The sequence below is a fragment of the Hermetia illucens genome, chromosome 3 (assembly GCF_905115235.1).
Source record: "Hermetia illucens chromosome 3, iHerIll2.2.curated.20191125, whole genome shotgun sequence".
Classification (NCBI taxonomy): Eukaryota; Metazoa; Arthropoda; class Insecta; order Diptera; family Stratiomyidae; genus Hermetia; species Hermetia illucens.
Window position 1 is genome coordinate 171640998 of NC_051851.1, and position 72089 is coordinate 171713086.

Genomic DNA, 72089 nt, shown 5'->3' on the forward strand with positions numbered 1-72089 from the left:
AGCCTCTTTGGTATGGGCCAATAATGTTCTGAACGCATGGGGCTATCCGCCCTAGCAAGATAAGGGAGAATATCTTATAGATGATACTCAGCGACGTGACACCTCTATAATTGCTACACTGTATAATATCTCCCTTTTTATGTATGAGGCAGATAATGCCTCGTTGCCAGTCATCAGGCATTGATTCGCTGTCCCACACATTGAGCACAAATTGATGAACCACTTGTGCTCATTTTTCGCCTCCATATTTAACCAATTCGGCTGTAATTCGACTCCTGGCGATTTATGATTTTTAAGCCGATGAATTGCACGGACTGTTTCTTCTATACTTGGTGGTGGCAGTATTTGTCCGTCGTCTTCAGTTGGTGGGACCCTCCAACTCCCCGATGTTCTGGTTGTTCAGTAGTTCATCAAAGTACTCAACTCACTTTCCCTCTTTGTCTCGTCAGGATGAGCATCGGTGCGGTTGCTCCAGCATTCTTCCGTTTCGTTGCTAGCTTACATTTATCGTCGAACCAGTCGTTCCGACTTTTCTTGCGGCTAGGACCAAGTGGTGGTTGGTGGAGATCATTTATTGATGCTTCATCTCCAGGATCTCTGTTAGCTGCGGTTATTGCGGCATCCATTTTCCCCTTGTAGGTGTTACGGATGGCTGTGTTGTGAATGGCTTCTGTATTCGTTCTCATCTGATTATCAGAGGGGATTGTAGGTGGTGTTGTAATTCCAGCCCGAAGTACCATGCCAACGAGATAAAGAGTCTATATTGGCTCCCCTATATGATCCCGTCTGGAGAGGCGCACATATGTTTGTGGATCGCTTTTCGCACGAACCAAACTGTTGTAACTGAATGTAAGTTTTGGGAGCTGACGTATCGCCTGAATACGCACTTGGCTGTATGATTTTGATATCATACTTGGGACAGGCTTCGAGGGTCCACTCAACTGCCACGTAGAACGTATCCTTCTCCGACTCTGCAGTCTCCTCTGTAGGGTTGTGAACGTTTATAATGCTTATATTTCTAAATTTGCCTCGCAAGCGCAGGGTGCGTAGCCTTTCGCTTATGTTTCATTTTGTGGCCGACTAAGAAACCAACTTCGAGCACATGGTTTACTGGATGGCCGCTATAACATATGGTAGAAACTGGTCTCTGTCCAGCGCATCTCTTGCAACGCTGTTACATCAGTCCTATACTGGGACAGGGTATCGGCTAGCCGCCCAGCAGTATTCGGTCTTTACAGGGAACACACGCTCCATGAGAAAGTGCGCAAATCGTTATTCCGTTGTCGTTGCCGGGATCGTCATTGTGTCAGCAATCCTGTCCGAGGCTCTTTCTGTTGCTTCGTAACAAGATGTATGCAGCTTTTCCCAGCGATCACCACGTTGAGGTGGAAATAGGGTTTGGTAGTAGAGCTGTTGGTTCAGCCGACGTTTTCTGGGTTTTATGCTCCGTCGCCTAAATTCAATCACTTAGTTTAAATAGCCTCTCATTAATTATATACTCAAAGATTTGACATTCTTTTTGATGCCGTCATGCGCAGAACGACGACCAAATTTTGCACGAAGGCACGCAATCTGGTTTGCTTTGATTCATAGGTATATAGTTGGTAGTCCGACGGCGTACTGTTGCGGGAGTCCAACACTCGTAAACGCATTCACCTACTCTACTCCGAAATAAGTCGGGAAACCGGAAGTTGGGCGCTTCAGGTATGAAAGGTTTTGTGTATTTCTTTTATAAAGCCATACATTTGTCCCATTAGAACTTAGCAAATTTATTTGGAAAATGTGGCACCTCATATACGTTTTAGATGAAGATGCCGAGGGCTGCACGTCCCTTTCAATGTTTTTAGGAGCTGACACTTGTAACGTGACGGTCCCTAGCCCATAGTAAAGACGGCAACCCGATTTTCCCGAACCTTCTTAACATTGGGTTCGGGAACGCCGATAGTGAGAAAAGTTCCTGGCCTATCGGCTCTCTCTCTGTCTAGCAGCAACCAGGTGGAAGTGTTGAGGTTGTTCTGCACCCCAAGTTGTTCCAGAACCCCCTTCTTCTGGAAGCCAGAGGAAGCACTTTTTGAACGATGACAGGGTTCAGGGTTAGTCGCGCACCTTCCCACACATCGTTGAGGGAGGAGCAGTACTGCCTGAGCCACACGTTCGTGTCTTCGTCGGCAAAGTTTAGCCATAACATTTTACGTATACACCGTATACACCGACTCAAAGCAAAGCTTAATGCCTTGCGAGGATGCAGTCCTTACAGCTAGGAGGAGTTTCCTCCTAAGCTGCTCGCACTGCTCAGTATCGTAACCGGATGGATTCGAGTCCTCATGCAGGACCCATCCATCAAGTTCGATAGCCTTGGCTGCAAATGGAGGCCTAGTCGTTGCTGGCCGAGCCCTCTTTGCTGCCTTCTGTGTCGAAGAGTTAAGATCGTCCGAGGACCGCTGCCGCTTCGGTTTCCCTTTCGCCGCAGGTTCCCCGAACGCTACTTTCCCTTCAACCTTGGCACAGCTCCTGGGTTGTGCGTTGCCCGGAGGCGGATTGCCCGAAGGCGGTTTGCCCGAAGGCCTTTGCTCGAAGGCGATTTGCCTGGAGGCGGTTTACCCGGAGGTGGTTTGCCCGAAGGCGGTTTACTCAAAGGCTGTTTGCTGTCCGTGGACAGATGCTTACCCATGGGCAAGGCTTTAGCCTCAGCAGGTGGCGTCGATTGGACCCTGGGGTCAGGAGTGCTGACAGAAGGGGCCTGCTTCGGCTCGTCCTTTAAGGACCGGGTCCCAATTGGATTGGTTCCCACTTGAGTAAGTGGAGAATCTGAGTCTAGACTCAGGTTCCCCATCGATGAGCTTAGGGTTGCCCCTTCACTTAGGGTTGGATCGTCACAGGACATGTTAACAGGACAACCTTGTATATGAAAAACTAAAGCAAGACCACCACGCAAAGAAAGTGAAGACTTTGATCCCAACAAATGACAAGGTTCGCTGAGAGGTAAAAGATAAATTACGACTGAATCATGATATGAGCCCGAGGAATATCATTCACTCATTTCCCGAAAAATTGAAGCATGCACTATGATCTTGTTTCAAACTTAAACAATTCAAATTGTATTATTCATTTTTATTTTTAAATATTGTATACTTTTTGACATAATAGTTTCCAGAGATTTGTTTTCTTTCATGCCACTTATTAATTTCTTTATTCGTCTTTCGTTTTCATTTGTTTTTCCGCTTTTACACTTGTAAGTTTTTTGGTTTTTTTTTTTCACATTTTCATTAGTTCATTTTAATATTTTTTCATTATTAATACATAATTATTAACATATATTAATAACATTCTATGCAATGTATTTGGGATTTTTTTATTAATTCATTTATTAAATGCTCTGTTTTTTTTCTCCCTCGCTTTCTCTTTTTCACGTTGTTTTAATTTGTTATTTTTTCATATTTATTGTTGTTTTGTTGGTTGAATTAACATGGTTTAAACTTAGTTGTAAATATACAAACTCCTATTGAACTTTGTTCTCTCATTTTACAATATTTTATTAATTTTATTTAATTTATTTCTTCAGAAGATCAGGGTTCTATAGTGGCTGATCTTTTCACATCTATTGAGTTGTTTTGATGTAACATGTGTGTATTATTTCTCTGTTGGAAAATTGTTCTATTTAATGTTTTTTTTTTTCTTCTTTTTTTTTAAACTATTATTCAACATCATATTCTATATGATTTCCATCATTCATATAGTTTTATTGTAGGCTGCCATGTCAGCTGCAATTTTGAGTCATCCAAATTTATTTAATTGTTGTGTACATTGTCAAAGTTGTCTTGTGTATAATGTCTCCAGGGTTTCAGACTATATTGAGACTTAAGCATTGTGAGACAATGGAAGAACTTCCAATATTAGTTTGGGGAAAAAGTGATGTCGTATTTTGTCAATAGATGGCGAAACCTAAACATGGCTTGTGTTCTACTTATCGCATCGGGTCATACTATACGACGATTTGAAGATGACAATCTGGGCTACAAGTGTCTCTTTGACAGTTTTATGATCGTACGTTCCAGTCTCAAGTTATAGCGCGTCAAAGATGGAATCCACGAAGCAAGAAATTTGTCATATTTTACATTTTTACTACCTGAGAGGTAAAAATGCAACGAAGGCGGTCAAAAAAATTTGTGAAGTTTATGGGCCCGATACTGTAACGATTCGCACAGCACAACGTTGGTTCGGTCGATTTCGTTCTGGTGTAGTGGATGTCGAAGATACACCCCATACTGGTAGGCCAATCGTCGTAGAAACCGATAAAATCGTCGAAATCATCCAAGTAGACCGGCATGTGAGCATTCACTCGATTGGCCAGGAACTGGGTTAAGACCATAAAACCGTTTGGAACCATTTGCAGAAGATTGAATTCCAAAAAAAGCTGGATGTTTAGGTGTCACACGAGTTGACGGAAAAAAATCTCTTAGACCGAATCAACGCCTGCGATGCACTGCTGAAACGGAACGAATTCGACCCATTTTTGAAGCGGCTGGTGGCTGGTGATGAAAAGTGGAACACATACGAAAATCTTAAGCGAAAAAGATCATGGTCGATCGGCCAAAACCATCGCCAAGTCCGGATTCACGGCCAGGAAGGGTTTGCTGTGTGTTTGGTAGAATTGGAAGAGAGTCATCCACTATGAGCTGCTCAACTATGGCCAGACCCTCAATTCGGTCCTCTACTGTGAGCAACTCGACCGTTTGAAGCAGGCGATTGACCAGAAGCGGCCAGGATTGGTCAATAGGAATGGTGTTCTGTTCCACCAGGACAACGCTCGGTCTCACACATATTTGATGACCCGCCAGAAACAGCAGGAGCTCGAATGGGATGTCCTGTCGCACCCACTGTATAGTCCGGACCTGGCACCAAGTGATTACCTTCTCTTCCGGTTCATGCAAAACGCTCTTGGTACTTGCTACTAATTTGGCCTCAAAAGAGGCTTGCGAAAACTGGCTGTCTGAGTTTTTTGCAAATGCAAAGGAGGGGGGGAGGATAAGCGAGTTGCCTTCTAAATGGCAACAAGTTTGCGAACAAAACGGCGTATATTTGACTTAAATCGGATAATTCTAAGCATAATGTCTACAAATAAGTTCTGTCGGTTTTCACAATAGATGGCGTAGCTTGTTTTTTATTCCATTGATCCACATTTCCAAACATTCATCGGAAAGCTACTGTCAATAGGCACAAACGTCAGTATAAATTATTTAATTGAAGTGTAAACAACAATACTTTTTTCATCAACGAAAATGGCCAATTTGGTACCAAATTATATGTTTTTGCGGGGAGTTCTACTTCATTATTTCAATATGAAGAAAAAAGCAACCGAAAGTCATCGCATTTTGGTGGAAGTTTATGATGACCATGCTCTATCTGAGCGAACGTGTCAGAGGTGGTTTGGACGGTTTAAAAGTAGCAATTTTGACTTGGAAGACGAAGAGCGCGCCGGACGGCCAACAATTTTTGAAGAAAAAATAACAAACGGAAAAATAACTTGGAAAAACACTTGGAGTCACTCAGCAAGTCATTTCCCACCGTTTAAAAGCAATGGGAATGATCGGAAAGGTCGGAAATTGGGTTCCGTATGAACTGAAGCCAAGAGACATCGAACGCCGTTTTTTCACGTGCGAACAACTGCTCCAACGACAAGAAAGGAAGGGTTTTCTGCATCGAATAGTTACTGGCGATGAAAAGTGGATCCATTACGATAATCCCAAGCGTCGGGCAACGTGGGGATACCCCGGCTATGCCTCATCATCGACGGCCAAAGCGAATATTCATGGTGAGAAGATCATGCTGTGTATATGGCTGGACCAACTGGGTGTGGTATACTATGAGCTGCTAAAACCGAACGAAACGGTCACGGGCAAACTCTACCGACGTCAAATGATGCGTTTGAGCCGCGAACTCAAGAAAAAACGGACGCAATACCAACAAAGGCATGATAAAGTCATTTTGCAACATGACAATGCTCGTCCACATTTTGCACAGCCCGTTAAAACATATCTAGAAACGTTGAAATGGGAAGTTCTACCCCTACCCCCCGCTGTACTCTCCAGACATTGCTCCTTCTGATTACCATTTGTTCCGGTCGATGCAGCATGTCTTGGCTGACCAGCACTTCTCCAATTACGATGAACTCAAAAAAAAGGCTCGATGAGTGGATAGCTGCCAAGCAGGCCAATTTTTGGCGCGATGATATCTATGAATTGTCTGAAAGATGGAAGAAGAGTTGTGGCTAGCGATGGGCAATACTTTGAACAATGAATGTATAACCAATTTTTCACAATAAAGCTTTAAATTTAAAGAAAAAAACCGACAGAACTTATTTGTAGGCCTTATATGTTAAATAAAGCGTTAAAATTCATTACTTTTTCCCCAACTTAATACTAAAGAGGAGAGGATTTATCTTAGTTTATCCTGGTTTTCAGGAAATGTATTTGGAAATTTGACCTCCAACCAATGTGAGGTTTGTTATCTCCGTTGTTATTGGCTTACCACTTGCACCGCAGAAACTGTACGGTTGCAGGGATCACACAAGGATTAGGCTTCGTTCAGTAAAATATCTGCCACCCTGGAAGCATCACTGTCATTACACACAAGACAATCCCGTCATAGCCACGACGATCATCAAACATATAATTTTTATGTACACACTAAAAATTTATTGAGTTTCCTTTTTTTTTTGTTGTTTATTTAATACTTTTTTTGCTTCCCTTAAATATCATATATTCAATAATATTTTATTTTCTCATCCCTTAACAGAGATTCCATCTTCATAACGGAATTATATAAATAACACGAGATATTATTGTACAAATATAATAAATAACTTATTAATACTAATAATGAAGAGACAATGGATTAGAAACTGAAAACAAATATATGTATGTGTTTGTAATGATTAAAACAGTGAATTATCGGCGCAAAATTAAAATAAAATTACATACACATATGGCAATGTTTGCTTTTCTTTTAAATGTCAACGTTATCATCATGAATTATCATTGAATTATCAAAATATGACAGTCATTATCATACTTTTCATCCAATATTTATTTTTATAAAACGCTACGTGTAATTTGTTCATCATTAATATCTCCGAGTATTTTCTTTTCGTTTATATTTTTCCCCCATTCATCACTAAGAATGCATCCCTCATTACTCTTTTGTTTGCTACCGAGTTACAAATTGTTTCAGCAAATGTGTGTATGCCCATTTACTATTCTATTGGTTGTGGGTAGATGCATTATAAAAGAATTATAAATTAATTTAAATTAATAATTTTTACACTACTAGTTTGTAAGAGGAGGAGGAGGTTAAGGAGTAAAGATTTTCACAGTCCATAAAACAGACGAGATGAGCACAAAAATTTTAATACATTTCACCCTCGATTTGTGCGATGGAATGTTTTCGTGAAATGCCATGCAAACTAAAACCACTACAAGTGCATATTTAATAAAAAAAAAAACAAAATGTTCCACGGGCCTTCGGCACAAACAACAAAACAAAAACTTCTTCGTTTTTTTTTATTTTCCCAAGAAATATACTGAGGCAGCAAAATGAGATTCATTTATTCTATTCACGTTTGATTAGAGCTACTCTTCCCTTATCGGAAATATTGCACATATACATATAAAAAATACTGATAACATCTTGGAGCTATTATCTAAAACCCTGCGACAAGCCCATAAAGCCTAGCAACTGGTCGCAGTTGGTCAAGAGATTCCCGCCCCGCCCCCCCACTATGAATTTTGTCAGATCGACCATCACTATCACTGGAACAAGCACATTTAAAAATTCGAAATCGATCCTTTCCTATATTTACAACACCTAATTCGCTCGATTGGGCCCTGATAAAGCATTCATTGCTCGCAACTCTACACATAATGATTCCATAAGCAAAAAGGAGCATCATAAAAACCGAGGATGAAATATAGATTTAAATTACTATCAATAGTACACATAGATCCCTAACGTTTACCACATTTTCCCATATCTAAATTGTTTTCCCTTCCAGAAAAAACCATATCTTCGTCACCCCCCCTTAAGTTTTAGATTGTTACCATCTCATTTCAGTTTTTAATCGAATTCTTAAGCAACAAAGGAAGTCCAGTTTTAGTTTTAGTTTTTGATACTAATATAGTAGCAGTTTTATTACTATTAACAACATTAGCAGTGTTTGCGGTTGTGGCAGTGCCAATAGCCGCCCCAACACCACCAGCACCCGCTGAACTATTGATCAAATCACCAACGAGAGAATTGGGCGGTGCTATGATACCATCGAAACTATCAATTGTTGTCGAACCACCACCGCCACCACCACCTGTCGTCGAATGTTGCTGTGACGACGATGGCATTGATGATTTCTTGTGTAAAGGTTTATGACTACTTGCATTATTATTATTATGTACAACAACAACATGATGTTCATCATCTAACGCCATTCTACTATTATGTTGATTACTAATTAATAAATGTTGATTATTTATGTCACTGTCATATAACGACTGTGATTGAGATTGTAACGATGTTATGTTCGATAGGGTACTTTCGGATTCGATACGTAGTGCAGCGGCAGCTGCAGATATTGCAACCAATGATGGATTCGAACTTGAAAACTGCAAAGAGGAAATTAGGGGAATGTGATGACATTGCAGGGCGGGGATAGTGTAATGCGTAGGCTACTTACGTCTTCTTTTCCAAATGAATCCATGTCTCAAGTGCTCTTATGTGTGTGTAGCACTTTATCCATTTCCTTCTGCACAGTTATTAACTCCGAAAGATGCTTTGCAAACTGGAGATTCAAGTCGCCTAATTGCTTCATCTGAAATTAATCGAAAGAGATATTGTTGAATGACTAAATGGCTAACTCCATGGCTAACTTCATACACCTACACAACTTTTGTTTAGGGGTTGAGGAGTCCTAAGTCCGCATCTACTTGACCAAATGGAATACAAGTTACTCCCACTCCTTATGGTCCATGGACCCCTCTTTTTGGATTTAACACCCAAAGTTCAAAAAACAAAAGAGGCACGAAGACAACTACGGTTCCGTACCAAGGCAGAGGCAACTCATCAGACTCTGCCTCACCTCTGCCCTGAGAGTAGCGTGACGGAAGCGGCTTGAAAGTGTTATACGCTCCCCTCCGTGGACCATAAGGGGTGGGAGTAAGTTGCTCTCCATTTGATCCAATCCGACATCAAGTAGATGCGAACTTAGAACACCTCAAACACTAAACAAAAATTGTCTAGCTCCGGCACAGCTTTGGTCCGAACTGTGGGCGGATTTACGTTGGATATAATTCGCACTCTTGTTGAGATTTGCAAAGTATAAAAAGGAGCGTATAACACCTGCGAGCCGCTACATATTTCATTTCTGTGTCTAACTCTTGACTAAGTCGGACGTGTTTTTTCACGACCGCAACCAGATGGGTTCACAAAGATGACCCGGAAGAAGCGCCGCAAGGCGACCGACAGTTCGACTGCCGATCTTCAGCCGGAAAGCGCTGACAACGGAGGGGAGACAGCGTCCCAGGTGGCACTCTCGAGTGACTGCCAGTCCGACTCGCAAGCGGGCTCTGATGGGACGGGCTCTGATGGGCGATCGATCGCCCTGCGTAAGCAAAATAAAAAGCTGATGAAGAAGTCCTCGAGAATAACCGCCACCTTACTACAATGATCGCGTCACTCGAAGCCACGATCTCCCGTTGCTTCGGGGCATCACGCGCCACTACGGCGCCAACCGCGCCAACTGCGCCAACCGAAGTTATGGACACGACCGTCCCCGTGGAGCGGGTACCACCGGCACCATTCGCGGCCTACCCCACACTCAGCAAGACAAAGAAGCGCAGCCAAACAGCCACCACCGAAGCAACCTCAGCAGCCGAGACCAGCTGCTGCAGCGCCACCCAAGAAGGAGGTAAGTCAAAAAATACCTCCACTCGTTGTAGTTGAAAACCCGGAAATTTTCAAAACAATTAAATATTCCACATCGCGTGCACTCCCTAACAACTACCTGATCAAGAAATCCAGCCTCATCCTCCGAGGCCTCGATGCGACGTTCTCCCCTCAGTAGATCGTCGAAGAATTGAAGGCTCAAGGAGTCTCAAGCACCCTCAGCGGTAAACCCTTTGCCACGACATGAGCAAAAATAAATAATATAAACCTCGACTTGTGGCTGGTCACGTCTGACGGGACCTTTAGCGAGGAACAGTTACGCAAAGTAAAGGCCATACATCACATGATTGTTCGCTTTGAGCAAATAAAAAATAAGCAGGTGCTAGAATGCAAAGCGCATCGAACATGCGGCAACCAACTGCCACCTCGCATACAGGTGCGTTAAATGTGACCAGCTACACGGCCCTGGCGAATGCGCCAAAACGGTCGAGCAGGCACCGAAGTGCGTTAACTGTGGAGGCAACGACTACCCCGCCAACTACAGAAAGTGCCCACGGTTTGTCCAAGTGGTGCGCCTCCCACCCACCCTCTCCACTCAACTTAATGGTCGGTATCTTGGCATCCATTAATGGACGTTAAGATAATCGAGTTAAACATTAACTCAATCATCGGCCGAGCCCACAGACATGAGTTCGAGCTTTTCCTTGGCGAGCACAGACCCGATATAGTTCTCCTATGTGAAACCTTTCCCAATTTCAACCTCTTCCAGACTGACCGACCACAGGCCAATCCTCAAGACCGCAATACCTATGATGAAACGGCCGTCCTCATTTCCGACAAATTCCTAGTCACGCAAATCCACCCACCTCCCAATACTTTCAAATCGATCGAAATTACCCTAATCTCCTTCGAATCCCAATCAACCTCGGTCTTCGTCGCCTCTGTTTACTGTCCCAACCAATCCCTCGACACTCACGACTTTCTCCGCATCAAGTCCCTCTGCGCTTCTCAACACCGCCCTCCAGGTCCCTGATTGCGATGCACGGTCGAACCCGAACGGGGACCAGCTCCACCTTTTCCTCACAACCTCAAATCCCACCATCAGCCGAGCCCATTTCAGCCCGAGCCTTCCAACCTACAGCAGAACACACTACCATTCCTTCCTAGACCACTTCCTGATTAGCAGTAACCTGACTGTTATTCCCAACCCAAACACCTTTTCCTTCCTCGAAACGGTCCCCGGCATCAGCGACCATGCCATAATCCTTCGCATCAAACTCCCGGACAGAATCGTTCGGTCCACCCCACCTTCAGTTCCCGACTTCCAGTACGCAAACTGGCCCTTAAAACCAAACTTCAGCCTCTCCTACTCCCATCCCATCCTAATCACCCTGCCCGACGACATCCTAACCGATATCCCCTACAAAAAAACCTCAGGCGGAGATTATTTAGAAATAGATACTTTCCGCAATCCTCTCACCTCCTCTCCGAAATCCGCGAACCGGACAGGTCCATCCGCGAAAAAAATCCTCATCCTATACACCCAATATTTCCACAACCGCCTCTCCAACACCGAACTGAACCCTGGTACATATAGGCAACTCAGGAAAAACCGCCCGCGTTTGGGCAAATCAGTCCAACAAAACGAGATCCTACCTACCTAGGTGAACGTCCTCGCTCACCACTTCCTCCAAGCACACCACTGCACCTCCACTTCCGTGGACCAAAATTCGACAACTAAGTAAACGGAAAGATCTCCCAACTCCTTGCCCACCCTTCCTACCTCATTCCACAACCCACACAAAATCCCTTCACCCACGCCCTCACTGCTCCAAATCAACGAGAAAATATCCTCCCCATTCAGTTTGTCAGTCCAGACTCCGTCAGGGCGGCCATCGCCGCCTCAAAAAACAAAAAATCGGTTGGACTTGACAAAATCCCCGCCATCGTCCTCAAGAAATGCGCACCTAGCATTGCTCTCATCATGTCCTCCATCATCAACCACTGCCTCATTAACGCCCACTTCCGTACAAATTGTTGTGTGTTGAGTGCTCAAATTGTTCCTATCCCAAAAAGAACCAAAATCCTCTAAATCCCGATAGCTACAGACCTATCTCCATCCTTTCATCCTTCGCCAAAATATTTGAGCGGATCATAAAAGTCATTATCGACGAGCACTGTGACTTCAACCATTCACTCCCACAATTTCAATTTGCCAACCGACCCAAACACTCCTCGTGCTCAAATGGGACGTCCTCCTCGGCCTCAACCGGAACACAGCGACCATAGCCTGTCTCCTTGACATAAAGAAGGCTTTCGACTCCGTGTGGCAATATGGACTCGCATACAAGCTTTCCGAAGTCCTCCATTTCCATCCGCACCTCTGCAGCTAATTCTTAGCTTTCTTGATGGGTGGAAATCCCAGGTCCAACTCCATGAACACCTCTCTTCTCCATATTCTAGTCCGGCTGGCATCCCTCAAGGATCAGTCCTCTCCGCTAGCCTCTTCTCCCTGTTCACCGCAGACTTACCCAAACCAACCCCACACCCAAATCCAATCCGAATCCTCCAATACGCGGATGAGCTCATTCTCTATACCTCCACCAGAAATATCCCAGCCGGTGAAGCCCGCCTGAATTCCTATTTGGACGAGCTCTACCGGTATTTCACCCGCTGGAAACTATCCCTAAACCCACAAAAGTGCGAGACCACCGTATTCTGCGGTAACGCTAAGATGACACCGAAAATGAGGAGCGACATATCAACCCTATCCCTGAAGATCCACAATGACACAATCCCAACCGTAAAGAAAGTCACCTACCTTGGGGTGACAATGAATTCCCACCTATCCCACCTCCCACATATCACGAAGGCACTAAGCCGTGCAACTGGTACCTTCAAATCCCTTTACCCAATCCTAAAATACAGCAGCCCAACGCCACAGAAAATCAAGCTGTTTTGCTATAAGCAGCTTATCCGTCCCCTCCTTATTTTTGGCTTCATCTTCTGGTCCGACACTTCCCTTCTCCAAATTGAACGCCTCCGTCTGAAAGAGCGCAGAATCCTACGCCACTGTTCCAGCATCTACAAAAACGAAGACCGCTCCAAATACATCTCCAACCAGATCCTCTACGACCCATGTCAAAAGCCCCGCATCGACGCCGTCCTAGCCCGTCATGCCTTCAAATTCCTCGACAAATGCCTATCCCATGCAAATCCACTTATCTCCCAGGCCATGCAGATTGAGATCGTCGAAGGGAATCTTCTATGAACTCATCTGTTCCCTCAAATTGTCCTATCTCTCCAGACCCGAAACCTCCTTTTCGACCCCGACGGTAGAGTAATCTTCTACAACGGCATCTACTCCTCATCGCAATTTTCAAAACCAACCCATCCTCAGCGCCACTCTCACTAATATTATTGTGATTGGACGCGAGATTTAATAGAAACAAAATTTGATTGTGAAAACTATATTCCGTGTTTTTACTTAAAGACATAGACTTCGTAACCATCATTCGCTAAAGTGGTCACCCCGACGTGATACACTTTTATGAAGTTGCGTTTTGTTGTTAAAATGTTGACAAATACTCCGAAAGCAGAGAGCCCTTCTCTACCACTCATCGCGCCGCCACAATCGAACATGCATATGGACACCTCACATATCATGAAATTTTCGGCACATTATCAGCCAAATTCGACTTTTTGGATCGAGCAAGTGGAAACTGCGTTCCATACGCATAAAATTACGCACAATGAAGGAAGTTTAAATATGTTATCCAGTACGCAGAACCCAAGACCTTGCCGCATGTGATATCTATTCCTCGAAATCCTCCGACAATAAATACGAAGCCGTCCAGCAGCGAATACTTGCTACATTTGCTGAATCCACCGAGTCGAAGCTGAGGCGTTTGTTTCAAGGCAAAAACTTAGAAAGGAAGAAACCTTCTCAACAAGTGACCGACGCCATGTTACGATTGCTGTTATTGAAATAATTGCCCGAAAACATTCGCGTAGTGTTTGCCATTTCCAGCGAACCGGCTATCGACAAGATGGCGAGCTTGATGCAAGAACCACCCGGCGACTCATCTGTTATGATATGAAAAGTCCACACCAAAAGCTTCAGACACCTTTGGTACGTAGCAGCAATACTATCCCGAAGCGACCCAGCGTAGAGAGCGAATGAATTTCCCATGCTGCTTCGCTCTGAATACTCGCACGCCCACCATTTCTCACCATGTACTTCTATTGTTTGTGTATACATTTTTATGCTGGGTTCATGCTGGAGACTCTAGTTCAGGAAAACCATAGCAACTCCAATTGGCCCTGACCCAAGGATAGTTGCTACGTTTTTGTCCGAGGGATCTCGTGTGCTTATCAGCCGAGGGTTCTAGCACACTAGTAGTTAGTTAGTGCCGCAATCCGAAACGGCATTTATTTCCCAAAATTGCGATCAGAATAATACTGTATACGAGTATACAGTATTTAGTAGAGGAAATTAACGATAATCTCGGAATCAACTTCCAAGTGTTTCATTGACATAAAAAAAAACTAGAAAATTTTGTAAAGATTTATCGAATCCCAGCCGGTATGAGCACCACTAGGTTCCCAAGCAAAGAAAACTCTTCTCAGGTAGCCATCTAGGGTGGCCCCAAAATAGCAGTCAGGCACTGTAACTAATTCGTTCTGTGGTCAAGGTCTACATATCTAGACTGTTGTCAGCCCCTCCTAGACCAGGACAAACACCTACCCAACCGAAGACCACAGCCCTCCAACGGCCAAATCTCGTTCAAGAACAGCCATTACCGCCCAGTAAGGGGCCCAGCACCCCACAGTCGGGCAAAATACACTAGTAAATGAGAAGAAGGAGCGGCGACCCCTGGGAGGGCGAAAGGTGCGGCTGCAGCTGCAGAGGCACACGCTGCATCTACTCCGGGAGAATACAACGAGCCCGGAAATCAACCAGCGAATCGGGCGGGACCTTCGAGAACTGAAGCGGAAACAGAAATTATAAAAAGCGGAACGACCAGCTGATCGAGCAGCCAACCTGTCGGGGCATCAGAAACCAACTGGTGCCTAGGGTGCAGAAGATCCGTACGTGACGCCTATGGATCCCGAGACCCTACACGAAATAGTTCAGAGCCCTGCTGAAATATAAAAAAAAATAAAGAAAAGAAATGTTTTCTTTTAATTTGGTCTAGGAGCAGTGACACTTCGAGCTCTTAAACTAATTGAAGCTTAAAAAGGATAAATACTTGAATCCTTCTTTCGATTTACGTAAATGGTATTTTTTATCGGGTTAAACTCAACTAATAAGTATCTTTATTCCCACTAACTTGGAAGGTTTCGAGCATCTCATTAAGTGCACTGTTATTCACCACTTCATCATCATCAACGGCACAACAACCGGTATCCGGTCTAGGTCTGCCTTAATAAGGAACCACACCTCGGTTTTACGCCAAGGTCCATATCCCTAAAAAGCTGTCTAGCGTCCTGACCTACGCTATCGCTCCATCTCAGGCAGGGTCTGCCTCGTGTTCATTTTCTACCATAGATATTGCCCTCATAGACTTTCCGATGTTGTTCGTTCTTTAGTTTTGGTTTTGGCGCCTACGTTGCCACCAAGGACTACGTCTTGCCTTCATTAATGTGCAGCCCTTGCTCGATCTGGATGAAGGTAGACTGTACATCTCGAGTTCTTCTTCCCATGATGTCAATATCGTCAGCGTAGGCCGGTAGTTGGGTGGACTTGAAGAGGATGTTGCCTCTCGCATTTACATCGGCATCGCAAATCACTTTCTCCAGGGCCAAATTAAAGAGGACACATGATAGGACATCCCCTTGTCTTAGACCGTTGTTGATGTTGAATGGTCTCGAGAGTGATCCTGCCTTGCACATTAGTCAGGGTCAGCCTAATCAGTCTTATCAATTTCATTGGGATACCGAATTCTCTTAGTTTTACCCTGGCTACGCTGTCATAGGCGGCTTTAAAGTCGATTAAAAGATGGTGCAAATGATGGCCATATTCTGATCTGTTGCTGATTTGCCTCGAGTGAAGCCTCTTTGGTATGGGCCAATGATGTTCTGGGCGTATGGGACTACCCGGCCTAGCAAGATAGCGGAGAATATCTTGTAGATGGTACTCAGCAACGTGATACCTCTATAATTGTTGCACTGCGTGATATCCCTCTTTTTATGTACGAGACAGATAATCCCAGTTGCCAGTCGTCAGGCATTGATTCGCTGTCCCATACTTCATCCTGCTGACTTGTTGGTAAAACTTCCACGCCCGGTGCGGTTGCTCCCCGTACTTTTCTAGTTCTTCAGTATTCACTCTCACCTGATTGTCAGAGGGGATTGCAGGTGGTGTCGTAATTCGAGCTCGGAGCACTATGCCAATGAGATAGTCGTCCGAGTCTGTATTGGACATACAGGGGTTCTTACAATCATCAAGGCTGAGAGGTGGCGGCGTTCGATCAGCACGTGGTCAATTAGGTTGAAAGTGGTCCCGTCTGGAGAGGCCCAGGTTTGCTTGTGGACCGCTTTCCGCGCAAACCAGGTACTTCCAACAACCATTTCGTGTGACACTGCTAATTGAATAATCTGCAGTCCATCATCATTGGTATCCCTATGTAAGCTATGGGAGCCAACATATCGCCTGAATACGGGCTCCATCCCTACTTGACTGTTGAAATATCCAAGTATGATTTTGAAATCATATTTGGAACAAGCTTCGAGGGTCCGCTCAACTGCAGTCTCCTCTGCAGGGGCGTGAACGTTAATGAGGCCTATATTTCTAAATTTGCCTCACAAGCACAGAGTGCACAGCCTTTCGATTACATTTTCAAAGCCAATAACAACAGCAAAATGAATTTATACTCCTAATAAATTACGAAGACTCTAAAGACCAGTGTTTTCTAATATTTTGGAAATAGGAAACAGAAAATGAGGGATATCATCAATAGCGAGACAACATTCTGGAATTATCAGCGCCTCCCTTGTTACGCACAACCAAAAAACAACTCCTAAATCTACTGCTGATTGCAAAGTGGTCAATCTGATTATTCTTACGGTGTCGATCAGTTGAATCCCACTTCATCTTATAGCAAGCCCTATGCTCGCAGAATGTGCCACTATTGACGACACGGTGAAAGCTCTAGAAATCCGTAAACCTTCGACAATTACCGTTGCGTTCACCAAGACTGGGTCCTCATCACTTGATTGAGTAAGATGTTGTCTCTTCAGCTGAATTGCTGCATTTACATGCGCTAGCTGAGCAATTTAATGCTCCTTGTTGACCGTGTGTGTGTCAACACAAATCATAGCCTTCTTTGGACGACGGTCCTACTAAACTCTCATCTTCGGTGTTTCTGCAGAAGCCACACATTCGTTTCTTTGCCTCATATTGACGTATAAAGCGCTATTTCTCATTTGCCGTCATTCGGTACAAGAAACACCGCTTTTGTCAACGTGTCGCTTGATGGCAGGAAAAACGTTTAACGGCAATTTGAAGACGCCTTTTGTTGTTCTTTTTGTTGGAGCTGGTGGGGCATCCCCCTTCCCAATTTTGGGCAAATTCTATTCAATGAAGATGGCTGGCAACTCATTTTTCACCAAATTCATAGATTGTTTGGCAACAGTCCTACTTGAAAAGTGCTTCGAGACAACCTTCGTCGAATTATGGAGGTTGTGTTATCGAGAACAAAGGGGCCATTTTTGAATTTTGCGAAACATTTACCTGCTATTCACTCGCCACTATTACCGTAAACTTTGTCAATGTACTGAGGAGCTGCAGCTGTTTTTGGCCCTGATAAAAGGGCATCCGAGAGGACGTCATAAAAAAATAGAAAAATCTTGATCAACTTATCAAATACCAAAAATGTCCCCTGAATTGGATCAAGTTGTCCTTGTGTTAAAGCTCATAAGGATAACTTTGAAGAGGATAATATCGATTTTTATTAATAATCACGTATTTTAAATCTTTTGAAAAAATGATAATTGATGGCTTCCTTTATAAATTTGTTGTGTGCAGCCGAGGAATTTCGCAGTATGCGAAACAACGACGGACCCTATGCTCCTGCATAGCAGAAGGTTCAATCGTAAGTGAATTCCTCACACAAATACTTTAATATTCAATGTGTCGGGGGATAATCTATCCAGGCATAGGGAGTATTTATTGTTCGCCCTTCTCGGAGAAGGACTGATCCAGTTCTTCGGTTTGTCAACAACGTAGCTCGCGACCAGAGGACAGATTAAACCGGATAATTCTGTCATACGAGTCTCCATCGCAGGATGTCAACTTCTTTAGCTGTGCTGGGAGATGCTGTACTTCCTCTCACTGGGCCTTTGGTATTTTGGCCGCGAACCGCATGCCAGTAGGCATGCAGATGAATAGTTTTCTTGACCCTCCGGCAGATTGTTTTATCAGTCCCGATTCAAAGTTTTTAGAGGGTAACCCCTGGAACGATGAAGCGTTGGATGAAACATGGAATTAAATACGTTCTTATTATTTCTAACCTTTGCTCGGGCTTCGGAGGGACTGTCTTGATCGCTAGCAATTGGCGAACAAAGTCGTTGAGTTTGAAGTTTATAGCCCCAGGTGCCTTATTAATTTGCACCCAGATAGTCAAATATGGTGTGGGGTGGTAGAAGAACTTCTTCTTTTCGGGAACCGCAGACACACCTCTTTTGGTTAATATCGAGGCCTTTTTCTTTGATAAAACTGGTAGAGACTTCGGAATTCTTACCGTTCTCCGCCAGCAGGAGTCGTGGCGGAACCTACCGTCGTTGCCCATCCTTTCGGTAGCTCTGGATATAACTAGTTGAGGTATAGTGTCAAAGACTTTCCTGAGGTCGATACAAATTAAGGAGAAGTGGTTGGCGTGTTTTGTTCTAGCTCCCAGGAAATTAATAATAATAATAATCGTTGGCGCAACACTCCATATTGGATCAGTGCCTTGAAGTGTGTTAGAGCACTTCATTCAAGACCGTAACGGTACACTACAGTACACTGTAGGAGGCAACATGGTCAGCATTTCGCTCACCCGAGATTATTACCCTGATTTGACTCAGGTACTCATTCACAGCTGAGTTGACTGGTATCTGCCGTCAAATCACGATACAAATCGCACTGCCATCACTGAGATTTAAACCGCGACTTTCTGCACGACAGCCTTGTACTCTCAGCTGTCAGCTGCCCGGATATATATATGGAGAAAGTCCTTAAGCATAATGTCGATGTGCGGAAAGCCTGTCTGTAATTCATTTATAGGGATCTCGACCAAGCGCACCGCCTGAATCCTGTTGAATAGCCGGCTGACATGTAAACCGATGGTGATCAGCTTTCAACTGTTTATGTCACCCAGTTCATTGTTTTTCTTCGGAATCAAGGCAGCCTCGTTTAAACTTAATATCGGTGGAGTCCTTAAATGGGACGAGCAATGTTGTTAACAGGATCGATCGTAGTTTTGGAGTAGTGATACCGTCTAGCCGAGATGAGATTGTTTTGATTTTTCTAAAGGCCAGGATTTGCTCACGGAGGATCTATGTATTATAGATCGTCCTTTCGGGTTTTTGATTGGAACCCTCAGGCAATCTTTCTACAAACGACTGTGAAAAGAAATCTACGATGTCGGAGTATTGCAGCTCTTGATATGTGGCGTCAATGGAGTTGCCGTCAAGCAGCCTTCGGCCGCCTACCTTTTGGTTTCTTTCTACGATCACTGGACTGTACGGTATAGACAAGCTCTTCGATGCCGCCCAGATGGTAGAAGTTGAGTTGCGACGGAGCGCGAGATCTGCTGCTTTTTAGTGACGTTCCCCACTTCAGTATGTTTATCATACCTATTTATGAATGAAAAGCCCAATCGTCAAATGCCGATGTCAGATCTTCTAAATCTGCTGCTACCAAGATTCGACACATAGCCGCATCAAAGTCAGGGATATCGCCCTCATCCGACATCCGAATGAAAACTTTTACCGAGTCCACTTGCTCAAGGCTCCGCTGAAAAAGATCTCCGGAGAGTCTGTCACCCAAACTGACGTTTAGTCGATGTAGTTTTTGCTGGTTTCAAGGTACAACGGACGCTCCCGAAGTAGACCCGACCTTCAGCGATTCTCCTGAATCGATGCTACAAGCTGCTGTTACTTAGGCAACATCCTCTTGCTTTTACGGTGTCGATGGTATGTGGATAAACTAGTAATAGGAATGAGTTAACGAACCTGCAGGTGTAGCTGGCCTCCGCGGTTGGCATGCGGTGAAGTTCAGAATATGCGCACAGATTGGTAAAATCTGTGTAAGATAACAAGTGAATGTATTTGAACCTGAATTCAGTCGATATCGCGAAGAAAATTGCGAATGGTTTCTTCCCACTTTTCAATTCCAATTATTTTCTCATCAAAAAATGGAAATCATTACTAATCCGTCTGCTGAGACTTCGGTGATAATGGTTTGAGAAAGCTATCCCACACTGGTACCATCTACAGGTATCAATAAACCTTAAAAACTTAGCGGGATAAACAACTCTTAAAAAGGGCGATGACCATTAAATTTGGGCGCAGAATGAAGCTTGGATTGTATTATAAAGCGGTGCAGACTGCAGGCATTTTTTACCATGGCTTAAAAACGAACTCACAGGTGTAAAGGTCAAATCAAATCAAAATTATTTGCAGTTGTGATGTGCAAGTTGGTGAGAATAGAGCCAACTTCAATCGAATTTGTGTAAACAAATGATAATATCCCACGAAAAAATCCAATACTTACACTTTGATCATTGCATTTATCCTTGAGACTCATATTAGCTGCCTTAAGTTCTATTTCTTGTGTCATAAGCTCCTTTTCTAAAGCTTCTATTCGTCCCTTCAACAGGCCAATTTCACGACGCAAATCGTCCGCAATTTCAGGATTACCACCACCCGGACCGCCTTGACGAATTAAATCCATCTCACGTTTCAATCGTGTATTCTCCTCTTTGTAGGTGTGCAACTGTCTCTTCCATTCGTCAACATTAGCAGTTGATTCCTAGGTGATATATTAAATTTTAAAGGAATGCTACGAAGAAGGAGGAATGGAAAATTTGATAAGGAATTACCTGCAGCGCACTCGTTAATCGGATGTTATTGCTCTTCAGGGTGGCTAATTCAATCTCCCACTTTTTGGCATTCGCACAACTACGGAGAATGATTGGATTAAATCAAAATGGGACACTCAAGTAATCAGTTCAGGGAGACAGTCTAAAGCAGTAAGTAAAGGTAACAAACATATTGGGCGATTGGGAAAGATACATAAATGGGACGGATTGGGGCTACTTTAAACAATCAAGTCTGAATTCATTTTGTCTCTGACCTACCTTTGCGCCAATGCCATTTTTAACCTTTCATTTTCATATTTCAACTGTTGTTCACCAGCCGGAAGTCCTGCTGTGTTAGCCGTTTCATTATTTTGAGCTACTTGCTTCGGATCCGTACTATTCACTGTAGTTACTTTATGAGACGGACTATCAGGATTTGCATTTTGCGTATTTGTATTAGAAATATTTGGTGGCTCGACTTGATGGTCGTTTGTTATATTGTCATTCTGGATGGTAGCTGTTCTAGACGAAACGGGCGATGTATTCGCTGATGTAACAGGTGTAACAGCTGCGCTCCCTGAATATAGTGGAAAACAAAAAAAAGCAATTAGCCATTAACCCGAAATGAACTACACAATAGAGCTATTGTGGTGAAAAGCAATCATACCATTCGCTGCCGATTTAGCTAATGCGTTTTTAGTTGCCTCTTTGACTTCCTGGAACTTTTCGACGAACTGGAAGAAAAGAGGGACCTCGCTTTACTACTACGACTACTACTAAACAAAATGTAGTTACGCTTCCTACCTTAGTTAATTCCGCCTCCGATGCAAAACCCAATCCATAAACTGTATTCGCTCGAACATCACTCCATTGTCCAAATTTTTGCGATGTTTGTGTGAATGTCATGTTGGGAGTTATTGTTGAATTTATTACCGCCTTACTACCTTCTACGCTAATTATCCTATACAAATTTCGTGAGGAATCATAAAAGAAACTAACAGCCACCGCTTTCATGCTTGCAGTAATCCAAGTGCGTTTTGTTTTTGGGTCAATATGAAATACATGCGCTTGACATGTAAATATCGGTTGCTCCCTTAAATAGAAAAAAATAATATTGATTAGGGAGGGAGGATAGCGTGAATTTATGTGAATACGTATTTATGTTAGTTACATTGAGCCTGTAGGAAATTTGTAGGCTAGCAACCCCCCAAATTTTGATACTTTATTGCTACCAAAACGTCAATAATGCCTCGGATAGGGACTGACCTCACGGCAGCGACTTTTGGCTATCGAAAACGGACGGTAACCAATCAGGTTTCTGGAATTTCGCACGCTCCTCACCGACGATAGCGAGGGTCACTTTCTCCTTTTGGAGTGGGAATTTCAACTAAATAAGCTGCACACTCGGGAGTTCAACGATGTAACATGGTTGGACCCTAGATAGTACTCCTCTCCCTCTTGCAGCAATGTGATTTTGTGCTCAGGAATGCTAAGTAGTAGCGTACGCGAATCCGGTGTCGGGTTGCTTCTGATGGCTACCGCAAAGCGCGCGACCTGGAAGCCCGTTTCTGACAGACTTCTAACTACAAAATTCCGGTCCTGGTTACGAAGCATCACAATTGTAAAATGCTAGACACCAACGGAGACTTCCGGTGCAGTGGAAAGTCCTGGGGGTTTAACGTGAGTACCTGCCGTGAAGGCTTAATCCCACGGTCCTCTTCGGACGCGGATTGATTTTGTGACCACAATCAGAGCCCCGCCATGCAAGCACAGCAGTCCTGGTTTATACTGAGTGCAGGCTCAGCATTCATACCAGTGGATGCGAGGCCTATCTAACACCTCTGCCGCAACTAAGGGGTACGGCGCCCGAGTTGTACAGCGCAACTCCACGCTTGAGCTCCGAGGAGCTCTGCCTGCGATATAGGCATAACCACAACCACCATGAAACTCCCACTAAGGGCCAACCGCAAATAACCGGGCCGAGAACACATCCTCCAGGAATTCTCCTGGAGCATATGCTCTCAGAGGGCCATCCCGGTTCCCATGGTACCAGATAACCTCCGGTGAGGCTTCGTGGCAGAGCCACTTCAGATGAGTTCCTTGCAAACTCGGGTCTGATCACCCTCCTCGAGTACATGGGTCCGGTGCAGTGGAGAAGGATGTTTTCTACGAGCAATTACATACAGTTCAGGGAAGCCTTCCGAAAGGTGACATTTTGATCGTGATGGGTGATCTGAATGCCAAGGTGTGGTCTGACAAGACCATGCTCAGATATGTGATAATGAAACGCGGCCTTGGCGACCGTAACGAAAATTATGAGAAGTTTGTGGATTTCTGCAACTTTCACCGACTCGTCATTGATGGATGGCACATTATTCGAGCACAGAGCGTGCCAGCAGGCCAGTTGGGTTTCAACTGGCCGAGGCCATACGAACAATCAGATCCACCACTTCGCGTTCAGCAGTAAATTTAGGAGTTGACTCCTGGATGTGCGTAACAAGAGAGGCTGACATCGACCTCGAAAAGGATTACCATCTGATGGTCGCTTCGTTCGCTTGCGCATTGTATCTGAGACTTCTTACAGGGTTGGGGAGATGCGACTCTCTAAGGTCAACATCGACTGCTTGTATGATCCAACCGTCGCTCGACAGTGGGAGAACTATCTTGCGAATAGGACGGCAGATATACTGAGTAATTCGCCTGAGAATATCGATGAGCATTGGTCCGCCATCAAAAATGTTGTTTTCCCAAGTGCTACACAGGTCGCCGGCATTGTCCCGAAGGAGCGTCCTAAAATCTGACTGATTGAGGAATCGCGGAAATGGATCGCAAAACGGAAGGGGTTGATTGCTCTATTGCTGTCACGGGCGTGACGCACTTGAATTCCGATACCAAGCGAAATCTCGAAAAGTTCAGCGTGACAAGAGAGACTTTTCTATTACGCTGGAGAGGGAAGCGGAAGATGTCGCAGGAAGCAATAATTTCAGAAGTGTATACCGCATCACGCAAGCGCTTGCTTATGGTCGCAAATCTCTCGATGACCCTGTGAAGGACGTCAACGGTCGACTTCTCATCCACTATGACGAACAACTGATGAAGTGGAAAGAACCTTTACCCCGATTCTTAACCTTATCCCATCCGGTGAGGTTCCTCCTCTTGTGAATGAGATGGTTATTCACTGTAGCTTGCGGATACGGACTGTTCCTCCAAACAGAAAAGAAACTATTTCGGCTGTTAATGCACTCAAACTTAGTAAAGATGTTCGGCTTGACGATTTCCACGCAAAGTTATTTGTCGCTGCATCTGCAGTTACCCATTCGCAAGGGAACCTTGGGAATCCGAGAACTTTCCCAGAGAGTGGAAGAAGGAGATGATCGTTAAGATTACAAAGAACGGCACCTGTTTTGAGTGTGACAATTGAAGACGTAGATGCGTGCTCCCTGCCGTCACAAAGATAATGGCTAAAATAATACTGGCACGCATCAAAGAACATCTAGAAAATTTGACCCAAAGCAGGCTGTTTTCCGCTCCAGAATGTTTCGCATTCACCACATCAAGGCCTTATGGATCATTTTGGAACAGTGCACGGAGTTAAAATCCGCGCTGTACCTGCTGTTCACCGATTTCGAGATAAACTTTCGATATTGTAATCAGGGAGTGTGCCTGGATTGCTCTACACAGGAGGCGCATTCCGGAAAAACTCGGAACAACATATAATGCCGCAAAATGTCACATGCTGCACCGAAGGAAAATCTCAGAGGATTTTGAATTCCAAAGCAGAGTCCCAGGGTTGCATTCTGTCACCGATATTATTTCTGTTTGTTATCGGTGACGTTCTCAATGCTGCCTTGTCCGGAGGATGTCAAGGAATACAATAGTCCATGACATCTTTCCTCAAACACCTCGACTACGCACTGATGACATCTGTTTGCTCGCTCACCGGATCTTGGACCTTGGTCAAATGGCTTTGGATTTGGAAAGAGCCAGATAAAGTTGAACCGAAGATAAACACCAACAAAACATAACATAACCAGTCAGACTGAGAACACTCTCCCTACCTGCATCAATGACCAGAGCATCGAAGGCATCGATCAATTTGTATATCCAGAAAGGGTTGTTTTCTGCCGGCGGTGGCACCGAGCTGGATGTCGTCCCACGCATTAACAGCGCTGCCCTATCTATCTGCAGCTATCTCAACACCAAGATCAAGTGCAGACTGTTCTGTGCTAGTGTTCTCTCTGGGTTGCTATATGGGAGCAGCACATGAAAAGTGAACTTGACTGCTATTCAAAAGTCCCAAACCTTCTTGAACACCTGTCTACATCGTATCATCGGAGTACGCTGCCCTTACATTATCTCAAACTAAGAACTTGGTCGGCATACAGGCCTGACACTCGTACGCACTGTGACCAGAAGACGGAAGTGGCAGTGGATAGATGATACATTAAGGAGGAGCGACAATTGCACTGCTGGTTACGCCATGCAGTGGAATCCACCCTCCCAAGATGACCGACGAGTGGGTCGCCCCGAGGGCACTTAGCGCAAAATAGTCGAAGGATACGAGTGTCTCAGGGAGTCGTAGGGGAAGTTGCGGGCCATTAAAGGTAACCGCAAGCAATGACGCGTAGGTGTGATTGACGCACTATACCTCACCAAGGATTGAATGGCAACCATGAATGTATGTTGTTGAGTGAATACTACACACTTTATCAGAGGTGGAAACCCAATTAGTCCTTAAAATTAAATATTTAAAAGAATATCTTGACTCCGAACGAGCGTGACAAAACACCAGGTCAAACAATATGAGAGCGTGGGACCGCGATAGCCGAAACCTATGGAGTTTCACCACAATAAATTCTTTGGATGCATGTATTTATGGCTAAACTTTGCTAACAACAGGAAACTGTTAGCACAGCTCCGATGATTGTGCCTCTCTCTCTCTCTACCCGTTCTCGTCAGGTTCATAGAAGCCTCCTAGTTCAACATTTTTTCCACAACCAACTCCTACGTATGTACCTAAGCTGGAAGTCTTCAAAGTAAAGATATTTCCACGCGAATAGCGCAGCTTTCCTGATTTTTTTCGCATTGAATGCTACTGGCGAGTACTAAACAAGGTTCAAGCCCCAGAAACATTAAACTCATTCCGTGTTTTCTAGATCCTAGTCCACCGAAAAAATAGATGTTAAATTGCATAGACAGGATCTGAAGACACTATACCCAAAGAGAAAATTACTTGTACGAAAGGAGAAACGACTGAGTTTGCATGGACTATGAATTTTTATATCAAAAGCTCCAGGTATCCCAGAAGAGCGATCCATACATATGTAAGTTCGCTGGTAGCATGACGAGTAAAGATGGGAACCCGGAACTTCTCATTACTCAATTCACCGAAGTCAGTCGTTTTCGGAGGGTTCTTAGGCACCGGTCGAGAGGATTGAATGAGAGGTTAGAGTAAAGCGCAGTTTTTCTCGTTGGTAATAGCAACCCGAGAAAGAGTTATCTTTTACTCGATTTGGGCCTGTACAAGGACAGTGGCCAAAGGTGGAGGAGATGAAGAGGATTGGGGAATTGCGGACACTTAGATTGGAGAGGGCAATTGGTAGAAGGAGTGACCTTAATTCAGGGAAGAAATTAATGGTTACAGAGATCTCATATTATATTAGCTAATTGATGTCGACTGGCTTAATCTAGACTAGGCAATATATAATAGCTAAGCGATCGACATCTGCGCGAGGATTGACTGTCGAAACATTAGCCTGACACGGTTAGCCTCTGTGAAAGTCCGGGGAAAAGATTATTGAAGGGAGAATTACTGTCCGAGGCCAACCCTCACACGTAGTACATCCGCTCACCCAGCAAGCTGTTACGCGTAGCAAGATTTTTTATCGATGGATTATGATTGGACAACCACTTCGTCAGTTTAACGCGTGACAGTTTGATCATATGCGGAATTATGGGGTAAACCTCGGAGAGGACGTATAGGAGGGAATTTTTGTGGAATCTTAGGTTCGGCCTTATGAATTTGGCCGTACATTTCCTGAGGATCATCCTTTCGAAGCGTTGAAGGGCTTCGGCTACGTTGGGAGACATGGTAGCCCATGCTGCATAAGTCAAGATTGGCCGAATTAGGATTTTGTATAAGAAGGGTTTAGTGGCAGGAAACAGGGCCGGGAGGAGAGGAGGTTTTTTAAGACGGCTTTGCCTGTAAATGATCGGGAATATCGTGGAGGAAGATGTTAAACAGTTTAGGGCCTGAGAAACTCCTGAGTGAGTCTGCAGAGAAGTCGATGGTGCGAAGTCTGTCGAAAAGCAAGTGACAAGTTTTGTTGGAGGTGAAGACTACAAGCATTCTAAATAAAGGAAGGGGGCAATTAGTCTAGATTAGCTTGAAAAGCAAACCCTCTTTCCAGACTGAATCGAACGCCTTTTCAAGTTCTAGAGCGCTGGCTACGGTGCATTACCTATCTTCCAGATGATTGAAGATGTGGTCTTGCGAAAAAAGGATTGCCGGTGGATCAGAGGTTTTCGAAGCCGAATTGATTATGTGGAAAGATAGAGGAGTAGTGCCTGGTTAAGGTGAATTAGTAGGATGTGTTTCCAATTTTTTTCTGGTAGAAAGGAGATATATCTTTGAGATCATTAGAGCAACCCTTCTTAGGAATAGGTATCAGAAGAGCTAATTTCCAGGATACAGAGAGAGAGAGCCCGTTGTTCAGGTGGTTGTTTAAGAGGATGGTGAGACGTTCACTGGTGGTCAGGACCCGATGAGTTTTCATTGTCGAACTGGATGAAGAAGGCGAACGGATTGATTCTAAGACCCTTCCAAACTCAATTTTTTATCGTTGACAATAATGGCGACTACCGAGTTCCAGTTGGTTTCCGCAGACGATTTGGCTCTGAATATGTGGCTGAAGTAGTCTTCCCAGTCGACTAATTTTTGAGAAAACTTAGCGGCCAGGTTTGAGGGATTTGAGAAGTTTCTTGTAGGAGGCATTCAGTTCGGTTCTAATAGCTGCATTAATTTTGTTGGGCAGATTTTTAATGATCTCAGCGAAGAGGCAGTAGTCAGCGTTGCATCTGTTACGTATCCGGTGAATTAATTGTTTCCTTCGCTACAGTAGTCTGTTCCTGTCGCGGACTAAGAAGAGGGTTTATGAAGGAAAGGCAACCGTATTTGTAGTAGCCAGGCTCTTTGTCGGGAGCATATTTGTCAATTGTGGTTTAGAAGGCAGAGTTGAATATCCTAATGTAAGTGGCTAGCTCCTCATCTTAGTAAATGTGCGATTTGTCCAGAGGAGAACCCAGCGTCAACCCAGTTTGTCAAATTGAAGGATCTGCATTTGGGCGGACAGGAAGGGAGGGGAGAATTTGCTTGAAATGCATAGGGAGACTGAGGGCATGGTGGTCGGAATAAGCTTCCAATGTGGAGCAGCTACTGACACATGCTGAGAGATTGGACGAAATGATAAAGCCGTCCAGGAGGGAGGACCCTCGTGGAAGAGTTTTTTATCCCGCGTTAATGATGTCCGCGCTAAGAAATGGGGCTGACTGGAACCAATCGCCCCAAGTAACATGCTTGGCGTTGAGGTCTTCGCCGAGAAGGAAAGTGTCAAAACTGGCCGCGATATTTCATAGTTCGAACAGAATTGGAGTGAAATGGCGACCCGTACCACCCGGGAAGTAGATAGAACCGATTAGGACTCGAAGGACGCTGCCGCCCCTGACAGGTAGTCTGACCACCGCTAACAGGCAGTTTGGTGAACGTACATCTGATGAGATGGGATTTGGAAATTGGAACCAACATCTTCGAGGAACTTGTGAATGGCAAAACGTTTGTCGTTTGAAATGAGCGGACTAGTGTTGAGTATGAGCACCTTCATTTTGGTTGTCTAGCAGTTTGAAGAGGAACTGTAAGTACGCGTCGCGTCTGTCTTCAGGAGAGAAACGAAGGTAGTTGTAATAGAAATCAGAGATTGTGTTCCAGAGGGAGGAGACTGACATGTTGAAAAGGGACCTAGCTTCCATGAAGAACCCTCTAGGAATGGAAGAATGTAGGGGCGGTGGAGAGCTGAGGGGTTTGGGTCTTACTCGTCCCCTCGCAACTACGAACGGCGAAATGAATGATCAGTGAGGGAGGGGTTATCTAGGGGGAATGAGGCAAAAGCGCAGGATGAAAACCACGAACAGCGATGAGTCTGTTTAGGAGGATGGGGGGATTGAATAAGGGAACAAGGCGGGAGTGCAGGACACTTTTAGATCACCCTCTTTGAATTCATTCCAAACTGCGGGAACATTTGGAAAAATTGTGTGGCCTCCGCGCATTTGACACATCTGAAGTTGTAGCCGCAATTTGAAGAAATGTGGCCAAATAAAGCACTGAATGACATCCCCTTTCCTGCCAGCTGAAATTAGCTAAACGAAAGAGGCATAATTCCCCAGAGGCAACTATTAATTGGATACGCATCAAGTCTACGAATTCTCGGCGGAAAAGCATAAAAGTAAGAATAGATTGATTGAAGGACACAAATCTGGATAGTCCCTGCCGAGTTCTGCAGGCGTTTAGACTATGGGCGAAGGCCTACGGATTGCTGGGAATATGACAAACCTTTCCCTTTTTGTTTAACTAAACAAGTCGGACGCTAGAGGCTTCAGAATCAGAGGCTGTTATCAGTGCAGAAATTGAATTAAGACGCAGCGAAGTTAAAGTTTTGATTGTTGCCTGCTGACAGCTCTTTTCGTCGATTTTCTAGATTTGTGAAAACTAAATGGCATACTGCAGCCGTTTGGTTCTCTGTTAACTGAGTAATCCCCACCTTTCGTTCTTCCTTCAACTGTTCATTCCAAACCATTGCAAGCTCCATACCAGCTGCTCACCTGATAACAAAACACCCTTCATTCTTCACACCTTTGGAAACAGTTCCCATAATGCAAATCATTTTACGGCTGCCTGCGCTGAGCACGCACTGCACCTCGTGACTACCAAATTACTCATTGTTATTGCCAATCAGAATAGTAAACAGTGCAGGCGAGCAAATCATGCTTCATCGACACTTGAACAACCCAGACTTGGCTGTGGAGCCCAGTTGTAGCCCCGCAGCACACTTCCAGTCCATAATTGATTGCTCCACCAATTAACACGTCCAAATCTAATGAACTCGACAGTTACGAAACATTTTGCGCCGTTTGATATGCCCACGCCACCCGGACCACTCGGCATTCATGCCCGAGCGACTAACCTTCTTTGGTTGTGAATCTTCCCCGGCACATTCACTCCTCATCCACGCGTGTCATTATCTAATTAAATTCTGATTTGCTGGGAGCGTAGGAGTGTGTGCCCGAAGAGGTTTCGATACATTTCAGGTAGGAAGCGGCGTGTACTTTGGATGGGGGCTGAATCGCGGGCTGCACTCACCCTTCCCACCTGCCAGTAGCCGCCGTGGATGAGGACTTAAAAGTCATACAAGCCATAAAGTGCAATCGATCGCATTTGCACCCAGCATTCCGTTAAGGCGATTTCCTCATGTTGTGCTCAGCGAATCGACAGCACCGATTAGCGTTTCCGACTGGCTGAGCCACACGAAAATGGTTAGACCAGGTCTGGAACGGCACAGAACCCGTTGGCGACTTGTAAGACTTTAACACGGAAGCAGGTGGAGAGCCGCGACCGCATCCAAATCCGAGGCGGCGCGGTCAACACAACTTAGCCTCCTTTCACTACTCGGGCTTCTTCTCTATGATTTTCGCGATTGAATTACCATCACAATGGGCAAAGTGAGTGGCAGCGGACACGACCAACCCCATGCCCGGCCAAGTCGGAAGTCGGGCGACAGACCGGCGAAGCGCCTTAGCCCCTCTAATCAGCGCAAGATATGCTAAGCGTTTGGCTAATCTGCATAAATATCTCCAATCAGAATTCGAAATTGGCACCGAGACGAAGAGGTCACCGAAGAAATCTGCATTCCCAATTGGAGGATTGCGGCCGCACGGCCCCCGTCTCCGGCGATCGATTAATTGATAGTGCAACGTACACACAACACCCAAATTCTCGACAAAATCGATGACACAGAAAAATGTGTTCTCGGGTGTAAATTACAGAGCTTCGACCACCCCATCCTGGCCGAGGTGATATGACTGAAGTCGCCCGCCCCGGGTCCGTCCCTCCGGTCGGTGGCGGAGTCCTGGACATCTACGGGCGACTCCCTGCATGCCTCTGCACACCACATTCCAACACCACGGCCAGGTCCGTCTTGTGAATGACATTCGCGTGAAAATCGAACCGAATTTCCACACAAGGTTTTCCTCGAAACAGCCGTTCACGGGGTGGAGCTGGCAAGTTTTCACACCGTCAGGACACGGCCGCTCCGCTGCCCTGCACTCTGCCACCACCAGTTCCGCACATTTGCCTCAGTTGTCCGGGCCAAAGCGTAAAAACATTCTAACAAAACTACTTGAGACTTTACCCCATTGCTTCACGTTCACTATTCATTCGCTAGACACAGTCAGTCCTGTATAAAAATTTCACGCACTCCGCACAGGCAACGGCACAACAAACTACAAGAAAAACACAACACAACCGAACGAAAAGCGAGAAAAGTCACTTTCTGTTCCGTGCGACTGGAAAACGGGAAAAAATGGCGAGCAAGCGAGCGAAACGACAGCGAACCAAGAGCAACTTGACAACCGCACTAATTGTTTGTGGGAGGAGGACAGGTGAATTGTACGCTGGAAAAGGAAAGTCCCGCAGTTGACAGCAGCCCATCGGGAAATGAGTGAAGTTGGGCGAGAATCAAAGTGGATTTGATCTTGAATGAGATGTGGTTGGTGGAGGAGATTGTGTTGACGACATTTTGTAACGTCTTTTACAATGTCCGGTGGTGGCGATCTTAGTGAATTTGATCAAATCAACCAAACTTCAGAGAAACAGAGTTTATTGGGGCAAAGAAAGGAAAGAAAATCGCTCAATATGCAGACTCAAAAGCTCTCCTGCCCACAACTAATGGAAGCACTTTAAAATTGGCTGAAATAGGGGGCTAGGGTTCAGCTTGACTGCCAACTAGGAATCAATGAAAAATCAGGGTTTGCTCTTATTCCGGGAAAAGCGATTCAATAAGCTTCATTATTACTAGTAATTGCCTCGCATACTTCTTATCCAAGGCAATTCACACCTAGAATCCAGACAGAAAGTTCAGCTGGGATGTCTATTTTAAACTTGCACACCTTTTTCAATTAAATCAATAAAATATAGCTTTTCCATGAATAATAAAAATGTCCGAAATTCGTTTGATCGATCGGAAAGGAACTAAACCAAGCAACCAACGCCCTGCAAGTTCCAAAAAAAGAAAATTCTACGAAAATCAACATTGCTGGAACGACGAGGTGGAAACTAACCAAACTCAAACTTCAACGTCCGCAAGAAAACTTCGTACAAGCAACGAATTTGTTCCTTCCGCATCACAGAACTTATTGTATGTCATTTTGGAATTCTTCTCGGTGTTTAGTATTCTTTCGAAAGCAGTTAGATGTGGGAAGTATCATGAGAAAGTGCAGTTCGTGATCTCTCAAGAATGTGGACTAGGAAGGTGCAAATCTCTTAAGATACCATCTTTTCATCATCGGTCTAGGCCTGCCTTAATAAGGAAGTCCAGACATCCCGGTTTTGTGCCGAGGTCCACCAATTCGATATCCCTAAAAGCTGTCTGGCGTCCTGGCCCATGCCATCGCTCCATCTTAGGCAGGGTCTGCCTCGTCTTCTTTGTCTACCATAGATATTGCCCTTATAGACTTTCCGGGTGGGATCATCCTCATCCATACGGATTAAGTGACCCGCCCCGACCCCACCGTAACCTATTGAGCCGGATTTTATCCACAACCGGACGATCATGGTATCGCTCATAGATTTCGTCATTGTGTAGGCTACGGAATCGTCCATCCTCATGTAGGGGGCCAAAAATTCTTCGGAGGATTTTTCTCTCGAACGCGGCCAAGAGTTCTTGCTAAGAACAGAAGACTGGCAAGATCATAGTCTTGTACAGTAAGAGCTTTGACCCTGGTGTCCTACAATATAGTCTACTGTACAGCTGGCTACTGGAGACATTCAGGAAAGTCTACGCTGCAATCAATCCAGTGCCTCCGGGTTTATCCCCCCCCCCCTTTCTTTATTCCAATCGCTCCTTACCTCCAGGCTAGCGTATGCTACTTCTTCGGACGAAATATTAGAGTACATTAGGAGCAAAATTAGCAAACTTTTACCGCTCTCATGCGTTAAACTAACAAAATTCACTACCCACTTATTATACCAGAAGATTAGGGGTGTAAAAACCAACCTTCCACACTCACTCACAACATCAGGACCACATTAAACCCGTCTCCTCCCACCTCTGGGCTTGTAGATATTTCCCCTCTGCTGTGCCCCTCTCACCTGTGTGAAGAATTTTTCGGGAGATTGTGTTCTTATTACCAGGTTCCCTTCCTCCCCTACCTCTTCCTACAGGGATTTTAACCTCCCTATGTACAGCTGGCCTAGCTTTTTGATTCCTTCCAACTAACCCTGCCTCTGCGCCCTTCTATTCTCTTCTTTTATGAATGCTTTTTCTGGACTGCAACTCCACACCTCCAAAAACTTTTTGAATCAATCCTCTTTTTTCCAATCTGCCCGTACGTTACTTCTGCATGATTCCTTGCACATCCCCTTATGCCAAAGTAGGCACTCACTGGCCCCCACTGGAATTTAAAGCAGAACTATGTCGGTCCCACTCCAACCCTGTGTGAAAATTAGCTAAGTTCAATTGTCGCAAAGCCAACTTTGGCGCTCTCAGCTTACCCACAGTATTATTCAACTAGGATGGCATACTATCTAGCTTATCATGTAACCAACTCTTAGTAATTTTGATAATATCCTTTCTGACATCCTCCCCTGTTACATCCTTTCTTCTACTAAATATTTGTGTTCTTGTTCAACTTCTTTCACCAGAGAGATCCTTAAAAAAATTTGCCAGAAACATGGACTGCGCCAGAAATATCTGGTTTCTAAAAATAACGTCAGCCTTGCTCATTTCAAGTCTATTCATTCATCTGTAAATTAGTCGGTCCAAGGATACCCGTTCGACCTTGCCGTCGTCGTTGAAGCTATTATATAATGATGTCGACCTAGCTCGGGGCTGCAGCAGCCTCAGAGGAACGTCCGTCCTAATTAGCACATGCGTACAGGATTCGAGATCCCTGGGGAAGACAGCCGCGGTTTTCGCGTGGCTGGCGGATGATGGCGTCTTCAGCTTTGGAATTGCGTCCTTGACCAGACACAACACACCGATAGCGTTGAGTCCCGAGAGATGTCGGGAAGAGGGCCTCGGAGGAAGAGAAGTCTCAGGTTCTCCCCGTATACCAGCTTTGCAAGGCTTCCAGCAAATTCTTCTCGATTGGCTGTCTGGAGACCAAGGACCTACTACCATGAAGAGTCATCTTTGGCCCTTTTAGCGGCCTTCAGCCTCCTGTGCCATCTCTCGATCATCCCATTGGACTACAAGTAGTATATGATTGCCCGCTGGCACTTGAACCCGAGGAGTTTGACCAACTCTGAGAAAAGGGAGGATTCAAACTGCATTCCCTGGTCCGTGGTTATAATTTCCAGAACGCCAAAGCGTGGAATCCATTCTCGACAGAGGGCCTCGGCAAAAAATTGTATAGTAACGTCTTTCAAAGGTATCGCCTCAGGCCACCGCGTGAACCTAACGATAATTGTGAGGTAATCCTTGAAACCGTGCGCGTCCCGCAAAGGGCCGATGATGTCGAAGTGGATTAATTGCAAATGCTTGATGGAACCAGAGAACAGTCCTACCTCTTTCCTCACGTGTTTTGCAGTTTTGCACTTCTGGCATGCGACGCACTGTCTGACCCAAGAATCCTTGTACATGGACGGTCAGAAATACTTCACGTTTCGAGCGGAACAATTTTTGTAAACCTAGCTGACAACAATCGTGCGCGGATTTCATCATCGTAGCTGTTATCGGTTGTGATTTTCGACCCTAAATAGGAGAATTTGTCAACGGTCTCAAAGTTGTATTCTCCTATCCTTGTTCTTCCCGTTTGACCAGTGCTATTTGATATTGTTGGTTGGTTCGTCTTCAGTGCTGACGTTGCCACGCATAGCAACAAGATCATAGAAATTTCGACAACTCTTTGGCGTTGTGCTAGTGTTAGACACTGGCTAGCAAAGCCAAGTCACTCATATCCACAAGAAAGAATGGGATCGCTAATCCGTATTTGAAAAGTAACTGTTCGGTCACAATGTCAAATAGTGTCCCGCATGGGGAATCAAATAGCCAGAATTAGCAAAAAGAGACAAAAAGGTTATTCTCAACCAGCAAGGAATACTGAAAACGATTCTTCGGAAGATCAACATAATAACTCACATATCAACAGCATGCGCTCCCCATTTGGTCCGGTCCAGCATCAAGTGGATGCGGACTTAGGACCCCGCAATTCTCAAAAAATATGTTCAACTCTAGCCAAGCTTGGTCCAAAATATGGACGAACTTACGCTCAATATAATTCGTAGTCATGTTGTTTTCTGAAAATTGAATAAAGGAGCAATTAACATCTGAGAGCCGCTTCGGTCACGCTGCTCCCAGGGCACGAATTGCCTCTGCCCCAGTATGAAACCATAAAGCCGCCATAGTCTAATATTTTTTTAAACTTTGGGTGCTAAAACTTAAACGAGGGATCCATGGACCAAAAAAACAGGGAGTAAGTTGCTCCCAATTTGGTCCGGTCCAGCATTAAGTGGATGCGCACTTAGCATCCCGCAATTCTCAAAAAAAAAATTCAATCATAACCGTTACAGTTCACTGGAATCGAATGAACCCTGATAACCCACCCACGCAAAACAACGCCGATACCCAATAACAACCAAGTCATAATATAACTAGTTCAAGGTCACTCTTTTAGGGTACAGAAGGACAGGACCCCAACTTACATGCTGAGAGGCATTACGGTTCATGGTTGCAGCGAAGAACCAGTTCTAGAGGCCATAAAATCTGAAGGTGCGGTAATACCCTTAGCAATAGTTCATCACCATACCAAACACTCACGGGCTAATAACATCATTCTACCCTTATTCAGAATGACGCTCGCAAATAAACCAGATATTCCTAAACTCCTGACTATCCATGTGCTACTGGATGAATCAGTCACATGTAAGGTTACCTATAAAAAAAAAGCAATATAATGTTATCGTTGCCAGAAATTTGGGCACGTTGCAATCAATTGCGGGTACATGAAAGTCCTGGGGGTATTTAACGTGAGTACCTGCCATGTAGGCATAATCGCACGGTCCTATTCGGACACGGATTGACAGCCCCGCCATGCAAACACAGCGGTGCTGGTTTATACTGAGTGCAGGCTCAGCATTCATACCAGTGGATGCGAGGCCTATCTAACACCTCTGCCGCAACTAAGGGGTACGGCACCCGAGTTGTACAGCACATCCTCCAGAAATTCTCCTGGAGCATATGCTCTCAGAGGGCCGTCCCGGTTTCCATGGTACCAGATAACCTCCGGTGAGGCTTCGTGGCCGAAGCCACTTCAGATGAGTCCCTTGCAGACTCGGGTCTGATCGCCCTCCTCGAGTACGAGTACCTCCTAGAACTCCCCAACGGGTAATTGCGGGTACAACTCAAAATGCGTGAAATGCGTTGGGGGACGCCGAAAAATCGCCGGTCGCTCCCGTCTGCTCCAACAGCGGGGAAACCGGGCACTCGGCCAGTTTCTCTAACTGTAGAGTGAGATTAGAGTACATCCGGAAAAAAAGGAAAAATTAAATAATAATCGTACTCATCTAACTGATAGGCATGTTATGTTCTCGTAAGCTGAGTTTCCAGAGTTGAACTCACGCAATGAAATAAGACTTTTGCAAATGCAAATAATAATGTCCATCCTCCCCCACCTCCATTCACTCCGTCATACGCCAACATAACGTGAGTTGATCTTGATTTCGTTTTTCTATGCGAAATACACTTTGGACGATCGACTTACCTATGCCTGGCTTTAAGATTATTAGAAACGATTCTCACATATACTCGTACATATAGGCAAACACATATTTTTGTTTGTGTTGTACACCGAGGTGGAAAATATCCACCGCCCAAACGCCAGAGCTACAGCGAGCGAGTGTGGGATTCTCACCCACACCCACCCCCGGTCTCTCCAACTCCACACCCGCGAGACCACCATTTAGGTATTACTTCGCGGGGTAGGTTTTTCCTTAGGCGCTCGTTTTTCTCCTATTTGCGGCTTTCCTCCTTCTTTTGTTCCGTCCTCGGGCTTCAGCATCTCCGCAACCAAGCTCTCCGGGGTCACGCTCCTGCCCAGCAACTGGTTTAAGCTCCTTCTCTCCATTGCAAATCGTGGGCAGTGAAACATCACATGCTCTGGATCTTCCGGTATGCCATCGCATCTGGGACAATTCGGAGAATCATCCAACCTAAAGCGGTGCAGATACTGCCTGTAGCAACGACCGTATCCCGTGAGCCAGATTGTCAACAGTGATCATGCCTGCCACCACCTATACTGCCTCATCTGATGTGGTTGTAAAAACACTGCAAACCCTCAAAGCCATCAGCCGGTAAACCGAGCTCACCTGCTTCAGTCTCTGAGTTTGCAAGCGCCTCTGCCCGCACAGGTGACGAGTAGAGCAGGATGGAGCGCACCACTCCGGCTAGCACCAACCTCCGGCAGTGTTTCGGCCTTCCAATATTCGGCAACATTTTTGCAAGTGCCGTGCCGACACTGGCTGTTTTTTGGCATGTATATTCTAGATGTTTCCCAAAGCTCAATTTGGTGTCAATTATTACCCCCAGGTATTTGATAGCCGGGTTTAATACGACCGTACATCCACCGATCTCCACTTTCACAGTGTTATTTTTTCTGTGGTTCGTTATTAAGACCGATTTCGTTTTCGCGTCCGCCAAGGTCAGCCCGGCCTTTTCTAGCCAGGACTTTACCGCTCTCACTGTTTCCGTTGCGTAAACCTCCACATCTTCTGGGTGTTTTGCTGCAACAACCCCAGCTAGGTCATCAGCAAAGCCGACAATCGTAATCCCCTCTGGGACGGCAAGAGCAAGCACCCCATTATACATGATATTCCACAACAGGGGACCAAATACTGATCCCTGTGATACCCCGGCTGTGACAATGTATTCTTTGGGGCCCTCATCCGTCCCGTAGCAGAGAGTCCTCTCTAAGAGGTAGTTTTCAACCAAATTCGCTAAGTATCCGGGGACACCTATGTCAGCCAACACCCCTTTAATTCTATTCGTTGGTTGAGTTGAATGACATCCAGCGCCAACACGGCACAGCAACCGCTAGAAATTAGGGCACTTTTTGCCTGGTTTACTACCATGCTAATTGCGCCCACCGTAAAGCGGGCATGTCGGAAACCAACTGGCGTCCAGACAAACCATTGCTGGCTTCGTCAATGGGTAGGAGTCTGTTGTAGATGACTCTCTCCATCATCTTCCCCATTGTATCCAGCAGGCAAATAGGACGATATCATGCTGGGTTTCCAGGTGGCTTGCCAGATTTCGGAAGCAACACCAACTTTTTGCTTTTTCCACTGGACAGGGAATATTCCCTCTTTTAGGCATGCCTCTAAGGTGTTGGCGAAAAGGTCGGGCCTAGTTTTCACTGCTAGTTTCAAAACTCAGTTGGAGATACCATACAAACCTGGGGCCTTGTTGTCACCGATCCTACCACATATTTCTCGCAGCACCTGGACAGTTATTGGAGGCAGGACAGATCACCTGCGGTGATCTCCGCAGCCTTTTCATTACCACTCTGTAGGCCTCGCCCCAAGGGTTTATGTTGGTATGGTCACACAACTGTTTGAAGCAGTTCTTTTTGCTCCCCCGAACGGCTTCTTTTAGACGGCCACGCAAATTGCCAGTTTGCCTCCTCTCGACCGTCCCCACCAGGCTTTCCCTTGAGCCTCTGACAAAGCCGGAAAAATGCGGCTCGCAAGCTTGCGATTTCATTGTTCCACCTGTAGTTGGATTGCCTACTGGGGAGCAATCACCTTCTGAGCATAGTAGCACCGCATGCCTCTGTCACCCATCGGGTTATTTGGGTGACTTTTTCTACAGCCGTTCCATTCAGGGATATGTCGAGTTTGAGCGCCACGGAAAACGAAAGTTCTCGTTTTCCAGGCGAGCATAGCCACCACTGCGAGAACTCTTTTCTGCGCTCAATCCGCCCTTGATTTGTATCCTCGCTGACATGCCAAGCGACTCTACTGGCTAAAGTGGCACTCACATATGTCAGGTCCACTCTATAGTGACCCCAGGCCCCTTCCCCCGGAAAATGCACAGGGCCCCAACATGCGTCAGTACCACGACTAGCTCCGCGAATACTTCGAGGAGAACACGTCAACTCACATTAGTTGTCCGGCTACCCCATTCAAGAACCCACGCATTAAAATCGTCTCCTATTATGGTCGGCCAACGTCCCCTTGCATCCAAAACCAGAGTGGTAAGTATCTGCTCATACTCGGCGAGTCACCTGGTTCACTTTTTCAAACGACGGCTTTCCCCCTCGTTCGTTCTGGGCCTTACCGTACGCCAAATGGATGCCCCTTATATTCTGGTGAATGTTCCTGCGCGCCTTTATGAATTCACACAGCTCTATTATCTTTTTATCCAGGGCAGCAAAGGCAGCTCCAGACTGATCGTTGCCTAAGGCATCGCTCGGGTGTTTCGACGTCAAGGATTCTTCCCCATCGAAAACTCCCGCTACGCACTTCCCACTGGGGGTAGCGATCGCGAGGGCTTGTGCCCCTGTGAGAGGGGATTTGCGAAGAATCAAACTCCTTCTGAACGTCAAATGGAGCCAGTTCCAGTCCCTCCCGTAGGCTTGTAGCATTAGATGCAACAGTAGCCAAGATTCCCATTACCGAGGCACTGCGGTCGTTGGATATCGAGGCCCGGAACCCCGCTTACCCACTTCCAAAAACCGCCTGTACTGGGTTTGCGAAGCCCTGCACCGTAACTTTATTCTCCTTCTGTTCCCCCATGTTTGGTTTCATTTCTGGGTATTCTGCCCGTAGCCAATTTTTACTTACTACTTACGAGTACTTCCCAGCCGAGGATACTGGGTTTTCACCTTAGTTAATATACCACTGGCAGCTAATTATAGGGCTTATATGTTTATAGGAGCAATCTACCTCCCCGGAGGAAATGGTCGTTTTGCTACCCAAGCTCTCAATCCAATGAAGCGCTATTCATGACACGAATGCCCGTCACCCAGGAGGGAAACACAGTAACCAATAATAACGGTAGACACGTCTATGGATGGCTGCAAAATAATATACATCCCCATCCTGGAATCGTAAATGCGGGGGTCGCTTCCTTCCCAAGGGGCGCCTCCTTCATAGATGCATTCATCATCTTTGAAGCCATACAGGGTATTATTACAGAGGGGATTGCGGCACCTTCTGATCACTTTGCTTTGTGCATTACATTAGAGCTTGTTGGACTTTCAACAACTCTCCTTTGTACTCAGGCAGTTCGCAATTACAAAACCGTTAATTGGAACAATTTCTGTTCTGCCCTTGCTAGTGCACTGGGTCCCCCTTTGTCGACGCCATCGTCACACTCAAACAACGATATTAACGCCGACATAAGCAAAATAGCCACGGCTATCGCAAACGCGCATGATGTCTTGATTCCATCTAAACCTCATTTTTATTTTAAATATGACCGTATCTCAGTCCAAACACTATTTCTTGTTAGAACAAGAAACGCCTAGTTACAATAGCGCAAACGCGCATTCCATTGTCATGGTAACCGACGCAATGGTAGGTAGGTAGGTATCAGTGGCCGCTCCGAGGAGCCCAATTAGCGCTTTGGTGCGCCGTTTTGATGCCACAAACTCCTAAGACTGTGACTGTTGTTATAGGAACAGGGAAGCAGAGTCCAGCTGGCTCGAATCTTCAGAGCCAACCCGTAGCATTCACGAAGGAAAGCAGCTCTCCGACCCTGCAGCTAGAAATCTCACTGAGGTCCCCAAAGAATGGTTTACCCAGTGTCCGCAGGCTGACTCGAGCCAGAGCTGGACAATCGCAGAGAAAGTGCATGAGGGTTTCCCTTCCTTCTCCGCAGCTTCGGCAATGCGAGTTGTAGGGTAGGGAGTTGCACAGAGCACAGAGGACAGAGGAGAGAGCACAGAGCACAGAGCGGAGAGCACAGAGCACAGAGGACAGAAGACAGAGGACAGAGGACAGAGCACAGAGAACAGAGGACAGAGGACAGAGGGTAGGGTAGGGAGTTGTAGCGGCATGGTCCCCTATGGGCCAGTGCCCCGTGCAGACCGCCGTAATCTTGAATGCCGACGTAATAGTGGTTTAGCCGTTTTGGAGAAAAGTGCGTGCAACAGACAGGTTTTGTTTTACACAAAACCTTAAAAAGAAAAATATCATTTTTTTTATTCCAGTTGGCTACCGCGCCAATGCAATATAGACGTGCATCGTCGCGACAGTTGTACTGATTGTAGTAATGCGTCGCGTAGCGTAAATGGGGTCGTCCTTTAGTGGGTACTGCCTATTAGATATGCTGTTGCGTTGCCTGGAACAAATAACGTGAGTGAAAACAAGTGACCGCCAGCTTCGTAGTAGCAAAATGTTGAGCTCCAGTTTGTGTATTCGCTGGAGTGGGAGTATTCTCGAGAAACTCCGCCATGCTATTAACATAGTATGCTGGTCCCAAGCCCAGGAAAAGGAGGAGGGTTTGAGGCAACGTACTCTGTACTATCCTCAGTAAAACAAAAATAAAATGTTGAGATCAGGGAAAGAGATAAATATAGTATAGTTGGAGTTATTCTACTATGCTGAATCCTACCTGATCTCTCTTGGTGACAGGCCCCGCGACAGGTCGACCAAGAAAATGCATAGAATGTCGTTACAAACATGATGATCGGATTAAGTCAAAGGCCTCGGAGAAATGCTAGGGCGTCCACCTCAGTCGACGCGGCAGGACGGGGCCCCGGTTCTGTCGAGAAATGGGCAAGGGTTCTTGACGCATGGACGGCGTCAGGGCGTAAGCAAGTTAGTCCGCACACAACGAACAAAACAAATACGTGTCTGCACGCTAAATGTTGGTACCCTAACTGGAAAGACCGAGGAACTCGCAAGAGCCCTTCGGAAAAGGTGCATTGACATCTGCGCTCTGCAAGAAACCCGATGGTCTGGTTCCAAAAGCTGCGACATTGAACGCGAACACGGTAAAAATGGCTACAAACTTCTCTATTTTGGTAACCCACACACTTAATATGGTGTTGGCATTGCCATCTCAGAGGGTTTCCGTGATGCCGTTAAAGAAGTCGAACGATTTGATGATCGGCTGATGAAGCTCACCATTATATCAGCTGATCGCACTATTCACTTCTTCACCGCGTATGCACCACAGACAGGTCGACCTGATGCCGAGAAAGATGCCTTCTGGCAACTTCTCGATGAAAAGACTTGTCACGTGCCTGCTGACGATTATATAATCATTGCCGGCGACCTTAATGGTCATGTGGGTGAAAAGACAGACGGTAACAGGTGCCATGGGGGAAAGGGGTTGGGAGCGCGCAATGAAGGTGGCGAGCGTATAATCGATTTTGCGGACACCCATGACCTTGTACTTATGAATACATGGTTCATCAAACGATTGTCTCATCTTCCCACATTTTATAGTGGGAACAATAAAACGCAAATCGACTATATTCTCATAAGACGCCAACATTTTACCACTGTCACTGATTGCAAAGTCGCTCCCTATGAGACCATCGCACCTCAACATCGGCCGTTGATTGCTGTCCTGCGAATCAAGCCACCGATAAAACGGCGTGAGGAACGCACTGGCCCGCCGCGCATTAAATGGTGGCGATTTGGTGAGAAGAAAGAAGAAACGGTCTCACTCATACGATTGCCAACCATTACGAATGTGGAAGAATCATGGAACCAAATGAAAGACACGATCCATAAAGCGGCCTCTGCAACCCTCGGGGTTACCAAGCCGGGTAAGCGGTACATCAACCGAGATACTTGGCTTTGGAATGATGATGTTGAAATGAAGGTCCGTGAAAAGAAACGCCTCTACCACAAATTTCTCGACGATAAAACGCCTGCTAATTGGCAAATTTATAAGAATGCCAACCGGGAAGCAAAGAAAGCGGTCGCTGTCACCCGAGTGAACCATTTCAAAAATCTTTACGATAAACTGGACACTCGGGATGGCGAGAGAGATCTGTATCGACTTGCCAAAAGCCGTGATGAACGCACACAGGATATCGAACACTTCTGTTGTGTTAATGACAAGAACGGTACTTTGCTTACCAACCGTCGAGCCGCGACGGATAGATGGCGAGAATACTTCGAGCAGATTTCAACTGAAGAATTTGCTCATCCTCCACTTCCACAATCATTGCCGACATTTGGAGCAGTTCCACCAGTCAGCCCAACTGAAGTCGAGGAGGCAATAAAACAAATGAAATCGGGGAAAGCAACAGGACCTAACGACATCGCATCTGACCTCTGGAAACCGAAGAGCTGGGACCCAACATTGTGGCTCAGTGAATTCTTTAACCGGGTTATTCAGGAAGGAAGAACACCATCCGACTGGCAAGAACGTACCATTGTTCCAATATGGAAAAAGAAAGGTAGCCCAGCAGAATGTTCAAATTATCGTCCGATCCGATTACTTTCCCATACCATGAAGATTTTTGAACGCATTCTTGACAACCGTATTCGCGAAATCGTTGAAATAACCGTGAATCAAGCCGGATTTGTCAAGAACTGCGGAACTACTGACGCAATACACGCTGCGCGGTTACTCATGGAGAAACACCGTGAGAAGCATCGCCCTCTTTACATTGCCTTTCTGGATCTAGAGAAAGCGTTTGACCGTGTACCACACGAACTCATCTGGTATGCTTTGCGACAACACTTCGTGCCAGAAGAACTCGTGCGCTGGGTTCAATTGCTCTACCACGATCCGAAAAGTACAGTTCGAAGTATGGCGGGTGTATCAAAACCGCTTCGTGTCTCTGTTGGAGTTCATCAAGGAAGTGCCCTCTCGCCACTCCTCTTTGTCCTTGTTATGGACACCGTCACACGGGATATCCAACGTCCGGCGCCCGACACACTGCTTTATGCAGATGATGTTTTCCTAGCATCTGATAGCAAAAATGATCTCGAGCAACTTGTTCAAAAATGGAATGATCGCCTCATGCAACACGGTCTCAGATTGAATTTAAACAAAACTGAATTTTTGACGACCGATCCCCATGAAACAGGCACAATCACTGTCAGCGGCAGTGATCTGCCCAGATCTGAGCGATTTAAATACCTCGGGTCAACGCTATCAGCCAATGGAGAGCTGCGTTATGAAATTGCTTCACGCATTAACGCAACCTGGATGAAGTGGCGTTCCACAACTGGTGTACTTTGTGATCGACGTATCAACGAACGTCTCAAATCTAAAATTTACCGCAATGTCGTCCGTCCAGTCGCTCTCTATGGTTCTGAGTGTTGGCCGACTATAAAAGACAATGAACGGCGTCTTGCGGTAATGGAGACGAAGATGCTACGTTGGACTAGTGGCGTCACACGTTTAGATCACATCCGAAATGAGGATATTCGCGATCGTTATGGGGTTGCACCGATCGTGGAAAAGTTGCGAGAGAGGCGTCTTCGATGGTATGGTCACGCAATTCGTGCAAACGAGAATTCACTTGCAAAGATTGGTCTGAGCATCGAAGTCGATGGTAAACGACCAAAAGGCAGACCTAAGCAACGGTGGCTTGATACGCTGGATGGGGATTTGAAAGCCTCGAGATTGCACCCAGATCAGGTATTCGATAGAGCCAAATGGCGAAACCGATCACGACGAGCCGACCCCGCTTGTGAACGGAACAAAGGCTGAAGAAAAATAAAAAGAGGGAGTATTCTCGAGGGTTAATGGTGCCACTTCACGGCCTTAAGCATGGAAATTTTTACAAAATATCAGTGAAGTCGCATCATCTCCCATGTCAACGAACCAAAATTCTGAAAATTCAAGAAAGATAGCCCCAGTGGACTATCGCAAACAAATCATCATCAACGACGCAACAACCGATATCCGATCTAGGCCTGCCTTAATAAGGAACCCCAGACAGCCCGGTTTTGCGCCGATGTCCACCAATTCGATATCCCTAAAAGCTTTCTGGCGTCCTGGTCTACGCCATCGCTCCATCTTAGGCAGGGTCTGCCTCGTCTTCTAAACAAATAGTGACGATAAATCTGCGCCTCAACTTTCGCTCTGCCTGCGTACAGATGATTTCCGGCTCCCCTACGTCACTACTCTGCAGGTCAACTTGCGTCCGGTCTTAAGGGAATTGTAAGACCGCCACAGGTCACCCACTAACTGAAACAAGCTTCTATGCCACAAGCATTCTTCGTGACAATCGTCACACAACTACCGGATCAATCAGAGCCATCGCTGTTAGTTCGTCAGGACATCGAGGAAAAAAGCAAACCGCAATACAACTGAAGGAACAAGAATCATAAGTACCACTAATGATTGTATCAGAACAAAACCAATATCCTACTCAAGAGCCCAAAGAATGCAATTGATCTCTCTGCGACAGAGCGCTCCTCGCAAATTACCTCCAACTACAAACGCACATGTTTCCTGTTTTTTTATACTTTCATTTTTTCTTTTATTATTTTCCACCACTTTATATCGGTTTCTTTTCTCCTGTGCATTACGTGCTAGCCATAATACATTTGTTTCGTTTTTGCTATAAGTTTTGATGAGTTCATTCCTCTCGTTTTAAATAGATATCTCCTGTCGTCACCTTCTACGCGGTTTTGTCAGTTAATAATATCTCGATTTCGCCTACTATTGTACCCGGGAACACAAGATCTTCTGCTTGTTTTAATCATAAAAATGTGTTTAAAAAATATATATATATAGCGTCTGATCAGTAATAATAAAGAAGGATCACGTCCGTTATGTTTATGTTTCCACTTCATCTCTATTATCTTTCGAATACAAACAAAAAATCATATATACGAATAGAATAGAAAAATTATTAATAAAAAAAGTTTTAACATAAAGAAAGATAAAATGTTTGTTGTTGCTGCTTTTCCTGGTGTTGGTTCTCTACTTAAAAAGCGCTGTTGAAGCTGTCCTGGTGGTTCGTTTCTGATGAAAATAGATTTCAGCCACGCTTCGGTCCTTCTTCTCCCTTCACTCCCTCCTCCATCACTTCCGCACACAATCGGGACATACTTTTTACAATTTATCTAAGTATTGGGTAAGATCTGGTAGTCCTTCCTTCAGACCCTTACGTTTACGTGTATCCTGTACAATTTGGTATGGTTTGGTGCCAGTTTCCATTGGATCTCCTGGGAAGATTTGCCAATGATCGAACACGCATTGTGGGAAGGCTTGACCGCCGGTATTGGAACGTAAATCGGCTGTGAAACCGAACGATTCGTTTACAGGCAAGTAAGCTTTAACGACGAACATGGGTGTGCCAGCCACTTGAGCTTCTTCGAATACGTGACCACGACGCCTATTCAATACACCGTAGATACCACCGACAGCGACTTCGGGACATTGGATTTCACACAAGTACACTGGCTCCATGAGACGTGGCTTGGCCGTGATGACGGAGGCGTACAAGACACGACGAGTAGTTGGAATGATTTGACCGCCACCACGATGGATAGCGTCAGCGTGAAGGGTGACATCGTAAATGTTGAAACGGATACCTGCAAAGCGGAAGAGGATTTCTGGTTAGTTTCACTCGATTTCGAGCTGGACAGGTTTTTTGATCGAAAGGGCATTGTCAGTCCTGTTGAGCTTTATTAATGGAACGCCACACGGTTGTTCGGTTTTTGAAGAATAATGTCATCATGGAAAATTCAGGCAATCGAGAGAGTATGTATAGACCCTCCCCCTTAATATCAAACAAACGAAAATTCCACTCACCTCGCATATTTTCTTCAGACAAGACACCTTCCTTCGTCGCCCATTGGAAACCTGCTACGACGGAATCCTTGATTTCGTTCAAGTACTGTACTCCCTTGGTGCAATCAATGATGAAATTGGGTCCTGTGCCGTCAGGTCCGAAGCACCAGATCTTACGGGCTTCAGTTACATCATAATCGTATTTCTCAGCCAAATAACGGGCGCGAACCTTGAAGTCATCACGATTGCTAACATCACCTTTGTCAATATCCTCGGGTAAACCTTCGGGCATTGGGCACGATTTCAGGAACAAACGATTGTGCTTGTTTGGTGATTTTGATAGACACATTTGATCGGATTCATCACTAACGGTTTCTCTGTATGATACAACGGGGTCGGATTTCTTAAGGGGAATGCAAGCGTGATCTTCTTCCAAATCTTTCAAGCAAATTTCCAAGTGCAATTCACCGGCACCAGCAATAATATGTTCACCGGATTCTTCAATGATACATTGAACCATAGGATCGGATTTGGCGAGACGCTTGAGACCTTCAACGAGTTTTGGCAGATCGGCGGGATTCTTGGGTTCGACAGCAACACGCACGACTGGAGATACTGAGAATTTCATGACCTGTAACGAAAGTAGAGGGGGTGATTAGCCAAATAGACATTGTCGCTCTGCTCAGTCTTGTGTAAAACTTGGCAAATTGGTCAGAAAAGTTGTATCTCTCACTATTTTTCAGAACAGGTCTGTGAAAAATGTTTATCATCACATGAAGCTACTCTCGGGCAAACTACAGGCTAAAAAAACGCCACTCATTCTTACCTTCATGTTGTGAGCATCCTTGAAAGTAGTAATGGTACCGGTCTTGACCAAGAACTGATCGACACCGACCAAACCGCAAATATTACCGCATGGAACATCTTCAATAGCTTCAACGTAACGTCCCATCATAAGAATTGTACGTTGGATGGCCTTTTCGTACAAATCTTCCTTCTTTCCAGGAGTATAGTTGGGGCCCATGATACGGGCCTTCATGCCAGTAGCTACCTTACCGGAGAAGACACGACCGAAAGCATAGAAACGTCCCTTGTCGCTGGTCGGTACCATCTTTGACACGTACATCATCAATGGACCGTCTGGGTTGCAGCTCTTGACAGAAACAGCGGCTTCATCGTCGAGTGGACCTTCGTACAACATTTCCATACGGTATTTCTGTGCAACGACAGGTGATGGCAAATGGATGGCAATCATCTGAAGTAGAGCTTCACCAGCTGGCAACCAGGTACGCATGACAAGCTTCAACATAGCTTTGCCGTCCTTGTCCTTGTCTTCGTGCTTGATGGTGACTCCAATTTTCTCTAGGAGGACTGGGATTTCTTCTTTTTTGTAGTTCATGATGCAATCGAACACTTTGTAGATGGGGTCGAGGATGTACATGCAGAAGGAACGCTTGTTGTCAGCATCCTTTTGTTTCGACCATTTCTTTGTTTTGCCGTTAAAGAAGTTTTCACCCCACAAACTGTAACGAGGAAATTCCATTTTATTGAATTTGTCGGGAAACTCTTAAGCATGCACTAAAAACTAATGATTGACGTTGTACAGATCACTCTTCAGCATCTCCCGATCAGACATAAGGATAGAGGTCGCAGGACAGCGTTACAAATGACCTGAGATCATTTTTCTCTACTTCTATTCCGTGCACTTGCCACACAGTCGCAGAGTTTAGCACGACCAGATAAAATCCGGAACGAACTGAAACTCTATGTGTTGCACTACATGTGCTAGAAGCGATGGTTCTACCTCTTCAAAACCAAATAGAATTGAAAAAAAAAACCTTTTCAGGACGACTTACCGGTTCATCAATTTAACAGTGTCAATCTTGAATTTCTCAGCATACATTTCAGAGAATTGTTTCAAGGTGAAAGCCCAGCCGTGAAGACCGGAACCGAAACCGACTGAACCCTTTGATGGATCGACACGAACTTCACCCATTGGACCACCATCGTCGTTGTAAGTAGCAATGATAACGTTCACGTTTTCAACGATACGTTGGAAAGTTTGATACAATTCTTCAGCGTCCAATTGCAATTCCAACAAGGCACGGTCCATCTTGTTCATGAATAGAATGGGCTTGATACGTTCGGCAATAGCTTGACGCAAGACAGTTTCAGTTTGGACGCACACACCTGGAAGGATAAAAGGAAGATATTAGTAAAGACTTGGAATTGAAAGAGGAGAATTTGCATAAACTGAACATTTCGCATCGAAAAGGAAAGCCCCAAACTGGAAGTGGTCCATTTGATTTGTATGTAGATTCTTGACGTTACCAACCTCAAAAGTGGGACGAATCCAAAGGATTCCAGCGACCTACATTTCGAAGATTGGGCGTTTCAAACGGCTTACAGCACCATGTGACGGACGATAAGCGATCATAAGTTTTGTGTTGAATTTCGAAAATGAGTCAATGGTGATAAAGAAAACCTACGAGGAGAACTCCATGTCTAAAGTTACGAAATTGCGAATGGTACAAGCAGTTTATAAGATAACCTCGCTCACCGGGCGCGTCCGTGCCACCAAAGTCATACACTCATCAACATATCGAGTCCACAGGGTTGACTAATAGAAGGAAAATTATTTGTTGGAATAGAGCGTGTGCCTGAAACGCACCGAAAATGACTCCTCCACTTTTTGGACGCGGTAAAACAAATTTTTAAGAAAAAATATAAGCGAAAACGACGTTACAGTTCCTTACCAGGACAGAGGCAACTCGTCAGATGCTACCTTACCTCTGCCCTGGGAACAGCGTGACCGAAGTGGTTCGCAAATGATAAAGGCTCCTTTTTATAATACGCAAAAAAGGCACGTATTCGACGAAGGTCAAGTGGCTGGCACACCCATGTTTGTCGTTAAAGCTTACTTGCCTGTAAACGAATCGTTCGGTTTCACGCCCGATTTGCGTTCCAACACAGACGGTCAAGTCTTCCCAAAATGTGTGTTCAATAACTGGCAAATCTTCCCAGGAGAGCGCTCAACATTTTCGAACCGCTTCGGTCACGTTGCTCCCAGGGCAGAGGTGAGGCAGCGTCTGACGAGTTGGCTCTGCCCTGGTGCCATAAGGCCGCCTTCGCCTATTTTTCGAAGCTTGGGTGTGCTAAGCCCGAAACAGGGGGTTTGTGGACCAAAAAAAAAAGGGAATAAGTTGCTCCCCATTTGATCCGATCCGACATGCGGACTTAGGATCTCCCAATCCTTAACCAAAGGATTTTTGAATCGGCGAGCGGTCCAAAGAAAGCGAGCATGCGCCAATGCTTATATATACATTTTTCTAAGACAAGACATCTTTTTCTTCAGCCTTTGTCCCGTTCGCAAGTGGGGTTGGCTCGTCGTGATCGGCTTCGCCATTTGGCTCTATCGAATGCCTGATCTGGATGCAATCTCGAGGCTCTCAAATCCTCATCCAGCGTATCAAGCCGCCGTTGTTTAGGTCTGCCTTTTGGTCGTTTACCATCGACTTCGATGTTCAGACCAATCTTAGTAAGTGAATTCTCGTTGGCACGAATTGCGTGACCATACCATCGAAGGCGCTTCTCTCGCAACTTTTCCACGATCGGTGCAACCTCATAACGATCGCGGATATCCTCATTTCGGATGTGATCTAAACGTGTGATGCCACTAGTCCAACGTAGCATCTTTTTAAGACAAGACAAAAATGCAATATTACATTCAAGTCCATACCCGGCTGCGAGACAGCGGGAAACATATCAGGAAACCAAACAACTTGCAGGTTCACACTACAAGAATACGCCATGTCACACGCTCCCATATTTCCCTCCGTGCAAGACTTTCTCTTCAGAACCGCAATGATAACGTTGTTCCAGTCGGCGTACAACCCAAGGGTGGCATTATCAGACTTCTAGTCCCAAGAATAAAAGAATCCCCATCAAGGCGACGCTGAAATTTCAACTGGACCACACTGCGGCGTTTGGCCCCTCGCTTTCAAAAGACTGGGACAACACACGATGCTTCCAAGGCTGACTGGCACCGGGGCAACCATTGTTCTGCTGAGAATATCGCTGCTGTTGCCCAGGATGTCGAATAGGAGCCCGGGACATCGACCAGATGGCGTGTCACGCGATTGAACCAGTGGTCTATACGCAGAATTTCGGTGGAAGATTTGAAGATGTTCCCTAACAATGTGCAAACAGTGCATCAGCTCTTAACTGTTGACCCCTCAAACGCGTCTAACCTACGCTCAAGCCATCCTGAATTTCAACGAAGAGAAGGACAATTTTTCATTGAAAATTATCGTAAGCGATGAGGTTCATGTCGATCTTAGCGGTTACGTGAATAAACAAAATAATCGTTTCTGTGGTACCGATCCGTGTATCACTGGAGAACACGTGGTTTCAATTAGACGATGCAACGGCGCACACTGCTCGAGCCGCAACGCCTAGTCTCTCGTTTTAGTGATTTGCACTGGCAGGCAGATCACCCGAACTAAGCGTTCCAGACTTGTTTTTTTAAACTCGCGGGTATACATCAATAAGCCTCAGACTCTTGAAGCCCTTAAGGAGAATATTCGACAGAAATGCGAGAATCGGTCGCCCGAAGTTCTGGCAAAAGTGATGAAAAATGCCATGAAACGGGCCCGCATGATCATCAGCTCTGACGGAGACCACTTGGCGGATATCATTTTCTCAACTTGATGGAATAAATTTTAATGGTTAATTCATATGGTAATAATGGTTAATCCAATTTCAAAAACAAAATCAACATCGGATTACCACTTGCCCTACCTTGCATTTTCTAGGAACCTATATGGGAACTTCTCTTTCCCAGGAACCTATATGGGAACCTTGACCGAAATTGCTGCACACTGTATTGAGCGGGCAACAATATCTAATCGTTTCCCTCAGATCCTCTGGGACCCACAATAGAAACTAATAAAATTTCTAATGAATTACGGAAAATTGTGCAATATAAGCAATATGCTCTCCATTTCTGGATTATGTGCTCAGATTATGGAATTATCCTTTCTCCCGATAAAAATCTCGTCCCATCTTGTTCTCGGTAGATGCAAAGTGCAAAGTGAGCGCACAACTCCCTGTGAATAGCCTTTTAGAAGCGCGGTCACGATCACCGTACCACGGAATCGTACTGCAGCTTGAAACCTTACTTCAAACTGGAAAGATCGCCAAGGAAATGTTCAATATGATTGAGTAGACCTGCGAGAAATCTGCTGAGAATCACTGAAATGTTTTCAAATGAAACCAGTTGTTCTGGGAGGAGATGCGAGTTCCACACCAAAATGGTTGTCGGAAATGTGACGAAAGTGGAGCTTCTGAAGTATGATCGTTGCCTAGTGACAAATTGAGCTACGGTTCGGATCAATCATCACAGAAAATTTGTCCCAAAAATATAATGGACAAAGAAGCGATTCATTGTGAAATGCATTAGAGAAAAACCAGATTTTCCAACACTTACCAGAAAAAAAACTCTGTTTGCAGTATGAAGCGAAAACGCATGACACACACAATAAAACTATCCTCGTCCGAAAAAAGTACGAATCTCCTGGGCAAACCAACCCTCACAATTTCATGCGGAAGTGCACGATCGGTTGCGAAAAGGAATCAACTGCGTGCAGTAACTAGAAATCGTCAGTTCTTGAAGAATTCACCACGACAATGCGTCGTGCCCAATCGCCATGCTCGTGTGGAAGCTGTTAGCCCACTATGGAATTGGCACGTTCCATAAAGGTACAACTGCAGTACCCTGTAGGAGGCAATGTGGTCAGCATTGCGCTCGACTGAGATTATTACCCAGATTGCACTCAGCTACTTATTCACAGCTGAGTCGACTGGTATCCGACGTCAAATCACGATACAAATCCCACTGCCACTAGTGAGATTCGAACCGCGACCTTTCGTGCGATAGGCTTGTGCTCTAACTACGCAGCTATCCGGACATTTTGTTGCGTTAGCCGTTAGTAATTAGTTTTTGTGGGTAGAAAATTTATCATTGCAAACATATGAACCTAGCAAGGACGCAGAAGCGCTTCCTGTTCACTCCTATTAGGACACCAAAACAGCACTTCAAATGAAGCAAATATCCAAGTGCTCCACTTAGCGGATATGCAATGCTAAAAAGTATATGAATACAGAAAGGAGACGAAAGCACGGTATTGTTTCTTCTCCTATTAGGCGATTGGATTGTTGCTCCACGACAACCCGTAGGTCCATTTTTTGTTCATTGTGCCAAGAGTTTTTGGCGATAAAATGTATTCCAAAGTTGCCGCATCTGAAGTTTGAAAGCTTCAACAGTTCTCACTTTAGGTGCATACTCATATCGAACTTCATGCAATGTTTGGAAAGAATTTAAAGATCGAAAAGGCAACATACTGGTTGGGGTACATAGTTCCAATCATAGGTTTTGTATCTGTGACATAATGCTAGTTGTTGGCATCAATGAGAAACGACGAATATTGACCAGATTTCCTTAGCGGGGACGGCTGGAAAGCGCTGAAATTCAGCACAACAAGGAGGCCATGCGGCGTAATGTAAGTCTACTAATGTTTCGCCAAGTGACATGAACAGGAAGCAGAACGCCCGCCAACGTCCATCATGATAAAGAAAATTCAGCAAGTTCCAAAAAAAGTATCGCTGAATTGCAATCGATGAGCTGTATTCTTTGAACCTCAGTCAGGATTCTGGCTATCCAATCTTCCGCGATGAATACAGCTTCCATAGAGAATCCATTCCGTGGCTTTCAGAACAATTTACTGAATAACTCAAATTCAAATGTATTAACACCTGCTAAATCCTACGTAACAATTTCAACTTGTTTCTGACCAGGATAGTCAGATTTACGCCATACAAATAATATTTCTCCGTCGCAAATCGATTTGTTATAAAAATTTAAATCTGATTATTTCTTGTTTAGTCGGCTGTCTCAGCATCACCGCAATAAAATCTTGAATTATTTGTTATGTCGCGACAAAGTTGCAAACAACACTTGCAATGATAATCCCTTAAAGTAATGAGATTACTCATTGATTTGTTATCAAAAAATAGGAAAGATTAATCGACTTTAGCTAGACACATTATTTTCTGCTTCCCTCAGCAGTAAAATAGTACGCCCTCCTTTCAAGTTCATTTGCGGGATTTCCATGTAAATATAGACAGTCTACGACCTGCAGTTATCCAGGTCATCAATGGACAATTTTTATATTCCAAATCTATCCAGACTCTTTTGGAAACACCCTCGGTTTCAATCTCATATATAAGCCAACTTCAGTGCATTAACCAGTGTTAACGGAAACAGTTTACAATCTAAGGTGGCCTATTTTGTGATCGATGTCACTTAACTATCTCCAGTTGAAATAATTTACGGCAAAATGCATTGGCAAATATTTCTAATTGTTTTTGTCCTGTGTGAACTGGTGAAGCAAGAGAATGCAGTTACTAGTGGCGAATTGAAAGAAGAGCAGCCCTATATGGAAATTCTTAACGGCGAGCAAGAGACTAGTCGCCGCAGTCAAGCTGAAACGAATCCAACGACACAACAGCCGGCTAGGAAAAATCTCACCATGTTATTCCGCGCACCCGCTCGTTGCCCAAATGGTCTTGATCATAGGCATCACTGTCGAACTCGTCGACATTAGATTGGTCTTATGAGTTATGTTTGTGACAAAGCTGTATTTTAAATAAAATGAAATTATTGAGAAAGCCAACCTTACTATTCTTTATTTGATTGAAAATTGAACCGAGAAAATCTCGATTTGATAAACGAACCCAAATTGAGATCAGCGGACATAGTGTTAGCGGATAGAACAATGAGGGTTAACTTTTACTAAATGGCGAATTTCTCAAAAAATATTAGCGTAACTTCCCTATCTGACGTTACTCCTTCCATTGCGAATCGATGTTCCTATTGTGAGATTTATTTAAATTCATTTCTATTGAGATCCTCAATAGGAGTATGTTTACTGCTCAAGGGATAAGGACATCCCACATGGTCTCTACGCTGCTTCTTTATCCACCATTTCGGTGAGACTGCTTCAGTTTCATTACATTCAATGTTGGACAAGTGACAGGCTAGCAGCAGCAGAATAAACATAAATATCCACGACGCCAAACATCCAAACGTATCCGAGCGACGTAATTGAGTAGAACCACAAAAGCTCTGTATCGACAGCATTGTGACTCTACCGATATATCCCAACCAATCGACCATGCATTGCTTTTGACAGGAATACGACAAAATACCATAAAATCCGAATATCCAAGAATGACTTTCCACATGGAGAATAGAACCATAACTTGCGAAAAATTCACGATCTGGCCGATGGTCAACAAAACAACCGTGTTTAGCGTAAGCAAATATATGTAGATCTCAAATTGACCATCACTACCGCCAAACAACATCCCATTACCTCATAATCCCTCCCAAATTTCATTTCGAACACACAATGGCTTTCCAGCACTCCGGAGGTTTGTAATCTACTAGAATTCTATAATTAGAGCTCAAGAAGACCATATACAGGAGATTCGTCACCCGTCGCATTGCTTGAATTTGTATGGTGGAAGGAAAGCATCGCACATGTTCGACGGCGCATCTTTTTCATGCTGTTGGTGTCGTGTATGTGATGCATGGATACATAGGTACAAAATCGGCGAAATGATGTGGCGTAAGATCCATTCATGTCATGTCAAATTAAGTTACTTGTCAAACCAACCTTGATGACTTTCAGAAATGCAACTATTGCCAAACAAATTAGTTATTAAATTTGAACAAGAAATCGTACTCTATTCTCTGCCGAGCATTGTGCAAAATATTGTCACAAACACGAATTATTCAAGGATCAATCCGAGGCCGCTTTGTTGGCGTTAGTTTTGTTACATCAAGTTTTTGCCCTAGATAAGGAGCCACCGCTCCGTTTCAAAAGGCACATACTGGTCACCAAAGAACTTCTTAAATTTAAGGAAAGGTACCCCAGGACCTATCAGATGGTGGCGCACAATCCTAATGCTGAGAATGATCTCTTCAACATCTATAGGTCTTTCCTCACAACTCAATCTAATAAACTGAAGGTTACCCTGTCCTATGACATGGGTTGCACTAGCAGCAGAGCCCAGGGCGAGTGCGTGTAAAAGGGTCGTGGAAGGTCTCAAATGAAGGGGTTCTTGGTTCTGGCGTCTGATGCTGCAATCACAAGTGATGGATTTGCCTGTGCCGTAGTTAGTCCCGAAGGGACGCAGATCTTACACAGTTTTGTATCCTTAAACAAACCTTTACGTGTATGCATGATTGATGACCTCTTTTAGAGGCTAGAATCAAATTACAGCACATATGGGTTATCTCTAATTTGTATTTCAGCAGCGCAACATTCCCTACGTCTTTTTTATTTTCCTTTTTGATTCCTCTTTTTGGCATGGGCATGGCTCTGACACTAAGGTAGATTGCAAGTGTTTCGATTCTAACGACAAAAAATCTAAAATTTTTCGGTTTCGTTCAAGGCAGAGGCAACACATCAGACGCTGCCTCACCTCTGCCCTGAGAGCAGCCTGACCGAAACAATGAAGGAGCGTTTTCCACCTGTTGACACTTTCGGTCACGCTGCTCCCAGGGCAGAGATGAGGCAGCATCTGATGTGTTACCTCTGCCTTGAACGAAACCGTTAGTCCTTCTTTTTCATCCAGGTGCTGTTTGATAATGAGTAACGCCAATATTATTCTACTTGGAAAACTCTTCTACCTTCTCAGTATTCAATTTGATGCCGCGGTTAAAGAGATCGTGCGGCTCTCACTCAAGTGAACATATTCTACTGAATGTGATCACTTGCAAGTTTTGAGCTGCCGATTCTCTGTACGGTCCGCACAAATTCCGTTCTCAACTTTAATCATTCTCCCGCTAAACGAAGGCATTTCGTGAAAAGGCGGAGCAGGTAGCAGAGTTTATGGACCCAATACAGTATTGAACGGATCAGCAAAGCAATTCCAAAGATTCCTTGTGGCAACTTGGAGATCGGAGATGCAGCACAATTGGATAGACCAATTGTTTGTGTGGATAAAATAATGGAAGCCGTCGCGTCGAACCGGCATGTTAGCAGCACTTATTCCACTGCCCAAACAACGCCAGAAAACCGTTTGGAAACGTTTGCATAAAGGTATCTCCCCTGCTCTCAATGTACTTCTGGATATCCTCCCCTTAGACCTCCTCCACATTAAATATGTTGCAGGCAGTGCCGTCAGACTACGTGAATCCGGATGGTGGGCAGGGAAGCCTTACACGGCCACAGTAACATCCTAGAAGAAGTACCTCGGGAAATCTGGGCATTCCCCACGGACTATGCCGCACGCAAACCGAACTTCACGAGAAACTTTGCTGTGGACTTTCCAAACAGAGCAAAGTGAAATACTGACGACATGTTGCAGGGTTATGACTCAGTATTCTCTACCGATGGATCAAAGATGGCCTGCGGACAGTGTATCCAAGTCGTATGGTCTGCCAGGTTTCGGCAATGTATTCCAAGCGGAAGTACTGGCGATATTGGAAGTATGTTAATGACTGAAGCGAACTCCAAGCGTATCATTGCCATTCCGACCGACAGCCAAGCGACCATCAAGGCCTTGTATTCAGCCTGGAAGACCAGGCTGGTGGGGCAGTAGAGATGCGCTCTGTCGGGCGTCTGGGCGGCAGGATCAAGGTCACCCTTCTCTGACATAGGAACATAGAGGGGAGTGAGCGGGCTGACGGATTGGCTAGGCGAGGCTCTGCTGTTGGCAGTTATTCGGTGAATACAGTCGGTGTTTCGCTGGTGGCTGTCAGGGGCGAAGTCTACTCGCACTACCTGGCGGCTGTCAGGGGCGAAGTCTACTCGCATTACCTGGCGGCTGCGGGCATTTGATGGCGAAGACTTACGACCTGTGCCAAGTCAAGGAGAATTTGGCCCGCTTATTATATAGCCTGATCACGAGAGCTCCTGTGCCAGACGCCTTCGAGATAACGGCGGTCTGCACGGGGCATATCCTACAATTCCCATTGCCCCAGCTGCGGAGAAGGAAGGGAAACCCTGATGCGCTTTCTCTGTGATTGTCCAGCTCTGGCTAAAGGCAGGCCACAGACACTGGGCAAACCATTCTTTGGGGACCTCGGAGAGATTTCTGGCTGGTTTCCTTCATGAATGCTACGGGTTGGCTTTGAAAATCCGAGCCGGCTAGACTGCCTCCCCGCTCTCTTAACAGCAGTCACGGTCTTAGGAGTTCGTGGCATCAAAACGGCGCACCACAGCGCTAATTGTGCTCCTCGGAAAGGCCACTGATACCTACCTACGACCCCATATACGTGACGTGAACCTACATTCAGCACAACTGCCGCGACGCGCCTCCGTTGCATTAGCGCGGCAACCAACTGCATATTTTAATGATGAAAAGTTTATGAAGCTGGCCCAAAAGATCGTCAAACCTGGAGATTATTATCAATCTTTTCTGGGATTTTGGTTGGTTTCTTTACAAGAAAAATTGCGAAGTCCTGGCCGCGTTCGAGAGGAGAATTCTCCGAAGAAGTGTTGGCCACCTCCATGAGGATAGACGATTCCGTAGTCTCTATAACGATGAAATTTGTGATACTACGCCAGTTGGGATGTGGATAAAATTTCTGTGAGAAAAAGAAAATCTGCCTCAGATGGAGCGATGGCGTAGGCCAGGACGCCAGGCAGTTTTTAGGGATATCGAATTGGTAGACCTTGCGCAAAACCGGGAAGTCTGGGTTCCTTAATAAGGCAGGCCTAGACCGGATACCGATTGTTGCACCGTTGATTATGTTTAATGGATTTCTATGGGAAATCTCCATTATGAGTTGTTTCCATCTGGCGAAACCCCTTAATTCTGACCTTCATTCCCGACACCTGAACATATTGAAGTAAGCGATCGACCGGAGGCAGCCAAGAAGACATCGCAGACATCGGGAATGAAAATTTTCTCAACGTAGAAGAGATTAAACCTCCAGAGTGCCAATGAAACTATCACGGAGCAACTAAGAAACTCTAATAAAAATATCAACCCTTCCGCCCTCAGCATCGGTTCCCACCAGTCATTTCAACATTTCGAAATGTCACGAATACTACAAATTTCGTTGTTCCTCGTCTAGACGACTCATATTCTCCCAATTGTGCGTAATCTAACCAAATTACTGTGACGTAGAGGCGTAAACAGACGTCAGCATGACTAAAAATAAATCACCACGCACGACACGAAAACTCATCCCCCTCAAGTTCTTAATTTTCCACGAATCCGATTCTGCTCCGTTTTTCAATTCATAATATCCTTCCACCCACACGCAGCCCATTTAACCGGAATTCCAAGCCCACAAACGAGTGTGCATGCACCCGACCCACATCCAGGCTTCTGGGTCGAATAACAAACGTCCATTGCTGGCAAGAAATGAATAGAAAACGTGGCAAACGCCTTCGTGAACAGTTCCTCAAACTCCTCGAGTTCTAAGCAGCAAAGCATGGCCATGTTGCCCGTCACCCCGCCCCGTAGAGGCCGGGTGGGCAAATCAGCTGAAGGAGCTGCATCCGTCCTTGACACGTGACTCAGCGAAAAAATCGATTTTGCACTGCCGACTCGGCTCGACTGCAACTCCGTGACTGGGGAAGAGCTTTCTGGAGCTGCCAAGAAACGCCTGACGCACGGAATATGGATTAAGGAAACACACGAACTACAGTTTCGCACATTTTCGGATCAATGATCTGCCACGTGTAAGCGCATACGATTATGACATGCCCAGCGGCCGTCGCACTCCTCGGCAGCAGAGTCAGAAATTAGAACACGAAAACCGGTTCCCCGCTATACCCACAAATCGCACAATTAATGCTTCCCGTCACCCAATTTGTTCAACGAACCGAAGCCATATTTTTATGCATTGTTCCGGAGAGGCCATTCCAGTTTTGAATCTCTCACTTTTTTCGGTTGATGCGACTGGTCTTGGAGGAAATTGAAAAGGTTACGTACCTGATACGCAATCGACAACAACAAGAGCTCCATCAGTTACACGCAGAGCGGCTGTAACTTCAGAGGAGAAATCGACGTGCCCGGGCGAATCGATCAAATTGATCAAGAAACCTTTCTCGTCCTTCTCGCGCTGGTCAGCATGGGTGATGAAGGCCAAATCCTTGTCTTCCAACTCGAAGTACATGGAAATAGCGCTGCAAAGTAGAAACAAAGGGAATTGGATTAGTATTTGATATGGCTGGGGGAATGCAGCTCGCTTTCGAGTGCGATCAGGCTGCCTAAATCATCGTACTGCAAACTCCACATTTGAGATTTACTGAAAAATACAACAAATCTCGAATGGAGTCTGTGTCAGTCTCGTCATCTAGTCTCATCATTTGAATTTGTGCTTGGAATGTGGGCATAAGTGAAAGGTTTTCTGGAGAAAGCGACATGGAGGCTGCAGCGTTCTGAACTAGAGATGGAGCCGAGAACTCGCTCCATTGATCCCAGTTCAGAAAACCTGGCAGCTTTCTCCAGAAAACCCCCCAACAGATGTAAAGAAAATGCAAAAACTTACGTTGACTTGATGGTAATGCATCGTTCCTGCTCGTCCTTGCGCGTATCCGTGAAACGAGTTTCACCGGCCTTAGCTCCAGCGATAATACCAGCCTTCGAGACCTGGATATCAACGACAAAACACAACAATCAGTGATTCACCGTCACCCCATTATCGATCCCTGCACTCCAGGTGCAGCCAGTTCGTATCAAAGTTCCACAAAAAAACTCACCAGCGAATCGGTTAAGGTTGACTTTCCGTGGTCGACGTGAGCAATGACGGACATATTACGGATATTCCGCTTTTTGTCCATCAAGGCACGGATTTCGTCTACAGTGAAATTGACCTAAAACGAAAATGCACATCTTTTAGGAAGGAAAATACTTTTCCGCACAAACGTCCCATTTCCGTAGCCAATTCCACGGAAAACTCCCGACAAATGGCACCGAAACACTTCCGCCGACATTCCACGCAACTTAAACGGTACCGCGACATTCATTTCTGCCGCAGTTCCAAGGCAAAACGTCGACACTTTTTCCTCTCGAAAGTCCTTCACTGCGACCGGACGAAATTTCACCACGACCCAATCTCACACAAGCTCGAGAGCTGGCGAATTTCACAAACTTTTCAACATCGAATTTCATGCGGATCTTTCACTGTAGCGACAAAATAACTACACGCCCGGAACCGTTTCGATGCCATCTTTCGTTTGATGCGACTTTTAGCGTGTTTTGTCCACCTACCATGTTGGATGTTGGATGATTTTCGACCGACGATTTAAAAAATACAACACGCCCGCAATGGCGTACGTCTACAAAAGAAAGAGACCTGCCGACTTTCCACCACTGATGTGATGGCGTACGTTGTGCGGGTTGCCTGATATATATAAAATTTCCTCGGTTGACGGTGCGGCAGGGACGGTGTAATGTAATTGCTATTGGAAGTGGAATGTCGGGACTGGAATGTAATAAACAAATGTTGTGAAATTGAATGGAACCGGTAATTTGAAATGGGGAATTGCGACGGAATTTGTAAATTAATGATAAAGGGGATACTATCAACAAGGAATTGCGTCACATGTGCAATCATAGTATTATTTGTTGATAAACAAAAGAACTAACTGTTCAATGTTTTAGTAATGAGTGTTTAAGAAATATATTTTCTGGTCCTATATTTTTTAATGAAAATTCGAAGGACACAATAATATTCTCTTTGCACTTTGCGCTATTTATTAAATTCCATTAAACTTTGCCAACCCCTCAGGGGTTGTCTGCGATCTTTAACGGGTCGAAGTGCCTGAAGAGTAACCTTGGTGAAGAGCAAACTCCGAATGGCCGGTACCCATTAGGGCACACTTGGAGTCTTCGGAACCGTGACCATTTCTCTGCCGATATCGATGAGCTGATGTGAGCTTAGCCCCGCCAAGATGGTAGTTGTGGCCTGCATCAAGAGTCAAGCCCCCCGAGACCCTGGTTGGGTAGTGTGCATTGAAACGGAATTACTAGACCGCGTCGTCCTGAGCGACCCGGCGATCCTTCCGTGAACTCCCAAATCTGCTAGGCACAGATAATGTCTCAGGGAACTGGGGTTAGTGTTTTATCCCCGAGGATACACCCTTTCCAGACTATTGCTTCCCGCTCCCTGGGATAAAATGGGCTCGTTAGACTTCCACGGAGAACAAAATACAAAAAAAAATCAGAAAATCGACGAAATAGCAGAGGAGGACTAAGAGTTGACTCTTTGGGCATAGCAAAAAATGCGTCGCTATAGGCACCGCTCAACGAAAGAGGTAGCAATGTCTGAAACATCCTTGAGACACCAAAATCCCCAATTAAAAGGAAGCGTAGATACCACTGCCGCTGCGAGGACAGTAACTCCAGTACCCTGTACCCGGACTCAAGCCGAGTGGGAGCAAAGTCGACCGTCCTTGCTAGAGTCGAAGACAAAAGCTCATCAGGAAATGCGCATCAGGGGTGATGCGCATATAGTCGGCAACGATCCTCCAGAAGAACTTCAACAAAGTCATGAAAGACGGGCTTATAGTACTGGAAGGAACCCTAGATCGCATTTCCTTTTACAGACGATCATGGACACCGGCAGAAGACGCACCAAAGCACAAGCAGCCACCCTTCCCAATGAAAATAGTGTAAGCGCCACTGCAAAGCGAACTGGGGAGAAATGGAAAGAGGAAGGTGCGTCTAAAGAGACTTCATCCAAATAATTTCTAGGGCCAAAGAAGACAAAAAAGGACACGCTACTCCGTCAGAAAACTGTCTACCCCAAAGCAGGATGATTACGAATGGTAAATTACCAACGGAAAACACGAGGAAACGAAGAATAACTAGACCATCAGCTCTACTCATAAAATCAACGGAAACAAGGCATTTGCGGGAACTTTCAGTGAACGAAGGGTGGCGGAGTCCTCGTCGAACTAGACTCGAAGGCAACTAGCATGAATGGGCTCTGCGAGGCGGTTAAGAGACTACTGGAAAAAGGCTCTCTTTTCTAGTCTAGAGTCCAGGTGGTCTCTTGAAATTCGAGATCCCGACTGGCTCACCAAAAACGTCACAGTGAAGGTAGCCACCAAACGTGAATGTCCAGAAGTAATCAACGCCTGGATAGGTATCACAATTCTCGAGGACGAAATTTCGCTGTGGTGGAAATCGCCGAGCAATATGCGAGGAAACTCCTTAACAGCGGGGAAAAAATTGGATGGGTAGAATGTAGGGTACGAACGCGAATAACACCCACCAAGTGTTACAGGTGCTTGGACTATGCATACAGCATACCTTAGATGCGGTCAAGTGGGTCACCAAGCGAAATTCTGCAACGAAATAGAGAATTCCGTTGTCTGGAGGTCCGATGAAAACATTGCACCGTTCGGGATGGTACCCAGTCTTCAGGGCGGAACTAAAAGGGACTAGGAGGCGGTTAGAATGAACAGCATCTTACAAATCAACATGCAACTGCTTCCGAGCTGCAAGCGCAGTTCACTGCAGTTTTTTAGCGTTTACTTAACATCGAATCAGACGATGGTAGAATTTCGGCGCCGGTTGATGCTCTGAAGGACGCCATACAGAGGAGTACAGAGGGACGATTACTGGTAGGCGGTAACTTTAACGCCAGAGCCCTTGAATGGGGCATCCCTCAACCAAACTCCAGAGAGAAACGGATGGTTCCGAGAACTCCAGACATCCCGGTTTTGCGCCGAGGTCCACCAATTCGATATCGCTAAAAGCTTTCTGGCGTCCTGACCTACGCCATCGCTCCATCTTAGGCAGGGTCTGCCTCGTCTTCTTTTTCTACCATAGATATTGCCCTTATAGACTTTCCGGGCTGAATCATCCTCGTCCATACGGATTAAATGACCCGCCCACCATAACCTATTGAGCCGGATGCAAGTGGTCACCAACACAGTGCGTTCGTTACATACGCAACAACTGTGACCTCACGTTGGGCGCTAAGTCTGTTACGATGAGGTCACCAAGCCTGTCAACCAACCAAACCCCCCAAAAAGGTTAGCCAATCGTGAACACCAATTGCACGGGATAATATATGGAACTGGACGGCACGTGTTGGAGCTAACCCGAATGTTGGCAATTCGGCGGGATATGGGCCGGGGTTCTTGGTTCTCACATATTATCTCCCTGTCAGGAGTCAACGAAACAAAACCTACTCGGGGTAAGCTACTCTAATAGAGACATGAAGTCTCGAGGCGAAGTGAGACCACCGAGCATTTCCAACGCCAACGGTTGCAATCAAACAACTGAGAGGTTATACTTATGAGCAAGCTACACACCCTAGTGTTTCGCCGAAAATTACTCAGGGATCAATTCACCGCAGAAACCTGTAGACGAGTAGTAACGGTGTTTTTCAATAAGATGAATAACAATAGGCTTAAAGGACCTTCCCAATAAGGCCCTTCAACTAACGACAAGTTTAGACTAGGCATATTCAGATATTTGGAGCAATATTAGCCTTCCGCTGGTAACTGGGGTGATGCGGCACCCCATGCGGATAAAATTTGTGCACTTGTGTTGGTACGCCTGACTTGAACCTCATGTGGCGGTTACTAATCTTTTATCAGATCAGCTGTAGTTTGTTTATAACCTTGACTTGCGTGCGCGACCTCCCAGTCCTGTAAATTATACTCTTTGGGGTGAAGCCCATGGTGTTTTACGTAGGCACCTGTCGTGAGATTTAATCGTACGGTCCTCTTAAGACGGACTGATTTTGTGACCACAATCAGAGTCCCGCTGAGACAAGCAACAACGGTACCAATCTATATCAAGTGCATGGCTTAGCATTCATACTGGCGGATGCAAGAATTACCTAAATCTCTACCGAACTATGGAGTACGGCACCCGTGTTGATACGCAACACCACGTCGAGGCCCGAAGGTCTCTTCTCGCTTGAGCATAACCACAACCACCATGAAACTCCCACTAGGGGGGCTAACCGCAAATAAACGAGCTGTCCTCACATACAACAGGAGTCCACCCGAAGTATGTGAGTCCAGGGGCTTCCCCGGTTCCCATGGAAGTCATGGGGATTACCTTGGAATCTCACGCTGGAACGTACGCTGCTCGACTTGACGAAAACCGCATAGACCGCTCCGAGCGCAGAGTGAATCACGCGGCAAAAAGGACCCGGATTGAGCGGGGGGAGAGGAATGTGGCCAACCTGGAGCAAATTCGGGACGAGGAGGGTAAGCTTTACGGCCCTGGCATAGCAGATTAATGTGTAAGTTCTCCAATCAAGTTTTATTCCGTTTTTTTACTTTTAAACGCGATTTCTTAAAAGTTATTTTTTGGCCTTATTTGTGTGCTTTTCATAATTATCGAATCCACTCGTCGGGTTAGGTATATGCCACACAATCCAACACTAATTACTATCCATGTTTTACACTAATTACTAAAGTTTTTCGCTATTTAAATAATTAAAATATATACATGTCTGGCTTTTACATTTCTTTCTTAAAGCTTTTGGCAGTTAAAACTGGTTAAATTATTTTCAGTTGGTTAATTTCCTATACTCAACTGGAATGTAAACATCTTTCCATTGGAATTAACGAGCAAGGAACAAAATTGATCAATATTTCATACGGTAACACTGCAAAAAGAAATGACAAATATCATATGAATTAGGTCTGTCATTTTGACGTCTTCAAAAGTCCATTCAGAAACAAACGTTAACGCATCGCTACAATGCCAAAATCGAATAAATCCCATAAGAAAAAGTCACGAAGACGTGACTCTTCCTCCGCCTCGTCTTCATCAGAAGCAAGTGAAAGTACCAACGCAAGCAGCAGCGATGGAAGGGACCGAAGAAATCGCAAACATCATCGACGAGACCGAAGTAGGGACAGAAGCGCAGGCAGACATCGAGATCGGGACAGACGCGGTGCAGGATCATCAAAACGTAAGTCCCGTGACAGGAGAAGTAGAAGCAGAAGCAAAAGCCGGCATGCGAAGAAAGATAAGAAGTCTTCCGACAAGCAGAGAGGACGATCCCGCAGCGACTCTTCATCAAGTGACAAATCCGTCAAACTTCTGAAACGTCTAGAAGGGAACCGCCTTAAGGAAGCCCTAGAGCGGAAACGGCGCAAGGAAGAGCTCAAAGCTAAGGAGACACCTGAGGAGAAACGTGCTCGTCGCCTTCGTGAGAAACAGTTGAAGGAAGCAAAGCGTCGCGAACGAATGGGCTGGGACAATGAGTACCAACACTACACAAACCAAGACAATCCTTTCGGTGACGCTCATCTGACTTCCACTTTCGTCTGGGGCAAGAAACTGGAGAAAGAAGGTTTTAAAAACGTCCCGTCGGAAGCTGTAGAGGCGTTGAATCGTAGAAAGCAACTAGAAAACAAAGCCGAACTGGAGAAGGTGAAAAAACGACGACAGGAACGTGAACTTGAACGACTCAAACGAGAAGAGGAGATGGTCCTGATGCAACGATCCAAAGAAGCTGCACAGTTCGAAGAGTGGGAACGTCAGGAGGATCGGTTCCATTTGGAGCAGGCAAGACTTCGCAGTAAAATTCGAATTCAGGATGGAAGGGCGAAGCCTATCGATCTTCTGGCTCAGTACATCTCCAATTCGAACCTTGAGGAATCCATTGAAATGCAAATGCACGAACCGTACACTTTCCTGAACGGGCTGAGTCTTCAAGACCTCGAGGACCTGCTAGTCGATATCAATGTCTACATCGAACTGGAAAAAGGGAACAACTCGGAGTTCTGGGAGGACATGACCGTCATCGTTCAAGACGAGCTGCAGAAACTCCGCAAAATGCAGCTGGGCAATGAGTACCAAGTGACTGCTGGCAGACGCGAAGGCATACATCAAAGTGTTGCGCGCGACGTAACTGATATATTCCGTGGCAAGAGCACGGGGGAATTGTCGCAACTCAAGACAAGAATTGAAGCTAAAATTTCAGGAGATAGCGATGGGGTGGACATTGGTTACTGGGAGAGTCTTTTGTCGCAACTGAAGGCACACATGGCGCGAGCCCGACTTAGAGACAAGCATCAAGAAATGTTGCGACATAAACTTGAAATGCTGAAGAGCGAACAGAAGGAAGTGACTGAGCCATCATCGGTCGATGTCAAGGAGGAATTCGAATCAATGGATGAGTCTAGCCAGGACAAACAATCAGACCGTGAAGAACCCATCGAAGACGAGGGACAGATGGTCTTGGACTCATGCTTCAAAGTTTACGATGAAGGCCGATATAGTCCGAAATACCTCCAACAGTCCGATCTTGAACCCGAAATAATCCTCATCGATCCAAATGAGGACGAAGAAAAGTTGGAATCGCAACGCGCACAACTCTTGGAACAAGAATGCGACGATGGCATTCCTTATACCCGCGAAGAGATGCTTTTGGATAAGGAGGCGCGCAAGGGAATGAACGACGAGGAGGCGGAATTCTCGGTGGAAACGAAACTCGACTCGCAGGTGTACCTCTGGTCGGATAAATATCGACCCCGTAAGCCGCGGTACTTCAACCGAGTGCATACGGGCTTCGAGTGGAACAAGTACAACCAAACCCATTATGACATGGATAATCCGCCACCGAAGATCGTGCAAGGATACAAGTTCAACATTTTCTATCCGGATTTGATCGATAAGAACACGACCCCGCAGTACTTTTTGGTAAGTTTTCAGGGCAGACTTTACATTTCCCAGCCCATAGAAAATGCGCCTACGAATGGTATCTTAACTTATTCCTTTTTCGTTACAGACTCCTTGCAATGACAACAAAGATTTCGCGATATTGAGATTTCATTCCGGACCACCCTACGAGGACATCGCCTTCAAAATAGTCAACAGAGAATGGGAGTTCAGCTACAAGCGAGGATTTCGGTGCCAGTTCCATAACAATATATTCCAGCTTTGGTTCCATTTCAAGAGATATCGATACAGAAGATAAGAATTTTGTCAGGAATATGTAATTTGCTCATATTTTAGGACGATTTGTGGAGTCGTTTTTCAATTTGGTTTGAACAAAGAATACTGAGGATTCCATTGTAAAGTTGACATCAATAAGTTTAAGTTGAGATTGTTTATATCACATAATGTTGATATCGAAAATAAATACTTTTAAGATATTTTGAGTTAATTTCGAAGGGTTTCATTTGACAATTCCAATTTTTACTTGAGCTTCTGATCGCAATGAGCGACTAGCTCCCAAGTAATGTGCTGACCATTGACCATCAAATAATCGAATATTGATAGCGCCACGAAAGTGGACCGTGCCTAAGTGAGACTTCTCTGAAGTCTTCTTCCGTCGATACATGCTTGCATGCCACTGTGCTAGTCAACCTCGGGTAGGTGGAGTGCTGGGTCTTTTTGGACAATTCAGTTCCTTACATGTCAACCACGCTCGTCGAGCCCAAAAACTCGAGGACTCAGAACCACAATCGAGAGAGAAAAATCCTCGATAGATTGCGTCCTGAACTTCATTACTCTTCAGTCCTCAGTTGTTATTGGGACGCGACCTCTTGGTCGCCGTTTAAGATATTTCCCAGTATGAAACCACACATTCCTCGCATCATTCCAGGAGTTTATGGACAACACTATGAAAAAATTGTATTCTTTGATTTTATTTTATTCAATGAAACCATTCATCAAGCCAATTTTCGACCTCTTATGTTACAAAGTAATATCACAAACATCATCTTTCATTATCCTAACCGTACATACGAAATGATACCACCAGCATCAAATAACGTCCGGCAGCCGATATTACCAAATAGTACTTATCACTAGAAGGATATCTGCTTTGCATTTATTACATTTATAACGTAAAATATACGGCATTTGTACTAGGAAGAAGTTAGGCAAACGCCATACACACATCAATCAGCGGCCGACGCTTTGGATTCGGGAAGTAAATCTATTTCTTATTGCATTGCTTCCCAGTCAGTTGACGATTTGTGAATTTTGAAAACTGCGAAGCCAAGCTCTACAGTGCGATTCGGATGGAGCGTAAACTTTAGTAGAAACTTAATGATTGCCGCGTACCGATGCTGTTGAGGTCAAAATTGCACATTTTTATAAAAATACTATAATTTATCGTAGAGCGCTACCACAAATAGTTCATGCGAAAAACCCTGACATATGTCAAAGCAGTTAAAAAAATGTAAAGCTGTTGGTGAACCTGCACGCGCAGGTATAGCCATCTACGCGTGGAAAGCGTTTTCATATGCACACACCTGGCAGACACTATTTGAACATATCGTTAACTACTTAAAAGTTCGACAGAAGACTTCATTTGCGAATATAATAACATTTCCTGGTTCAATATGAGACACAATTGACGATAATACTTGTGGCCAAGAGAGCAGACGTCTTTTACACGTGTTAACTCTGCGGGCGAATTTGCCTCCCACGAAATAAGCTGAGTTGAAAATTACAATTCCCAACAAAAAAATGTTCACACTCAAAACTATTATGATTCCACAACATTTAGTCTAAATTTTGAGAGAATTTGTGGGCCTTCATGAAGCGGCGACTGCAACAAAGATTGATAAGTAACAAAGCAAATCTGGAAAACACTTTAGAAAAGATATGGCTTAATGAAATTCCGGACGATTTTATTGAAAATTTATACCAATTAATGCTTGCATGAGTTGCAGAGGTGATTAGGGTGAAAGGTCTAAAGACCGAAAATAAAAAAAGGGCAAATTGATTTCTTCTAATTTGACATTTATAGATACCATCATTTATCCACTTTCATTAAAAAATCGTTTAATAAATTGTTTGTGTATGTGTTTATTTTCGATGTTCCTTTTTGTACTCTACTATTAACACACAAATCTTTTTTGCCCAATTTCCTCCATAACCATTCATTTACATCGCGAAACGAGAAGAATCTCAAAGTCAAGCACCACAACCATTTCGTCCCTACAATTTCCAAAATCGAATCCTCGAAATTTCATCCACTGGCACCGGTCATAAAATTATCACCACGGCGTTTAGCGCGAACAATGGCCCAGCTGATGCTTATGTATACAATAGGTGGAGCGCATTCGGTAATTTCATAACATTGACTATTCGTACAAAAATATTTTCACATTCCTTGAGTCGAACCACTTACGTGAAATGCACCTAATTGCATTTTAGCGTTACATAGCAGGGGGTCAACACTTACTTCTGTTCTTAAATGTATATGGAGACCGGATGGGATATAAGATATTGAAAATGGGATGATGATGCAACTCCGCCCTGTAAAGGCCGATGGGATTAAAGATAGCGCTGGAGACTTTTGATTTGAATTGCCCCTTCATTTGGGGTCCTCAAAAAATCGTCTAGTGTACCGCTTTGGTATAGATTTGTCCTTAGGTATCAAGATTTTTTATTTATTAAGTTTGCCATCAAAACATATTGTACGAGAGGTTTTTTCCAATGAATGAATGATTTGTTCAACATGAGTTTTCTTAATAAGCGTGAGCAGCGTGCTGTACGCTGAGTGTCGGAAGTTGTGATGACCAAAGCGCTCAGGCTTTTGTTAGGCCCATTGCACTATTCCCATAATTCGTACCTTACCGAGGTGTCCTCGTCTGGGATCTGAGGAGGCCTGGCAGCTGCATATGAAGTGCATATATCCGAAACAACCACCCCCTTTTTCCATATGGTAGTTTAAGGAGCAGTGTCTCGTTAAAAGCCCAACTAGGATTTTTATGTCCCACTTCTTAAGGACCAACAAAAATGACCCTCTAGCGGTTCCGTGTTCTTTCACAAGGATTTTCGCTTGCCGGCAAGAGTTCAAATTTCTCCACTCGGCTACGAGAATCCTGTTTTGTTTCGTCGGCGAAATTTCAACAGCAACTGATGGCAACGGCATATCAACAACTGCTTTGATATGTCGCTACTTTTTAATGCAAATAGCGCTGCCCGACTTTTGGAACAGTTTCGAATGATATGATTCCGCCATTTTTGTCGCAAGCACTCTTCTGCTGCTTATGCAATGGCGTCTACCTCCGTGTGGAATATGGTCGTCATTTTTTTTTGAGGGGTTGGGCCAGACCGGAAGTCGGAGCGGCCACTGATACCGGGCCAGACTCATTGCTGAAGATTATTAGGTCTGTAATCCCAAAGGACTTATGACAATTTACAGACCATTTTTCTCTTTCCAATGGTATCAAGTCTACATGGGTTGTTGACTGTTGTGTTTCACCGGTAAATGAATGGCGGGTAGATTTATAGCTTCAAGTGCCGCAGTCGGCGTAGATGACATAAAAATGGGTTTTATTCTGGATGTATATATTTAATGTGTCTGTTGCGGTGAAAGTCCCCAGGTCTTACCTGTAGTCCTTAATACTTGACTGTTTGTAGCAGCTTAATCTCCGCCCCTGCTAAAGTGGATAGCGTGAAGTTTCCCTACTTGACATGGCGTTCCTAGTAAGAACATTTAGTCCAGCTTTCCTGGCGTTCACTGTGAGCCCGTTGGGGAAGCACCAACTGTGGATTTCATGCAGAATTGCATTCAACCGGCTCGATCCTCCGCAAATACTTGTAAGAAAACCATTGCGTCATTCAGGAGCCATAGCAAGGTGTCCATTACCAGGAGCCATAACAGAGGGGAGAGGACCTCTTCCTGTAGACAGCGTGCAGACAGAGTGCAATGAATTTGACTACATCGTCATCATAGATTAGTCAGCTTACAACACGAGCTAAGCATATTGTTCGAGAAACAGCCAAAGATCCGCACATGAGGATGATACGTGACCTTCTTGAAGAAGTATAGCATCTCTTACGTGTGGCATTCCAACCACCTGAGACCGAGTATAAATTGGCTATAAATCACTCAACCTGCGAACATCGAGATGACGGATAAAATCACCGCAAGCTAAACTTGGAGCATATTTAGGTATATACATATATGGTCGCCATATACCCTTGGTGGGGTATAGTATATCGACCATACCTACACATCATCGCTCATGGTTAGCTGAAAAGCGCGACCACCTTGTAATTCTGCTGAGAATAGTAGACATGTTTAGCCGTGATCTAAGACATTCGCAAAAGTAATCACGAGCCGTACGTC

General features: G+C 45.1%; 3 protein-coding genes across 4 annotated transcripts; 1 reads left to right on the plus strand and 2 right to left on the minus strand.

Annotated features, from left to right (window-relative positions):
* Positions 1–6290: 6290 nt before the first annotated feature.
* LOC119652377 (homer protein homolog 2) lies at positions 6291–31693 on the minus strand. 2 transcript variants are annotated; one of them, XM_038056475.1, is made up of 8 exons: positions 31457–31693; positions 21801–22089; positions 21664–21730; positions 21276–21573; positions 21018–21096; positions 20690–20947; positions 8723–8857; positions 6291–7257 (listed from the first exon to the last, which is right to left on the minus strand). In XM_038056475.1, the coding sequence occupies exons 1-7, from the start codon at positions 31480–31482 to the stop codon at positions 8750–8752; spliced, it is 1125 nt and encodes a 374-aa protein (XP_037912403.1). In that variant the 5' UTR covers positions 31483–31693; the 3' UTR covers positions 6291–7257; positions 8723–8749. The 2 variants fall into 2 exon arrangements, with proteins under 2 accessions (XP_037912403.1, XP_037912402.1); XM_038056474.1 differs by lacking the exon at positions 6291–7257 and adding an exon at positions 8510–8651.
* A 13997-nt stretch (positions 31694–45690) lies between these two features.
* LOC119653174 (eukaryotic translation elongation factor 2) lies at positions 45691–61427 on the minus strand. The gene is made up of 8 exons (XM_038057721.1): positions 61280–61427; positions 60769–60882; positions 60558–60658; positions 59999–60192; positions 48838–49171; positions 47808–48504; positions 47003–47612; positions 45691–46782 (listed from the first exon to the last, which is right to left on the minus strand). Exons 1-8 carry the CDS (start codon positions 61280–61282, stop codon positions 46301–46303), a joined length of 2535 nt encoding a protein of 844 aa, XP_037913649.1. The 5' UTR covers positions 61283–61427; the 3' UTR covers positions 45691–46300.
* Positions 61428–65693: 4266 nt separating this feature from the next.
* LOC119652808 (cactin) lies at positions 65694–68158 on the plus strand. Its single transcript, XM_038057131.1, has 2 exons — positions 65694–67693; positions 67782–68158. Exons 1-2 carry the CDS (start codon positions 65744–65746, stop codon positions 67968–67970), a joined length of 2139 nt encoding a protein of 712 aa, XP_037913059.1. The 5' UTR covers positions 65694–65743; the 3' UTR covers positions 67971–68158.
* Positions 68159–72089: the final 3931 nt, after the last annotated feature.

What these genes read in the sequence shown, in the direction of transcription:
- LOC119652377 (XM_038056475.1), bottom strand. Translation starts at nt 31,482, where the DNA reads ATGAATAGTGAACGTGAAGCAATGGG. An exon ending in CGGAGGCGGAATTAACTAAG is followed by an intron (nt 21,731 to 21,800) that starts GTAGGAAGCGTA and finishes CTTTTCTTCCAG; the next exon opens with TTCGTCGAAAAGTTCCAGGA. An exon ending in AAAATGGCATTGGCGCAAAG is followed by an intron (nt 21,097 to 21,275) that starts GTAGGTCAGAGA and finishes CATTCTCCGTAG; the next exon opens with TTGTGCGAATGCCAAAAAGT.
- LOC119653174 (XM_038057721.1), bottom strand. An exon ending in TGTTGTCGATTGCGTATCAG is followed by an intron (nt 49,172 to 59,998) that starts GTACGTAACCTT and finishes TTATCCTTCCAG; the next exon opens with GTGTGTGCGTCCAAACTGAA. An exon ending in AGGATGCTCACAACATGAAG is followed by an intron (nt 47,613 to 47,807) that starts GTAAGAATGAGT and finishes CTTTCGTTACAG; the next exon opens with GTCATGAAATTCTCAGTATC.
- LOC119652808 (XM_038057131.1), top strand. Translation starts at nt 65,744, where the DNA reads ATGCCAAAATCGAATAAATCCCATAAGAAAAAGTCACGAAGACGTGAC. An exon ending in CGACCCCGCAGTACTTTTTG is followed by an intron (nt 67,694 to 67,781) that starts GTAAGTTTTCAG and finishes TTTTCGTTACAG; the next exon opens with ACTCCTTGCAATGACAACAA.